This window comes from Lactuca virosa, chromosome 6, assembly GCF_052849685.1.
Source record: "Lactuca virosa cultivar CGN04683 chromosome 6, Lactuca_virosa_CGN04683_v6, whole genome shotgun sequence".
NCBI lineage: Eukaryota > Viridiplantae > Streptophyta > Magnoliopsida > Asterales > Asteraceae > Lactuca > Lactuca virosa.
Window position 1 is genome coordinate 102872657 of NC_136431.1, and position 50978 is coordinate 102923634.

Genomic DNA, 50978 nt, shown 5'->3' on the forward strand with positions numbered 1-50978 from the left:
AGATGTCAAGGCAGTGATAGCCTCGGTATTGGGCTGGGTAACCAAGAAAAACACAAGGAATAGATCATGGGGAGAGTTTGTGTTGGCGTGTGGCGTTAAGATTGGGGTAACAAGCGCAACCAAAAATCCGTAGGTGGTCGTATGTGGGATTTTTGAGATAGAGAACGGAGGTTGGGGTACGGTTGTGAAGTATTTTGGTGGGTAGGATATTGTGAAGATAGGTGGCAGTGTGGAGGGCGTCGACCCAAAAAGAAGGTGGTAGAGAGGCGTGGGTTAAAAGAGATAACATGAGTTCGTTGATAGGACGAATCATGCGTTCGGCTGTTCCGTTTTGTTGGGAAGTGTGGGGGCAAGAAAAACGGATATGAAGACCGACAGTAGATGCAAAATGATGAAGTTGGTGATTGTCAAATTCTCCCCCTTTGTCACATTGTAGAGTTTTGAATGTAGTGTTGAATTGAGTTTGTATGTGTTTGTGAAAATGTGTTATCTTTTCATGGGTTTCAGATTTGTATTTGAGTGGAAACACCCATATAAAATGGGTGAAATCATCAATCAGAATGAGATAATACTTAAAACCACTGTTGCTTCGGAGTGGTGATGTCCACAAGTCGGCATGGACAAGGTCAAAGGGTTTTATTGTGGTGGATGTGGAGGCAGGAAAAGGTAAGCGTTTGTGCTTAGCAATTTGACAAGATTGACAAACAAAAGAACGATCAATTTTATTGCAAGAGATATGTTTATTTGAACTAAGAAAATCCATTACAGAATGTCCTGGATGACCTAGTCTAGAATGCCAAAAGGATGAACTAGATGAAATAAAAAAAGATAAAGCTGGAGCTGTTTCTAGCTTTGTGAAGGGGTAGAGGTCACCATCGCTATTGTGCCTCGTTAGGAGCTTCCCAGTGTTGAAGTCCTTTATAGAAAAACCATAGGAGTCAAATTCAACAGATAAGTTATTAGTTCGACAAAATTGACGTACAAATATTAAATTTTTGATGACGTTGGGTGTGTGAAGAATGTTTTTGAGATGAAATGGTTTATGTGGGTTTGGTAAAAGGGAGTGACCTGATCCAATGACTGGCACTTGATTACCATTTCCAACAAATACCGATTTTATAGATGACATACTTGGAATTGAGATTTTACCTGCATCTCCAGTAAGATGAGTTGTTGCTCCTGAATCCATGTACCACTGTTCATCGTTTGGGTCCAAAGTCATTGCCGAGAAAGCTGCTCCAAGTTCTGATGGTTCCAGTGGGTTTACTTCTGTAATATGGGCTTGTGGTGGTCGACCTTGTTGTTGCTGTGTGGGAGGTGCAGGCCAAGGTGAGGCCCAACCAGGCTGAGTAGGATATGGGCATGGTGGCGGTGAAGCCCACCAAGGAGCTGCCCAATAAGGAGGCGGGTAAGTGGACCATGAGGGGCGATTCTGGCCAGGAGGAAGATTGCGCCGATTGTTCTGGTGCACAGGTTGTTCGCGACTAGGAGGCGCTGGATTTTCCCTGTTTTGAGAGCGAGATGGTGGGAATCGGCGATTGGAGTTACGTTGCTGGGAAGGACGAGTTTTGTTGGTGAAATCCCCACGTCTTGGTGGTGGGTTAGGTCCTGATTCATGATCAACAGTAGCAGCGACTTCCACAGGTGAATGAGTATCTCGGGCTCGTTGTCTTTGATTCTCGAGTTGTAACATCGAACAGGCAGTATCCCATGTGGGAGAGGTCTGATTGATGTAGGCGGCCACTGTGTCAAACTCAGAGGGCAATCCACGGACTAGTTGCAGGACGAGGTGTTTCTCGTTGACAGGGCACTCTACATCGTTTAGTTGCCCGGAGAGATCCTTCAGTCGTTGACAATACGCTTCAAGGGATGTCATGGCTCGAAGGGTCAAGTTATTGAACTCATGTTCTAGGGCTGTTGCCCGAGAACCTTTGTTATTTAGGAAGATGTTCTGAAGTTTGGACCAGGCTTCGTATGCAGTAGAGTCTGGATCAAGGACCTGACCAAGAAGATCATCGGATATGGTCCCATAGATCCACTGAAGGACAATAGCATCAATTTCTGACCAAGTGTCATATGTTGGATCTTTTAATGGCTTTAATAAAAGTGAGACTTTTGGTTTTCCATAACTTGAGGACAAGTTATGGACTCCATTAAAACACATTATGATCATGAATTAAACTACTATGAAGGTTACAAACAATTCCTATGATCATCTAATCTTCATAAGTTCAAGAACATGAATATGAACACTTTCAAGAATCAAAAATTACACTTAAAAAAACTTGTAATTTTAATAATTGCCATTGTAAATGGATTAGCATAAACATTACACCATCTAAAACAAGCTTTAAAACATCAAAACAGTTTAGGGTAATGTTCTAGTCCATTTCCAGCAACAAATGTGCAAACTTTCATACGAGCAGAAAACAGAAAAACGATTTTTTTTCCAAGCTGTTTGCACACAAAAAAAAACAACAAACGAACCTGGCTTTGATACCACTGATGGGTTTTGAGCATTCTAACACTTCCTAAGTGTACATGCAACCCTAATAACCTTGGATCTATGTTTGTCTAATAATCATGCAAAGTTGAATTCCAAGGTTATATTCCTATCTAGCATACATGGGGAACATTTTTAACTTGAATGAAAGATAGAATAACTTACCTTGTTGTTGATTATGATCCTTGAAACCTTGTGAGCCTAGCACCCCAAGTGTGATGCCTCAAATGCTTCACACAACACCAAATGCAAAGGAGTAAACTTTGAGAGAATCTTACACTTGCAAAATCGGCTCTAGCCCTCTTGTTTCTTAGTGTCGCCGATTTTGGTGGAGAATGGGTTTCTTATATAGTGTTGACACATCTAGGGTTACACCATGTAAACCCTAATGTGTCATGACTCTTCATTTCCATGACCCATGGGTTTGTAACTCCCATGGAGCATCCTATGGGTGGAACCCAACTTGATAATCCATGGAGCCTCTTAGCCCACTATATAAGATATGGAAGATTTACATAATCTACCCATATATTTAATTAGTTATCTTTTGATCACTTAATTAATTCTAAATTAATTCTTGATCAAACTAATTAAATAATATTATTAATATATTAGAACTTATAATATATTAATAAACCATAAGTGTTATTTCTCTCATTTTAGTTTATCCAATTGCATGGTGCCATGCAACCCAAATGGACCATGCCGGGTCGGGTCAAGTACATACCAGAAATAGTTATGGACTTAGACACCTTATCCAACAGTCTCCCACTTGGATAAGTCTAATAACTATAACTACAATACTTCATGAACCGATCGGCAATCGTAGCTCTTTCAAGGTCTCTCGGAACTGAGAAGATGATGATACGCCATTTAAGATAAGTGATCATATAATCCTCTATTCTAGATATCAGCCGGACAAATACATGGAACAATGTCTTACTTATTGTCCAGCAGTTTGTTTCCCGATTTCCAATTTGTTTGACAAAGAACTTAATTGAACACATCAACTTAGTTCTGACCGGGCCCGGTACATAGGTCAAAACAAAATCATCGAGGGGCCCAGATATCAGCTTCTAATCCAAGAAGGAACAGATAAACTTCGACTCATATGTTTGTTCTACCACTCATTGAATTATACACAAAAGCACGTTTTATAACATCGAGTTACCAATGCGTTAACGTACAATCAATGCATAACCAACTCATAAGTAACAAATCATATATCTAGGTTTGAAGACTTATATGATATTACCGTCTCACGATCACTCGAGATAAATTCCATGAAGTGATTCCAGTGAGCGTGGGTTGAGTCCAATGCTCAGAACTTATGAGCACTCATGAGTGTTGTAGCCATGTCCAACAACTTAGACCTCTGCAACCAATCATGACAGTCTTGATTCATACCTACTTCCGACATATGACCGACTGTGGAGGTTCGAATAATATGATATACCAAACATAATTATTCTGCAAGTCAAAACATGCAAAAGAAATATAGTAAACGATCGACAAGAGATAGCAACACTTTACTCATAAATAAAACACCTTTTATTCATCATCTAATGTCAATTACACTTTACAAATTTCAAGGTTATCTAACTACTAAATCTAATATCATCCTTCAGCCCTATGCTCCGAGCATGCTGGAGATGCTTAACCCGAGTCAGTCCCTTCGTGAGGGGATCTGCTGGATTCTCATCCGATGATACCCTCTTTGCCACGAGGAGTCCTTCTTCTATTCGATGTCTGATGAAATGGTATTTTCTGTCGATGTGTCTGGATCTCCCGTGATCCCTTGGTTCCTTGGCTAAGGCAACTGCACTTTCACTATCACAGAAAATTTCCATTGGCTCTTTAATAGCTGGTACAACTCCAAGGTCTCCAATGAAGTTCTCCAGCCATATCGCCTCCTTTGCTGCCTCACTAGCTGCTATATACTCTGATTCGCAAGTTGAATCAACCACTGTCTCTTGCTTGGAACTCTTCCAAGAAATTGCTCCTCCATTTAAGGTAAAGACCCAGCCTGACTGAGAGCAGAAATTATCCCTATCAGTCTGAAAGCTAGCATCACTATACCCTACAACTCTCAAGTCTTCACTCCCACCGAGGGTAAGGACCCAGTCCTTAGTCCTCCGTAGGTACTTGAGGATATTCTTTACCGCAGTCCAGTGTGCCTTGCCAGGGTTCCCCTGATACCTGCTAACCATGCTCAAAGCAAAGGCTACATCAGGTCGAGTACACGTCATAGCATACATGATCGATCCTACAGCCGAAGCATAAGGTATTCGACTCATTTCTGCTATCTCAGCCTCAGTACTAGGGCTTTGTGTCTTACTCAATCTGGCGTTACTCTGGATGGGTAACTCTCCTTTCTTGGAGTCCTGCATGCCGAATCTCTTCAGCACCTTATCCAAGTAGGTACTCTGATTAAGTCCAATTAGTCTTTTACTCCGGTCTCTCAAGATCCTTATCCCTAGAATATAGGCAGCTTCTCCTAGGTCCTTCATAGAGAAACACTTCCCAAGCCAGGACTTAACTTCCTGCAGAGTTGGGATGTCATTTCCTATGAGTAGTATGTCATCCACATACAATACCAAAAAGCTAACTATACTCCTACTAGCCTTGACATAATACACAAGATTCATCTTCACTCCTAGAAAAGCCAAATTCTTTGACTTTCTCATCAAAGCAAAGATTCCATCTGCGAGGTGCTTGCTTTAACCCATAAATGGATTTCTCAAGCTTACACACTTTATTAGGGTACTCTGTATTGACAAAACCCTCTGGCTGACTCATGTAAACATCCTCAACCAACTTTCCATTAAGGAAAGCGGTTTTGACATCCATTTGCCATATTTCATAGTCATGAAATGCAGCTATGGCTAACAGAACCCTAATAGACTTAATCTTGGCCACTGGAGAAAAGTTCTCATCATAATCAACTCCTGGAGTTTGTGAGAAACCCTTTGCAACCAGTCGTGCCTTATAAGTGTGTACATTACCATCCATGTCGGTCTTCTTCTTGAAGATCCATTTGCACCCTATAGTCTTACGAACTGGTACATTCTCAACCAAGTTCCAAACTTGATTGTCATACATGGACTGTATCTCGCTGTCTATTGCCTCTTTCCACTTGGCTGACTCAGGGCCTGCCATGGCTTCCGCGTAACTGTTAGGTTCATCCAGACCTATCAGTGTCTCATCACTGATAAGTGTATCACCTTCCGCAGTAATATGGAATCCATAGTAATGCTCAGGTGCATTCCTAACACTTGTGGAATGCCTTAGAGGTACAGACTTGTCAATTGGCTCAACAGAAGTTTCCTCCTCAAGTTGAGTGCTAGGGTTTGAAGTTCCTTCACCACTTGACTCTTGAATTTCTTCAAGGTCAACTTGCCTCCCACTGTCTCCTTGGCTTATGAACTCTCTCTCTCTTTCGAAAGAATGCCCTCCTAGCTACAAAGACCACATTCTCACTAGGTCTGTAGAAGAGGTAACCAAAGGATTTCTGTGGGTAGCCGATGAAAATACACCTCTCACTTCGAGGTTCGAGCTTATCATGAGTCTTGCGTCTCACGAAAGCCTCGCAACCCCAAATCTTAATGTGGTCTAGTTTGGGTACTTTACCAGTCCACATCTCATGAGGAGTTTTGGCAACTTTCTTTGTGGGAACTAGATTAAGGATATGGGCGGCAGTCTCTAAGGCATACCCCCAAAATGAGATTGGTAGCGAAGCTCGACTCATCATGGAACGAACCATATCCAACAAGGTTCGATTACGCCTCTCAGCTACACCATGCAACTGCGGTGTCCTGGGAGGTGTCAATTGTGAGACAATCCCACATTCCCTAAGATAGTCGAGGAACTTTGAACTAAGATACTCACCACCTCGATCGGATCGAAGCATCTTAATGTTCCTGCCCAATTGATTCTCGACTTCCTGTTTAAACTCTTTAAACCTCTCAAAAGTCTCTGACTTATGCTTGATTAAGTAGACATATCCATATCTACTGTAATCATCAGTAAAAGTCAAATAATAACGATTAGCATCCCTTGTGGCATGTTTGAAGGGCCCACACACATCCGTGTGTATAAGATCCAACAAACCTTCACCCCTCTCACAAGAACCTGTGAAGGGTGACTTTGTCATTTTTCCAAGTAAGCATGATTCGCAACTATCATCTGACTTTAGGTCAAATGACTCCAATACTCCATCCTTTTGGAGTTGGCCTATGCGTTTCTTGCTTATATGTCCAAGACGACAATGCCATAATGATGCTTTATCCAAGTTATTATTATTAACAGAATCAATACACAATACATTATTTCCTAAGTTATCAACCACAGATACAGTTTCATACACGCCATCACAAGGTAATGCTTTAAAATAAAGAACATTATTAAAGAAAGCATTAATCGAACCAACTTCATTATCAAATGAAAAGGTGAAACCTTGTTTATACAATGCATGAAAGGAAATAATGTTTCTTGCCATTTCTGGCAAATAACAACACTTATTCAAATCTAAACTAAACCCACTACTTAGCAATAAAGTATAAACTCCAATCTTGGTGACAGGTAAAGCTTTCCTATTCCCCATGATTAAGTTTATTCTTCCATGCTCCACATTCTCACTTCTTCTTAGTCCCTGCAAATCAGAACAGATATGAATACCACAACCGGTATCAAGGACCCAAGAGTTAGAATGGGGTGAGTTATTAGATAAGATAGTGTAAATACCTGCATGGTTGGGTTTAACTTTCCCATCCTTCACATCTTGCTGGTATTTTGGGCAGTTCCGCTTCCAATGTGACTTTTCATGGCAATAGAAGCATTCAGCCTCTTTTGGGTCAGAAGGAGTGACGAAACCTTTGTTGGTTCCACTTGAAGAAGAGCCATCAAGGGTCCTAGCCTTGGTACCCTTCGAAGAGCTCTTCCTCTTCTTCCCTCTACCTTTCCCGATTGCCAAAACCGGGGCGGAGTTTGGAGTAGGAGTGTTAACAACCGACTTACCCTTAAGACCTGTTTCTGCGGTCTTGAGGAGTCCCTGAAGTTTGCTGAGTGTGACCTCTTCCTTATTCATGTGATATGTCATGCGGAATTGATCATATCACGATGGTAAGGAGTGCAAAATGATATCTATTGCAAGCTCCTCAGGGAAGTTCACATTAAGCTTCAACAATCGATCCACATACCTTTGCATTTTCTGCATGTGGCTCGTGACGGATTCCCCGTCCTTCATCATGGTTGTTATGATAGAGCATATGATTTCATACCTCTCTTGTCGTGCACTTTGATGGTATCTTTCCATCAGATCTTGGTGCATTTCAAAAGGGTAGAAGTCCTCATAGGACTTTTGGAGTTCCACTGTCATGGTGGCCAACATGATGCATGCCACTTTTGTAGCATCCCTTTCATGTGCCCGGAAGTCAGCAATCTCCTGGGGAGTTGCAGTGGTCTCATCAATCTCCTTAAGCTCCTTGTCAAGGACATATACTTTGTCCTCGTAGCGGGTAATCATCTTGATGTTTCTGATCCATTCATTGAAGTTGGATCCATCAAAAGTGACTTTCCCACACAAGTTCATAAGGGTAAAGGAGCCATTAGAATTAGAGCCAGAAGCAGCATTGTTTGAAGACATCTGAAAGAAGAGAACAAGATTAGTTTAGATATTAAGAGAGTCCTTAATAAAACACCCAAATGTAATATTAAGGCTAGGATCCAATCACAATATATTATAACTTAGAAGAGGTATGCCGTAATCCAAGCTATAACATATTTGAAAGGTAGGTGAATGACGATTCACCAATTTCCACCATGAAAAACGAAATATAAATATTAGGTTTTTAATTGGTTCTTAGAAATTCCTAGATTCTTTTGAGATTCAATGAACTTTTCAAAGGCATGTTTCAATCTCGAGTGTGCCCTCCAAGTTTTGTGACTGGGATACCGAGGATCACAAAACGAGGTGTGAAGTAACCATGCAAATCACTTGGTACCCTCAAGGTTTATCACTCAATCGATGTGCCGGTAAACCACACACGCTCCACCGATGCTATGGTAAACCTTAAGTCACCCTTTACCTACCTTGTTAAGTCCAAGTTAGTGTGCCGGTTAACCACACACGCTCCACCAACGACTTAAACAAAGTGTAAAGTGTAATTTCATGGATTAGCACCTTATTCACATTTTCCTAAAGTAACTAAGATTGGGAATTTAATAAAAGCATTTAGTTACTTTATAATATTCATCATACTTTTAATGAGAATTTATAAGTCCTTGTCCTACCCGTTCGGCTAACGACCCTCCACCGATCAAGGAAGCCGTGGGTGAGAGTGGACACCCATTAAGTTGCCATTTTATAGGCAACAACCTTATACCCCCCTTATAGACCGGCTTCGTGAATGAGGCGTACTAGCGGTAAGACGACTTGACGTTATACATATATATATTAGTAACTTATAATATTATAAAGTATAAGGGTTGAATTTTAACTTTTTAAAATTCTAAGGGTTGGAACTAAAGTTTTAATCAAGACTTTACATGTTCCAAAACTTGAGGGCAAGTTTTGTAAACGTCCAAAACTTTTCATTTCTTATAACTTATGAATTAATTGAGTAATAAAAATGAAGACTCTTCATTTTTATAACTCTTGTGTTCTTTTAATGGCTTTAATAAAAGTGAGACTTTTGGTTTTCCATAACTTGAGGACAAGTTATGGACTCCATTAAAACACATTATGATCATGAATTAAACTACTATGAAGGTTACAAACAATTCCTATGATCATCTAATCTTCATAAGTTCAAGAACATGAATATGAACACTTTCAAGAATCAAAAATTACACTTAAAAAAACTTGTAATTTTAATAATTGCCATTGTAAATGGATTAGCATAAACATTACACCATCTAAAACAAGCTTTAAAACATCAAAACAGTTTAGGGTAATGTTCTAGTCCATTTCCAGCAACAAATGTGCAAACTTTCATACGAGTAGAAAACAGAAAAACGATTTTTTTTCCAAGCTGTTTGCACACAAAAAAAAACAACAAACGAACCTGGCTTTGATACCACTGATGGGTTTTGAGCATTCTAACACTTCCTAAGTGTACATGCAACCCTAATAACCTTGGATCTATGTTTGTCTAATAATCATGCAAAGTTGAATTCCAAGGTTATATTCCTATCTAGCATACATGGGGAACATTTTTAACTTGAATGAAAGATAGAATAACTTACCTTGTTGTTGATTATGATCCTTGAAACCTTGTGAGCCTAGCACCCCAAGTGTGATGCCTCAAATGCTTCACACAACACCAAATGCAAAGGAGTAAACTTTGAGAGAATCTTACACTTGCAAAATCGGCTCTAGCCCTCTTGTTTCTTAGTGTCGCCGATTTTGGTGGAGAATGGGTTTCTTATATAGTGTTGACACATCTAGGGTTACACCATGTAAACCCTAATGTGTCATGACTCTTCATTTCCATGACCCATGGGTTTGTAACTCCCATGGAGCATCCTATGGGTGGAACCCAACTTGATAATCCATGGAGCCTCTTAGCCCACTATATAAGATATGGAAGATTTACATAATCTACCCATATATTTAATTAGTTATCTTTTGATCACTTAATTAATTCTAAATTAATTCTTGATCAAACTAATTAAATAATATTATTAATATATTAGAACTTATAATATATTAATAAACCATAAGTGTTATTTCTCTCATTTTAGTTTATCCAATTGCATGGTGCCATGCAACCCAAATGGACCATGCCGGGTCGGGTCAAGTACATACCAGAAATAGTTATGGACTTAGACACCTTATCCAACAGTCTCCCACTTGGATAAGTCTAATAACTATAACTACAATACTTCATGAACCGATCGGCAATCGTAGCTCTTTCAAGGTCTCTCGGAACTGAGAAGATGATGATACGCCATTTAAGATAAGTGATCATATAATCCTCTATTCTAGATATCAGCCGGACAAATACATGGAACAATGTCTTACTTATTGTCCAGCAGTTTGTTTCCCGATTTCCAATTTGTTTGACAAAGAACTTAATTGAACACATCAACTTAGTTCTGACCGGGCCCGGTACATAGGTCAAAACAAAATCATCGAGGGGCCCAGATATCAGCTTCTAATCCAAGAAGGAACAGATAAACTTCGACTCATATGTTTGTTCTACCACTCATTGAATTATACACAAAAGCACGTTTTATAACATCGAGTTACCAATGCGTTAACGTACAATCAATGCATAACCAACTCATAAGTAACAAATCATATATCTAGGTTTGAAGACTTATATGATATTACCGTCTCACGATCACTCGAGATAAATTCCATGAAGTGATTCCAGTGAGCGTGGGTTGAGTCCAATGCTCAGAACTTATGAGCACTCATGAGTGTTGTAGCCATGTCCAACAACTTAGACCTCTGCAACCAATCATGACAGTCTTGATTCATACCTACTTCCGACATATGACCGACTGTGGAGGTTCGAATAATATGATATACCAAACATAATTATTCTGCAAGTCAAAACATGCAAAAGAAATATAGTAAACGATCGACAAGAGATAGCAACACTTTACTCATAAATAAAACACCTTTTATTCATCATCTAATGTCAATTACACTTTACAAATTTCAAGGTTATCTAACTACTAAATCTAATATCATCCTTCAGCCCTATGCTCCGAGCATGCTGGAGATGCTTAACCCGAGTCAGTCCCTTCGTGAGGGGATCTGCTGGATTCTCATCCGATGATACCCTCTTTGCCACGAGGAGTCCTTCTTCTATTCGATGTCTGATGAAATGGTATTTTCTGTCGATGTGTCTGGATCTCCCGTGATCCCTTGGTTCCTTGGCTAAGGCAACTGCACTTTCACTATCACAGAAAATTTCCATTGGCTCTTTAATAGCTGGTACAACTCCAAGGTCTCCAATGAAGTTCTCCAGCCATATCGCCTCCTTTGCTGCCTCACTAGCTGCTATATACTCTGATTCGCAAGTTGAATCAACCACTGTCTCTTGCTTGGAACTCTTCCAAGAAATTGCTCCTCCATTTAAGGTAAAGACCCAGCCTGACTGAGAGCAGAAATTATCCCTATCAGTCTGAAAGCTAGCATCACTATACCCTACAACTCTCAAGTCTTCACTCCCACCGAGGGTAAGGACCCAGTCCTTAGTCCTCCGTAGGTACTTGAGGATATTCTTTACCGCAGTCCAGTGTGCCTTGCCAGGGTTCCCCTGATACCTGCTAACCATGCTCAAAGCAAAGGCTACATCAGGTCGAGTACACGTCATAGCATACATGATCGATCCTACAGCCGAAGCATAAGGTATTCGACTCATTTCTGCTATCTCAGCCTCAGTACTAGGGCTTTGTGTCTTACTCAATCTGGCGTTACTCTGGATGGGTAACTCTCCTTTCTTGGAGTCCTGCATGCCGAATCTCTTCAGCACCTTATCCAAGTAGGTACTCTGATTAAGTCCAATTAGTCTTTTACTCCGGTCTCTCAAGATCCTTATCCCTAGAATATAGGCAGCTTCTCCTAGGTCCTTCATAGAGAAACACTTCCCAAGCCAGGACTTAACTTCCTGCAGAGTTGGGATGTCATTTCCTATGAGTAGTATGTCATCCACATACAATACCAAAAAGCTAACTATACTCCTACTAGCCTTGACATAATACACAAGATTCATCTTCACTCCTAGAAAAGCCAAATTCTTTGACTTTCTCATCAAAGCAAAGATTCCATCTGCGAGGTGCTTGCTTTAACCCATAAATGGATTTCTCAAGCTTACACACTTTATTAGGGTACTCTGTATTGACAAAACCCTCTGGCTGACTCATGTAAACATCCTCAACCAACTTTCCATTAAGGAAAGCGGTTTTGACATCCATTTGCCATATTTCATAGTCATGAAATGCAGCTATGGCTAACAGAACCCTAATAGACTTAATCTTGGCCACTGGAGAAAAGTTCTCATCATAATCAACTCCTGGAGTTTGTGAGAAACCCTTTGCAACCAGTCGTGCCTTATAAGTGTGTACATTACCATCCATGTCGGTCTTCTTCTTGAAGATCCATTTGCACCCTATAGTCTTACGAACTGGTACATTCTCAACCAAGTTCCAAACTTGATTGTCATACATGGACTGTATCTCGCTGTCCATTGCCTCTTTCCACTTGGCTGACTCAGGGCCTGCCATGGCTTCCGCGTAACTGTTAGGTTCATCCAGACCTATCAGTGTCTCATCACTGATAAGTGTATCACCTTCCGCAGTAATATGGAATCCATAGTAATGCTCAGGTGCATTCCTAACACTTGTGGAACGCCTTAGAGGTACAGACTTGTCAATTGGCTCAACAGAAGTTTCCTCCTCAAGTTGAGTGCTAGGGTTTGAAGTTCCTTCACCACTTGACTCTTGAATTTCTTCAAGGTCAACTTGCCTCCCACTGTCTCCTTGGCTTATGAACTCTCTCTCTCTCTCGAAAGAACGCCCTCCTAGCTACAAAGACCACATTCTCACTAGGTCTGTAGAAGAGGTAACCAAAGGATTTCTGTGGGTAGCCGATGAAAATACACCTCTCACTTCGAAGTTCGAGCTTATCATGAGTCTTGCGTCTCACGAAAGCCTCGCAACCCCAAATCTTAATGGTGTTAGCCAGGGTATTCATACTATACATTACTTACATTACTGGTGGTAGCCAGGGATTTCATACAAAAACTTTCATACAAAACAATACAATACAGCTGGTGGTACCAGGCACACATATAATTACCTTCAGACACAAGAACAGAATTCAATAACGAACTTACAATTGGTCTTAGGGTATAAGACTACTTTTTCATTACTTAAGAAAATTTTGGATTTTCTTGGAAACATACAAACACTTTCACGGATTCATCAACATGTTTTCATTTCAAAAACATGTTTATGACCTCACCAGCTTTATGCTGATACTATTTCAAAACTGCTTGTATTCTCAGGAAATCAGTAGACAGGTATCTCCTGGATTTTGAGAAGACGGAGCAATAAAAGTCACGTTTTCATACTTTTGCTTATACTTTTGATGTATACAAACAAAGACTTAAACTGATGTAAACCTTTTTCATATATGTATTCACTGTAATGGTTGTCTTACTATGATTGCTATGATACAATGGTTGTGAGACTAAACATGACGTCATCCACTCCCGAACGTTTCCGCCGTTCCGGTTTGGGGGTGTGACATGTTCACAGCAGCCTTTAATCACCCTCTTTTCATCTCAATTGAAGACCTTTCCTGGACACCCGACTTCCACCTCGGTCACGTCCAAAGTCTTCATCCAATCCCGACTTTTCCCGGACACCCGAACTTCACCTCGGTCACGTCCAAAGTCCTTCATACCCGGCTGTTGTTTGTCACCACATAGAATCCGTTTTCACCTAACACTTCTGTGAAACGAGAGCCTTCTTCCACCGATCAAGAAAACAAAGCAACCCGCTTTTCCCGTATTCTTTCACCTGCAAAACGAAACAAACCCAAAGCCACCTGCTTTGACGGATCTTTTCTTTTCGTTTTCTCACGCAACTTCGGTAACTCTCTCCATTTTCCGGTGACATACCCACAAACTACCGCTGGAATCACCACCTTGTCGGACACCACCAAAAACTAAAGACAGCCGACAAGAAACCCACCAACTGAAACACCTTTTCTGCCATTAACCATTGAAAAATGCCAGCACCTTCACAGCCTCTTCTTTCTCGAACCTCCTTGTGCGATAAGACCTTCAGTTTTCTGCTCCCCGTAACAAAAAGGTCACTGCCAACCACCCGACTTCCGCTGTGATGGCAGCCCCATGACCCGTTGAACCAACCGATTAACCCAACAACCTTTTGGCCTTGCAAACGCCCCAACCACTTTTCAAGCCCTGATGAATGATGTTTTCCGCCCCTACCTTTGAAAGTTTATTCTCGTCTTCCTCGACGACATCTTGATTTACAGCCCGAGTGAAGAGTTGCATTATTTTCACGTGGTGACTGCCTTAGAAAAGCTCAAAGAACACCAACTGTTTGTGAACTTTAAGAAGTGCTAATTTGGAAAGACTCGCCTGTCTTACTTGGTTCATGAAGTATCTATTGAAGGGGTGTCCACGAAATCCAATAAGATTCAGGCGTTGCAAGAGTGGCCAACACCCACAAACATCAAGGTTCTAAGAGGCTTCTTGGGATTCACGGGATACTACCGAAAGTTTGTAAAAGGGTATGCGAACATTGCAAAACCCCTAACAAATCAGCTAAAAAAAGACAAATTTGGGTGGGATGATGAAGCCCAGGCAACATTCCTATAGTTAAAAGAAGCCATGACCAAGGTCCCGGTTCTAGCCATGCCGGACTTCAAGAAAGTGTTCATCATTGAGACTGATGCACCAGGGCATGGTCTAGGAGTTGTCTTAATGCAGGAACAACACCCCATAGCTTATTATAGTTCCACTTTGGGAGCTCAAGCTATATTAAAGTCCATCTATGAGAAAGAGCTTATGGCAATTGTTATGGTGATCCTAAAGTGGTGTCCCTATCTCTTAGGGAGAAAATTCATTGTCCGTACGGATCAACTAAGCCTGAAATACATCTTGGAGCAACGAATGGTGGGAAGCGATTATCAGACATGGGTCTCCAAACTCATGGGTTTTGATTTCGACATACGGTACTGTCCAGGCGCCAGCAACCGGATGACGGATGCTCTTTCACGAAGAGAACCACCCATGCGATGCAAAACTCTCGACATAGGAGTTTGGAAATTCTGGGACCAGTTGAAGGAAGAGTTGTCACAAAATGAGTTCATTTAGAAATTGAAGGCTGATGTGGAAGAAGATGTTGGATCTCACAAAGGTTTCGTTGTGTACCAAGGGAACCTCTTGTACAAAGGAAGACTAGTTGTCCCCTCTACATCTCCACTCCTCCAAAAAAAATCATTGCAGTCTTCCACAACTCTCCGATTGGGGGGCACTCCGGAGAGAAGGAAACATACATGAGGGTAGCAGTTGAATTTTATTGGCAGGGTATGCGCACCACCATAGTTGACTACGTGAGGAATTGTCAAGTTTTCCAAACCCATAAGGCCCTTAAGACCTCACCAGTGGGGTTATTACAACCGATTCCCTTGCCCCTGCAAACTCGGGATGAAGTCACTATAGACTTCATCAAAGGGCTGCCCGATGGTTGGGATACAATTTGGGTGGTGGTGGACCGCCTAACAAATTATGCTCATTTTATTCCCTGGAACATCCTTTCACTGCTGCTAAGGTAGCGGGTGAGTTCATCAAAGTAGTTGTTCGTCTACATGGCTTCCCCACAGTGATTATCAGTGACAGGGATCACATTTTTATTAGTCAACTATGGCAAGAATTGTTCAGGCTGCATGGAGTTAACTTAAAGAGGAGCACCGCGTACCACCCCCAAACGGATGGGAAATCGGAGGTGGTTAATCGGTGTTTGGAAACCTACCTGAGGCGTTTCTGCTCCAAAAAACCCAAGAGCTGGTCGTTGCCTTGGGCTGGGATGTGGTACAACACCTCCCACGACTTAGCCACTAAATGTACCCCCTTCAAGGCTCTGTATAGCCGTGAGCCACCGGTAATAAACCGATATGAAGGACAGCACACATATATGGATGCAATTGATAAGCTTTTGGAAGATAGAGATGCCATCCTAGACGACCTCCGCATGAACCTGCTCCGAGCTCAACAACAAATGGTTTTACAAGCTAATAAGCACCGAAGGGAGGTCGTGTTTAGGGAAGGGGACATGGTGTTTTTGAAGCTACGACCTTATCGTCAACAGAGCTTGGCACGAAGGAGATATGAGAAGTTGTCACCCAAGTACTATGGGCCTTAAAAAGTTTCTCAAAAACTGGGGAAAGTGGCATACAGACTTGAACTTCCTCCCACTACCTCCATTCACCCTGTGTTCCACGTGTCCCAAATAAGGGCAGTCCATGGGGAACCTCACATCAGCAAGGAATTGCCCCCTCAACTCACATCTGAACTGGAGCTAATCATGCAACCGTAAATGCTCAAAGGAGTCAGACCTGGGAATGAGAAGGATCAAGGGAGAGAAGTATTGATTCAATGGAAGGATTTTTCACAATCTGAGGCCACTTGGGAGGCCTTCGACAAGATGCAAGTGCAATTTCCAGAATTCAACCTTGAGGGCAAGGTTCAAGTTTGGGAGACAGGTATTGATAAGCCCATGGACCACTTTGTCTACAGCAGGAGAAAGAAGAAGCCCATTTCAACCTAATTCGTTTGGATTAGGCCTGCTTACAGTTTTCTTGTCTTTCCTTTTGAATTCTATCTTTTAGTATTCAGTCCTTTTTGTTTGTGTAATGCTCCACCCACACTTTCTGTTATGGGGGACATTCTAGTAGGTGCAGGTTCCTTGGCCAGTAGGTTGGTCCCCAGGTCCTGTATTGGCATGCTGAAAATTTATAAAAGTTCTCTAGGAACATGGAGAGTACCCATCTTCTATCTTTTTCTCTCGATATTCTTACGAAAATCACACAGGTCAGGGCTATCAATAATAAACTGGAAAACCTTAGTTACTGGAATACCTTAACAAAACAACGACTACAACTATTTATACTAATTAAGATAGTATCCTAGTCAAACTCTAAAACAATAAAACGAAACTTAAATAGGTAACCCCGATTATGAATTAATCCAACAATCTCCCCCTTAATCCAGAATCCCACACATCTTCATTCCTAGCAACTTGTTCATCTCGTCTTTTTGAACTCTCTCGATTCTTGACCTTTCCCGGACACCCGACCTCCACCCCGGTCACATCCAAGGTCTTCTCTCAATCCTTTTTGAATTTTTCACAACACCTGCAGATCCGCTGATCCGTGACCCGCATGATATGCGAACAAACCGATTAACCCAACAAAGACAAAGTCTAAGAGAATCAGTGCTTCACCCAAGAAGATGGGTTAAGTGTTAGCGAGGAACTCGAGAGAGAAAAATCAAGTAGAAAGAATGTTTGAGAAAGAAAAACTATCACTCTCTGAATGAAGTGCTTAAATATCCTTGACAAAAGGGCAGTGCAACCGGACTCGGAAAACTGATGTAGTGTCTCTAGCTTACAGCTTTCCCAGAAAGTGAGTCGCCCCCTTCAATTTTCAGTCAACACCATTAAACTGAAAAAATAAATAAATAGAGAAAGAAATAAATAAAAAAATAAGTAATCTTTGAAACGGTAACAAAATATAACTTTTGTTTATAATAAACCATGTGTCCGGGAGAAAGGGCTATTACCGGTCACATCTGTTTATTAGTCTAATGGTATTTTAAAACAGGTTAGATAGTTTGTTACCCTATTATGTCACCCTAATTTCTTACTGTTGATGATTAATTTGTTATTAGAAAAATATGTTTGTTTGTGTATGTTTGCTCAAATGGTTTGAGATTAATCAAGATAACCTAGAGGTCTTCGGGCCATTTGGAAAATTGCTATTTTTCCAGTTTTGGCAATTTTGTAGAAACCTACAAATAGCTGGATGGTAGTAACGAGTTTCAATGTATAGATCATCTGTCAAGCATTAATTCTCCAAATAATCTACATTGAGAATTTGACCTTGAAAAATAGTTCATTAAAAGATACATCATTAACTACATTTAAAAATAAAAAATCTTCGGGATGCCTCAATTCACACAGTGCAGAAAATGGCCATCCATGGCTTTGGTGGAAATTTTATTGATATCGGGGACTTAAAAACGGGTGCCAAATTACAATACTATACCTCTAGCCCTAATTGATAATAATATGAATAGGTCTGTTCACATATAACAAGTCAAAAAGAAAAATTAGATGAGAAACTATTTATGTACAACCTTTTGCAAATTTGCAATGAGGACCACCACCTTCACATAAACCCAGTCTTTGAAGCTATCATAAAACTGAAAAAAAGCATGTCTCCCTTGACGATTGAGAAGTAAAGCACCACATGCTATCCAAAATCCAGTAACAAAACCAGTGCCCCCACCAATATAAAACCATCTTTCAACTTCATCTACACCTTCACTTCTACCAATAACGGGTGGCACTTCAGGTTTTTCATCTCCAGGACATTTTTTGTTAAGCGGAGGTCCACATAGTCCGGTGTTCCCATTGTACCTTGAAGGTTCAAAAGACTGGAGCTGAGTGCTAGATGGGATTTTCCCTGACAAGTTATTACATGACACGTCAAGGTAACCCAAAAAAGTCATTTGAGTCATACTTGATGGTATCCCTCCTGACAAATTGTTTCTTGATAAATCCAAAGCCAAGAGTTTTTTCATCAGACCAATTTGCGATGGGATCTCTCCAAGAAAAGTATTCTTTGATAAGTTTAGTGCAAACACTTCATAGAGATCGGTAAGTTCATATGGGATTTTTCCTGTTAAATTGTTGCTTGACAGGTCGATGCTCTTCAACAATCCAAGATTTCTAATGAACTCACGTTCAGCTCCTTGCCACATGATCATCGCATGGTCAACATATGCAGCATCAAAACTAAATATATCGATAGACCATGAGAAATGATGATGTACATTTTCTACTTGTGAGAATCTGTCTTGAACCATGCTTGTAAGATTGTTCAAACATGAGGGGATGGTTCCATGGAGATGGTTCATCGACAAGTCTAGAATTTGGAGCTTTTGTAAGTGACATAACTGCAAAGGGATGGTTCCAAAGAAGTGGTTTGATCTTAGGATAAGAGCATACAATCCTGTCAAGCTTTCCCCAATCCAAACAGGTACCTTCCCAAAAAACTTGTTGGCTCCTAAATCCAAGAAGTTTAACTTGGTGCAATTCATTAGAGACAACGACAACTCTCCAGAGAAGTCGTTGTTGAATAAATACAACGCCTCAAGTTGAACCAAATATCCTAAAGAGGCGGGAAGCATTCCAGATAGATAGTTGTTTCCTAGATTAAGAACTTTTAGGTCTTTGAAATGCCACAAACAGTCTGGAAGTTTCCCGGTTAGAAAGTTATCAGAGAGGTCAAGAAATTGCAACAACCCACCGACAATTTGGCATAGAAGGGAAATTTCTCCAGAGAACTTGTTTCTGGAAAGATTTAATGATACTAGAGTGGAAGAAACATTCGGCATCGGACCATAAAATCTGTTGGAACTCAAATCTATCACTGACCGATAGTCAAAATTTGATGATAAATCTGGTACTTGCCCACTGATGTTGTTGGAAGAGAGATTCAAATATGTTAATCGTGAAGGCCACATGTCCCAAAACCCCAGAGGAATTGTGTCTGAAATTCCATTATTGGCAATATCAAGACGGGTGAGATTTTTAAATTTTTGAATCCATTTGGGGAAGTTGGGCCCTAGCATGCAAGAGCTCATACCAGCATACTCTATATGAGAAAGGTTTGACATGTGATCTGTAGATGCAACTCCCTCAATTGAATTTTTCGAAAGATTTATAATAATTGCCTTGGAATTTCCGATTTTTTCAGAGATAGCACCTCTAAGATAATTGAAAGAGACGTCAAGAACTTTAAGCTTGGGTAGTTCCCACAATTTCCCACTTATAGTTCCATTTAAGTGATTATGAGACAGGCTCAAAATGTTTAGGGATGAAAACTTTTGGATGTCATCAGACAATGACCCTGTAAATTGGCTATAAGAAGCATCCAATGATTGTAATGCAAGTGATGTGCATCCGGACAAGTTTTTCAGAAAATCAGGAAATTTGAAAACAGCAGAGTTGTTGATGAAGAAAAAAGTTTTCAAACTACAGAGACTACCAAGATAATTGGGTATCCCATGTAACATGTTCTTAGAGAGATAAAGTTCATGAAGCTTATTGCTGGTTAATGGGAACAACCAACGATACATGGATGAGGTGAGATTGTTGTTTACAAGACCAAGGATTTCAATAGATGAAGAAGAGTTGAGAAATGAAGAATATGGATACATCACCTGTGACAGCTCACAACTCTGCAAACTCAAGAAATTTAGTTTCCGTAGACTCAAAATGACATCCACCCAGTGATTTGCTTTGGCCAAAGAAATCCCATTCATGACAAGCTCCTCCAGATAAGATAGGCCAGACAACCACTCTGGGTTTTCAACTCTACATCTTCCAACAAATCCAAGGTAAAGCCATTGCAAGTTAGTGAGGTTTCCAAACTCTGGAGGAATGGTTCCATAAAGAGAGTTATTTGATAGGCTAAGGAACCTTAGTTCAGTCAAGGAACCAATGGACCTGGGAATGGTTCCATGAAAAGAATTGCCAGAAAGATCAAGATGATTCAAGTAGGTTAAGTTAGCCAATGAATGGCTAATCTCACCTTCAAGACTACACAAACCGATATCAAGCCCTGTGACATGACCGGTTTGGTTGTTGCATGTGACTCCAAGCCATTTACAACAGTTATGTTCGTCATCTTTCCATGTAGAGAGAATACCATTGGGGTCTTTAAGGAGGGCTTTGAAATGAAGGAGAGCATGTATCTCCTTATCCAAACACTTGTTTATAACAATATTATCATCTCCTCCTCCAACTACTACCAATTGGTTAGCGATTATGGTCTCAAGACTTGGCAAGAGAAGTGAGAAAATTATAATAAAAACACAATGATACATAATGTAAACGCAAATATTGGTGAGTTTTTGGATTGTATTGATGCATATATGAACTGCCCCCAGGAGGGTTTATATAGTGTCTTCTGTGACATGAAGGGTTCTAAGTGGATGGCCTCAAATTGGTGGCCCACTTGTGTGGAGCATACAATACTTCATTTTCATGAAATTGGATATAAAATTGGATTTAGTTGCCCCAAATTAGATGCTCAAAGACTTACAAGTCTTGACCATTTGTATTTTTTATAAATATCGTTTCCCATGGTATGATATTTTTTTGTCCTCAAGTTATGTAATACAAATCCCAAGAAAACAAAAACTGTTAGAATCAGATACAGTAACCATACATGAAGATCTGATATGATATCAATTGGGACTAAGCATTTAATAACTATGAAACGACTTTTTCTCATTTTAATTATTTATTGTGAATTTGTTTGAATCAAAGCCATGTTGGTCCATTTAATCCACGGCCTACTACATTGTTAAAAATAAATATTTTGATTAAAAAAAAAAAACCTTAGACTAGCGGTGACTAAAAAAGCGGGTAAGAAATTTACAAAATTATTATAAATCTCAAAATAGCAAGGCATGAATTCTTTCAGTTTATCATCTACACTAAAAATTTTACATCTTTATTAACTAAAATAACTATCTAGACCCTCCCTAGCTTTGACACTATTAAATTAATTTTTTTCAGACAAAACAATGTAAAATAGGCACTAGCACTGAGTATCATGTATTGCTATCTAATTAAAGAGTGGATAAAAAACCGTACACTAGTAGTGAGTACTGACTGAGTATCCCGTAAGAAGAAAACTAAACTGATAGTGGTATGACTTCGTCAATGACAGGTGGCTATTTTTAGTGCTCAATATTAACTCAATGACTAGGACAACAGTACGACTTTTTCTATATTGTAAGAAATCCTCCTTCTCAATTATTGGTCTTGATGTAACAATCTAAAAGCAACACCAAGAAAAAAACAACAACTAGATTACACATAATCTGAAGCGATGGGACCCATAATATACTACTGAAAATAAAAAAAATAAAGACAAAAATCAAACTAAGGTTCTCACATAGCATCAATTAACCAATGTAGGCAGGTTATTCTTAATGCATTTAGGAAAACGGACTCTAATTGTACAAAAAAGAAATAATAATAATAAAGAGGAGGGTACCGGATCGTGTAGATGGGGTTTGCTATCAATTATGAATAAGCGGCTTGAATTGGGGATCTTTAATGCTGATTTCTTTTTGCCTTCTGCTTCACCTTCACCATCACTGGCTACTCTAGCATCATTCTTTTGTGTAGTTTTCTCCGATTTTCAAACCAAAAAAAAAAAAAAAAGATAAGACCCAGTGCCTACTCTAACCATCGTTTTCTTCTCTACTTGCCTGTTTGGCCCGATGATTATTTGAGAAAGGGAAAATCTCCATCTCCATCTACTCTCCTAATAAAACAGTACCATTACCGCCACGTGTCACTCCCTTGCGTCCAACTCTTTTCATTTTCCCGCTCAATAGTCTTAACTGAATTTCCCACTTTGCCCTTCCGTTCCAAAAATACTGCAAATCCGGACAAATACTGCAAGTTTGAAATTTAAAATTTTAATTATCAATTATACCATATAAATCTGCAACAAATTAGGAAGAAAATATGTGCTAAACTTTATCTCAATCCCAAATAATCAGTCAATCGAATAACAATCCCAAAAAATCAGGCAAAGTCTTCCTAATTTAAATTTAAATATATGTATATACAGAAACAGCTACGTTCCTCTTTCAATAAGAATAAATCGAATATTCATCGTCTGGTAAGGGATACTACATTGTTTTCTTTTTGTTCTTCATATATCGATCTTATACTCATCGATTTTTTTTTTTTCAATCTGTTTTTTCCTATATTCAGGGTATACCAATCGCCTTCTTTTTGTGGACTGCATAATCAACCAGGTTTAGGTTTGTTACGTATATTCATTCTCTCTTTCTGTGGTATATAATTTCTGCTTCTATATGCATTTTACTATTTTACTATTTCCATCGCCTTCATTTCGATTCATAGCAACAATATACTTTACCTGTTATCGGTAGGTATTTGACTGTTTCCCCTTCATTGTTGTTTCTGTATAATTATAGTATCAAAAACAATAAATTGAATTAGTAAAATACTATTTGGTTTTTTTTATTTATGTATTCTGAATAATAAAACTTCTGTTATAGTCTATGATATAGTTTTCGATTTTTTTTTCTCATTATATTATTTTACTTTCAATGTTTTATACATATCTTATATATAACTATACTTTCTAAAACTCACAACTGTTATACAAATTTTTAATCGATAATGTGACCTCATTATCAACTTCATTTACTGTAGAAAAGACCATAATGCCCTTAATTTGAAAACAAAAAACTGAATGTACATTGCTATTTCTACTTTTTTTTTTTGTTTTTTTATGTATTCTGAATAATAAAACTTCTACTATGTATTTTACTATTTTACTATTTCCATCGCCTTCATTTCAATTCATAGCAACAATATACTTTACCTGTTATCGGTAGGTATTTGACTGTTTCCCCTTCATTGCTGTTTCTGTATAATTATAGTATCAAAAACAATAAACTGAATGTGCATTGCTATTTGTTTTTTTTTATTTATGTATTCTGAATAATAAAAAATCTGCTATAGCCTATGATATAGTTTTTGATTTTTTTTTCATTGTATTATTTTACTTTCAATGCTTTATACATATCTTATATATAACTATATTTTCTAAAACTCACAACTGTTATACAAATTTTTAAACGATAATGTGACCTCATTATCAACTTCATTTTCTTTAGAAAAGACCATAATGCCTTAATTTGAAAACAAAAAACTGAATGTACATTGCTATTTGTATTTTTTTTTAGTTTTTTTTATGTATTCTGAATAATAAAACTTCTACTATAGTCTATGATATAGTTTTCGATTTTTTATAACTGTCATGTTACCCTTTCCCACTTCGTTTACTCCAAAAAGACCATATTGCCCCTAAGTTGAAAAGTATTTGATACATGGCAGTTAACAATTAAGACAAATAAATAAATAAATAAATAAATAAATAAATAAATGCTTTTCGATTTTTCTTTTTATATTTGAACATTTTTGTTAACAAAACAAGGTTTTTTTTAATTGCAAGGTACAATGGAACATATTACTCCTATAAAGGAAATTGACTCAATCAAGGATGATTTCACAATTAAAGTTCGAATCATACATCTTTGGACTCAAAAGTCAAAATTTAATGCAAACGAAAGATAACCGACAGAAATGATTTTGATGGATGAGGAGGTATATGATTTATATATTCAATTATTATTTTTGAAAAAATTTATTCATATTCATAAGCCATTATATATAAATATTTGTTATTTGTTGATTTTTTAGGGAAGGAAAATTCATGCATCTTGTGTGAAAAAATGGTTTCCAAAATTCAAACGCTATCTTAAAGAACATAGTTCAATATATGTGAAGAAACCTAACGTCGCACCAAATACTTTAAAATTTAAGTTTGCTGATCCAGAAAGAAAACTTAACTTTTACCACGATACAACTGTGAAAGAGTGTGAAAACTTTTCTGGATCTGCACACGGCTTTGATTTTGTTGACTTCAATACGATCGTTTCGAACAACATCCTGGAGTCAAACTCTTTTGGTTATTTCATTTAATATTAACTTTTGTTATATAACATCCTACTTTCTTTATTTGTACTACAAATTGATCATTTTTTTAACTTAAGCAATTTATTTTGTTGCTTTTGTAGATATTATTAGACACATATTTGAATATGGGTGTACGGATACATCTGAAGAAGATAAATCAAAACACAAAATGCTCTTGCATCTTCAAGATATAGAGTATCTACCATTATTACAAACAAATAATACACTTTCTTTTATATTATCTATAATAATTTTTTATTGTTTTCAGGGATACTAAGCTTAAGGTAACTTTGTGGGGGTCATAATGCATACTACATGTCAGATTTTCTTGCTAATAATAACAGCCTTGCTCCGGTTGTTGTTATTGCTCAGTTTGCCAGAGTCAAGTTTATTAATGGTTTGTAATTATTTTTAAAAGCTATTTTTTAAAATTTTATATATAATTAATTAATCAAAATTATTTTTGCAGGTCGTCCTTTTTCCTCCACCTACTTTGATGTTAGTAGGTTGTTCATAAACAATTATATCGATGAGATTACAAGCTACAAAAACAAGTATTTTCATTTATAATGACTGTTGTATTTTCAGATTTATTTATTTCATAATGTATTAAATTTAATTATTTTTTTCTTATAAATTAATAGATTGGTTTTTGAAAATGGACAACAACTTTCATCAAGTGGAATCAAGATGATTGCATCAAAACAAGACACGAAACACGATGACTTTATGAAAAATCATCTGTTTTCTAACATTGATGATTTGTTTGAACCTTTAGAGGTACTTTACATTATTTTTAAAGTTGTTACTTTAATGCACCTTTTTTTTAACTTTTAAAAGAGTAAGAAACAAACAAAGTATATTGTTATAACGAAAGTAGCATACACTTTTGCATACTAACATTTATTAACATTGAACATTATTTAAATTTCAAGGAGAAAACGGTCATTATTGTTGGTACTGTTAAGGGAATACGTCAAAACATACGATGATATTACCTTGCTTGTAGCAACTGCAAAAAGTCGGCAAAAGAAAAAGAGTCTTCTACTGATAAGGTTGATGGTTCTCATGAAGTGGCTGAAATTGTTACTTATGAATGTGCTAATCCTAATTGCAAAAATATCAAAATTTCGGTTATTCGAAGGTATTAAATATTTATTTTATATAAAAATAATATATGTTTATCATAATTGTGTAATCTAATATGATTTTATACTTTATTTAGATTTAAAATCCCACTTCGTGTTTAAGACAACACATGAACCTTGACTTTAACCTTATTTGATCAAGAAGCAAAGAAGTTATTTAAATACACAGCTAAAGAGTTGTATGATAAAAACAAGAAGGTATTATTTTATAGTTTTTAATTACTTCTTTATGTTATACATTATATGTTTTACATACAAAATATCTAACAATATTTATTTATATTTTAGCTTGGCATCAGTTTGGATTTGTATCCAATGGAGTTGAAAGTTGTGGTTGACAAAAAGTTGGCAATTAAAATTGATATCACAAGTTACAATGTGGATAATAAAAGTAATATTTATGGGATAGCAAGATTGACTGAGAAAGCAAACATAATTGATGAACTGGAGAAAAAGAATCTGAATTCACAAGTTTTTGTCAACAATTATATATATATTTTTACCACATTGGCCCAACTATATATGACTAAAATAACATTTTCTTTTGATCTTATAATGCAGCCTGCTAATTCAGATTCATTCATGATTGGTTCTTCAGATATTGCCTCCCAAGAGACCAAAGTTGTCAAGGTTCTACTTTTTAAAATATAATTTTGAAATATTTCAATTTAATGTATAACAACTAACTAAAATTTCTTCTAGGATTCTTTTTCACACACAGGTGAAAATTTAACACCGTGTGCTAGGGACAACTCAACTGCAACAAGTCCTACAAAGTTGTTTTCTACACCAACAGAATTGAAAAGAAACCTTGCTACATGCATAGATCTTGATGAAATGGAGAATATGTCTACCTCTAAAACTCCTCGGTTGCCAACACCAGATGAACAACCAATCCCTCTTTTGGTACCCAAGAAAGAAAAGTAAATGCACTTTACTTCTACAAACAATCTTAGTTCGTGGTTAATTTTGTTTCAGCATCATAGACTCCTAAGCCGTTTACATTTTTAAGTTTGTTTTTTTAAGGTGGTTTTCTGGGAATTTTATGATTTTCATATTTGTTTCTTGAAATTACATTGGCTCAATTTTTTCAGTACTCTAATGTCATTTACTATGTTATTTTGTTTCACGTTTCTGAACATCATATAATCAACATTATTATTCACTTAACAATCAGGCTAGCATATTAAAATATTCGTCATTGTTCTTAATTTTGGTCCCCATTTTCTTCTTACCTTTTATTCCTTTTGGTTTGTTCATTATGTAGTTATCACATGTCACTTCACTTGAATGTGCAGAATTTGTTCTCATTTTTAAAACATAAACATCTAAAAAGTACAAATTCGTATTATTTAAATACTGCATATTATTTGCACAAAGTCTGTTTCATTCTCTTTTATGTTCTTACTGCATATTAGAAGGAATACCAACAAACTTTAGCTTTTATGCTAACTTATTCTATTTTTCTGTTTTCGAGCATGTCCTTGGTTGAAAGAAAACACGTCAGATGTTCATTGGTTTCATTTAATATGTGTTTTTTATTTTATATTGACAGTAAAAATGAAATAATGAAATAATGAATATTGCTGAGAAAAATGGCTTATGTAATGGGACAAGACTCCAGGTGATATCATTGGGCAAACGTGTTATTGAGGCGCGTATCATATCTGGAACTAATATTGGAAACCGTACTTTTATTCCAAGAATGTCTTTAACTCCATCAAAAAAGAAGATTCCTTTCAAATTCCGAAGAAGACAGTTTCCATTGACTGTATGTTTTGCAATGACCATTAATAAGAGTCAGGGACAATCATTATCCCGTGTTTTATTCCAAGGGTGGGTTGTTTCTCAAACATCCCGTGTTTTCACATGGCCAATTGTATGTTGCCTTATCTACAGTTCAAAGCAGAGAGAGATTCAAATTATTAATTTTAGATAAGGACGATAGCCTCACAAATCAAACTTCCAATGTTGTTTATAAAGAAGTTTTCTAGAATTTATAAACAGTGTTTTTGTACCATCTTTTATTTACTTTTCAAAAATAATATTTCATCCATCATATTAATTAAATAATTTATAATACTTTATTGCATTTCATTTATTCATGTTAATTACAATATCACTATTCTTCATTTTTTGTAAACTTTGATATGTTTTTTTATTACACAACCAAAATGAAAATTATAATTCTATTTCAAATTATCAACCGTGGATTTCCATGGGTTTTAACCTAGTTATTAATAAAAACCTCTCCTACATGCCACGTGTCCATTTTTTAAACCAATCTTCTCCCACGTGGCATTCTCTCCAGCAATTCTATCTATTTTCTCCCACCCAATTCATCAATCGATATCAAATCGGTAATCAAATTTGTATCCCTAAACTTCAGCTGCCGAATTTGGTGGAAATTCGGTTACCATGTTATCCCTGCATTCAAATTCAATTTCAAATACATTAGAATGAAGTCAACAATATCCCATATAATCAGCAATTATTTTGAATTCATTAATCTTTTACCAAATTTACAACAATCATAATAGGAATGCAATCATGATTACAATATTATCTTTATTCTATTCATTACAACTATAAATACCGACCCCTAAATGTTTTTCCAACATTTTCCATCTTTCTCATTTGATTCTTATATGCTTCTTCATCTATGCAATTCTTGATAAAGCATCCTCTAAACAACCATGTCGATTTTTTATTTGTATATTATTTTTCCTTATTTTGATAATTTCTATCTTCTACTCCTTCTGTTACCCCTCTTATGTACCATCGTATAAACATATATATGTGTATTTATGTTTGTTCCTTTGTGTATGTAATATCTTATAGTTATACACGTTAAATAAATTAACTTAAAGTATATGAAAAAACATTGATCGGTCTATAACTATTAGCATAGTAGCATAATATGCTCACGATTTAAATGAAAGAATTAATCTGTCCTTTATTCTAAATATTTTAACTGTTGTTGTACTTTTAAATTTAGACAATTCATAGCATTCTACTTACATTAGTTTCTAAGTAATAGCACAAATATCTATTGATTATGTTAACGATTTCAATAGGTCATTGTGACAGATACCTATTGATACTTACATTACTTTCTAAGTAATAGCAAATATACCTTTTCTTTTATTTGTTGTTTATAAAACTGCAATTATTGTTTTTTTAAATGACAATTCTGCCTTTTATATTATATTATACCAAATAAATGTTTGTTCACATCAGTCAACCCGCTTTTGAATATGCTTATGACAATATCCTGTACCAACAACAAACAATAAAACTGCCATAGTTCTATTTTTAATATAAAATGACAATTATGCCCTTTTATATTATCTTATACAAATATAGGGTAATTCTTAATAAAGCATTATCCTTTTGCATATACTTATGTTTTTTGTGTGGTTTGTCTTTTATTGTAAATATCTTCACTGGTGTTGTAATTATAAGTTTAGACCATTCATAGCATTCTACTTAGCATATATCATGTTTTAAAAATTATAGCATTGTAAAAGTACAATGCTTCTTATATTTATATAATCTTATACCAAGTAACTTTTATGTACGGCAGTTTTTTAGCCAAAGGGCAAAAAGGTCAAATTCCTATAAAAAAAAACAAAAGATAAAACAATTATTATTTATTTGACATAGAAAATTACAATCATGCCCTTTTCTATTAATGTTGCCATTTGTTTTCATTGTTTGTATTCTGTTCGGCCTATGTGTACTTAAAAATGCCTAATAACTATTTAAAAATATATCGATAAAGCCAAGCACAAAGTACTCGTGAAACTTCAAGATTTAACATATTTTTTTCATTTACCAAAAACAACAATGTACTTTTTCTAATGTGTAATTAGCATAATTGTACAAGTAACTAACATGCATGCCATGTAAAACTGTAACTACTTGCAATATGAAAAACCAATAAATATTTCCATCGCCTAATAAAAGACATAAATTTATTTGGAAAATAATGCATTAATTAAATTATATTAACAACCTTTTTTTTGGAAAATAAGAAAATCAAAGTGTATGAAAGATTAAGAAAGAGACATTGAAAGGATCATTATTTGTTCTTAAACTAATTCGTGGCACAAACTAATTCATGTAGTCTCTTAACAATATTAAACAATAAATGATAAATGATTTAACAAATTTTACTTCTTATTGATAAGCACTCTAAGTGCTTCCCAAGTTTATAACCATGCAATGATTTTCCATAATAGCAGAAAAACATAGGTGTAACATTTTTAAAGACTGAATGATGAAGAAAAATCACCTTTTGATGATAACAACAATGGTCCACTCTTGTAAACCTACAAATCATCGATAGATAGTTACAACAAAACTCAAACTCAACCTGTGGTATAATAAGATAACAAAAATGGTTCCTTCATACACAAACTCAAACTAAACCTACAAATCATCGATAGATAGTTACAACAAATCATTTTGTATTTTAAAAAAGCATAATAGGACAAATTGTTATTACTCCATTTCAAGATTTTTCCTTCATACACTACATTCTTATACACCCAAAATCTGAAATTTGTAAGTGGAATCTTAATCTTATATATGTACAATTACCATGTCAATCTAATTTGGAAGGTACCTGATTCAAACAAATACTCACACTGTATGAAATTCAAGATTTCAAGCAAATTGAAAGGTACCTAATTGTGTCTCCGTTCTTAAAGTATTTCGAGTTATTCCTTACTACCACTTCAGTATTTGCTAACATCTTCAAAGACAACATTTCTACAAAAAATAATCAAGTAAAATTATCTTCCAACTAATGTATGTTCTGTTAAAAAAAACTTAGATTAACAAAGATTTAGATAATTTCTTACCGAACATTTTCCTGTCTTCAACCCCCAATGTTTCGTTTCTTCATTCTCTGAGTTCTACATCGGATATTAATCAACATAAGTTTCTCTTCAGTTAAATCTTCTTCTATGGTTGTATATTCGTATCTGCCTTCATCGACAGCAATGGAGAAACTTCCATACCCTTTCTGAAATGAATACGAGGGAGATGTTTCAGGTGTTGGCGGAAAGATCGATTTGGGGATAATTCTAGGTCTTCGTTTCTATGGGGTGTTTGGGATAACTTTTTCAGGTCAAAAAGTCCTTTTTATAAAAGGACTTTTTGTAAAAGGTGTTTTTCCAAAAGTTATGGTTTAAAATGTGTTTTGATGGTACAAAGACAAAAGTTGCTTTTAAAAAGTACAAAAGTCTCAAACATCACGTTTTTGTGACTTTTGAAATCAGCCTTTTTTTTTCCTTTTGCTCAAAAGTTGTTTAAAAAGAACTTTTTAACTTAGACAAACATCTTTTGCACTTTTTTGATTTTTTTGAAAATTGAAAAGTCAAAATGTTGTTTTTAAAGCATTCCCAAACACCCTCTATTATAGCCAAAGAGAGAGGGGGGGGGGGGTAGGGTTGGCTGATAAGTGCTATGTTTTTGGTGGGTATTTTGTTAAAATAAAAATTAATATTTTTGTAAATAAAAACATTATATACATAAAAATACTTATATGAATTGTTTAAATAATTTTTTTTCTCATTTTCTCTGTTAAAAATATTTACATAACTTTCACCGGTATATATCCCCAATTAGTATTACTTTATGATCATTACTCAACAATTAAGTTATAATAAAATAAAATTAATTTTAAATTTTTTATCCGTGGTGTCCACGGGTTATAACCTAGTGACTTATAAGGATAAGAATGTTTAAAACACCAACAAAGTATACCTTTTGTTTAAATCTCACCTTGGGGTAACCGGATCATTCATATGAACCGATGAGTTGACATATTTTAGCTGAGTTGGCATATTTAATTGGTGAGCTGGTATATCAAGTCAACATTAAATTAAATGAGAAATAATCCACCCTAATAAAACGATTTAGGGTACAGATGCATACGGCTCTCTAGATCGATCGCCTTCTTCAACCTTTATGGATTCTCCCTGTAAATCGTTAAACTCCAACTCAAGCTCAAAATTTTCCAAAATCGTTCAACACATGGCAAGAACGTATATCCCAACCGTTTCAAAATTGCTTATATGTATGATTATATGAACATTTCTACGTAAGCATCAACTCAATTCTTCAGCAAAAGATTTTGGACATAAAGACTTGGTGAGTGGAGAAGGTAATAGGATAGATAGGAGTATCTGCACAAGGGATCTTGAAATGCTTCACCACTAAATGGCTTATAATGGCTTCCACCCCTGCCACTAGATCGATTGCCTGCTTATAAGATAGAATAAAGATACAAATTTTTTGATTTGGGCAAGTTTTATCTGAAATGATTGTACAGATTCAAGGCAGATTCATTGAGTAATAAAACAGGGGCAAAATGGTCTATAAGCATCAAACTATAGGGGTGTTTGGCTAAGCTTATTTTCCGAGCTTATATTTTATAAGCTTATTTTTTTTTTGACTTATTTTTCATGAATTCGGCTTATTTTCTTAGTGTAAGTCATAATAAGCTCAGAAGTTGAAATATAAGTTAGAAAAAATCGGCTTAGAATGCACGGTGTGGGCAACCCCCACAGCCATTTTTGTGACGTGGAACGCCCCTCAACGACGTTGTAACGCGGAACACCACCCCCCCCCCCCCCCCAATTCATTATCCAGCGTTATGACCCAATCTGTTGCCCTTCGTTGCCCTCTCAACGTTTCATAACGCGTGAAACGGTCGGATTTTTAACCGTTGAGAAGTTTAAAAAAAAATTAACCATTTTATTTCAACTATATATACATACACAAACATAATATTTTTTACAACCTTTTCTCATCTTCATCTTTATTCTATTCACAAAAAAAAACCCAACTTTCCTTTCAACCAACTATGAAGCAAAACCCGAACACCCCGCCACCAAACACAAACACAAACACGTCCATCCCAATGGGTTTCGCGCAATACGGAAGTTATATGAACCTTCTCACCTCAAACTCACCCCCAATACAATTTGCTACATCCCCAATGCAATTTCCTACATCCCCTTACATGCAGCAAAACCCAAATCTTCAACAAAAACTTTTCAATGCTTTCAGTTCCATGCAACAAACAGCCACACAACCACCACCAGAAATTGTTCCTGAAACAAAAGCGGGAGGCAGTGGGAAAGGGAAAGGGAAAGGGAAACGGAAAGGGAAAGGGAAGGCAGTCGGGGATAAGGAAGAAGAACCTCCACTATGGTGGACAGCGGAGGAGGAGTATTCTTTAGCGGAAGTGTGGAGCAGGACTTCAAAGAATCCAACCAAAGGAAATGATATGCGAAGAGTTGGGTTTTGGGAAGTCGTGCTCGGCAAATTCCACACACTTATGAAGAAACAGCCGTATCGGGAATATCGACATGCTTAGCAGCAAATGGACTGCGATCAGTCGACGGTGCACCAAGTTTAATGGTATTTTCATGAGAGTAAAATTGCAAAGGCAAAGTGGTGCGAATGATTTTGATGTTTACAAAGCCGCGAGGGAACAATATCAAGTGGAAATGGGGCATGCTTTTGAGTTTGAAAAAATATGGGAGATTGTTAGGCTAGATCCAAAATGGAATAAGACGCTGATGTCACACCCCCAAACCGGAACGGCAGAAACGTTCGGGGGTGGAGGACGTCATGTTTAGTATCACAAGACATGCATCATAGTAATCAAAGTAATAAACAACCATTTATTAGAAAGAAAGTGTTTACAAAGTATGTGATTCACAAAAGATAGATTACAAAAGTAATTATCAAAACAAAACATGAAGCTTCTATGCTCCATCTTCTGTATTCCAGCGTGCGAACCTGTCTACTATTTTCCTTAGAATACAAGTTATTTTGAAAGCATAGATCAGCATTTAAGCTGGTGAGTTCATAAGATTTTAGTGATGTAGTAAGTAAGTTTGTAGAATGTTGTAGAAAGTTATAGTAAGTTGTGTTTAGAAAAGTTCACCTGTTCCTCAGAAGATCCTATATCTTCTGATGTATTAAAAGATAAGTATAAATGACTCTACAATCCTTTCTATGAATACTAAATGAATATAAGTTATATTGAATACAGATCAAACAAATAATCGATTGTGGGAATCTGCCCTAAACCCACAACCAAACAAGGAACAGGGAATGAGGCGTAAGTCACACATTCCATTGTTTGTTGGATCTTTACTGAATATAACTCTTTTGCATTCCATTCGTATTCACGGAGTTAATTGTAATAGTTCCTTTATGTTAATGAAAACATCTTGTAAGAAAACCCTCATTTCTTTATGAATAAAAATATTAACCACAATAGTTCTTTCTACAGTCACTTAGATTATACTTGTTATATATAGTCTAATATCAAGCAGATAGTTAATTATATATAACCCTGATGTGTAAACTAAGGTATTACAAAATTAACCACTTCAGGTCCTTTAATTTGTACTGGTTTAATAAAATGGATTAAACCTTTAATTGTTAAATTTCTAGTTTAGTTTACTCAATGTTCTATCTGAAAGTATGTTTTTGTACTAGAAAACGATGTATTGAATTTGTATACTATGACCTGACCTATACCTGGTACTACTTATGATTTGTTGGTGTATACATTATATATATATATATATATATATATATATATATATATATATATATATATATATATATATATATATATATATATATAGTTAAGTTTGAGTAAATAGTAGACTGGGTGCATCTGCTCTAAGCCCACAACCAAACAAGGAACAGGAAATGAAGCGAAAAACACACATTCTACTATCTATTGAACTCAATTAATATATATCCTTGATGTATCTACCGAGAAATCATAAATTTAGCATCATAAGTCACCTTCTATCTGAATGTTCATGTTATGAATAAGGTATGAGGCGTTGTTCTAATATTTGGACAATTACTAGAAGTAATGAAATCCAGTACTCTTAACGCCTTACTCGAAACTACTGTGAGTTTTGTATATATTCATGTGTTTTATTTATTATTGTCCGGTACTTTGTAGATGTACCTTTATAAATAATTCATGTATCATACTCATGTTCACTAACCCCAGTACATTGTATTTGTATCTTTATCAGTAACAACTCAGTAAACTGTAGGTGTCATACTTCAAGTTTGCTAACCCTGGTACGTTGAATTTGTACCGTTATCATTGAAACTCCGTATAACGTAGGTGTCATACTTCAAGTTTGCTAACCCTGGTACGTTGAATTTGTACCGTTATTATTGAAACTCGGTATAACGTATTGCTCTGTTCCATAGAATGTTTCCACTGTTATGGTTATAGTATGTTCTTCTCTGCACTAGTTATAGAATGAACTCTCTGTACTTGTTATAGAATGACCCTTTGTACTTGTTATAGTATGGACTCTCTGTACTTGTTATAGAATGACCATTTGTACTTGTTATAGTATAGACTCTCTGTACTAGTTTGTAACACTAGTCAAAATAGGTCAATAGACAATCACATGTGATTATGCCAATCATGTAATGTGATTTTGTTAAACTAGTAATGTGATAAGAATGTTATGTAGTTCATGATAAATTCTAATACAAATATTAACTTTCTTTATGATACAGCTCCAAGTATACGTCCATCCGATTCGAAAATATAGAGAATGTCTGAATCTGACTTCGCATAAAAGAAGTTATGATAAACCAAACACTATAAATCTCTATTGTAAGATGAATTTAAAATATACTTAGAATTAGCTATTAAAATCTAAAAGAGAGTTGTAATACCTGTAAATACCTACGCGTGCATATAAAGAACGTCAAAAACGGAGTTCGTATGTGAAAGTTAAGACCTTCCGAAGATTCAGCTGTCAGAAACCCTAATCTGACTGAGCTCACGACGTGAGCACAGGACTCACGACGTGAGAAGTCATTTATCCATATCTCGGAATCTAGAAGCTGTGTGACGAGGCTGTGAGGGGATAAGATCCAAACTCACGACGTGAGCAAGGATATCTCACGACGTGAGGAGTCACATGGCCACCTTCCGAAGGTAGGGACGCAAATGGCAAGTCTACGGGATGAACATGCAGGAGTCACGACGTGAGCATATAAAACTCATGACGTGAGGTTCTAAAATTCTTACTATAAATAGCAGGTCCGACTTCAGCCATTCTTACACCTAAACTTCTTCCCTTTCTCTCCTTTGCTGAGGCCCTCTTGCATCCCGAGCCCCGACGACCTCGTACGCTGACTGTTTTTGCTTAGATAACATAAAATCACGCTACTAGGGTGAGTTTCACGGCCCCACTTTCTAATATTTCGAGGGAAAACGCATGCTAGATATTATATATATGTTATTATTATGTCTATATGATAGTATATAGTTATTATAGCCGGGGTATAGTTGTTCTGAATATAATATTTTGAATATATACAACTATTATCAACTTATCAGTATGTTAATTTACTAATGTAGATCTTGAGTTATACTTAGGATTCTATATATATGTTGTGTGCGATATAGTTCCGAAGTTATATTCGGAAGTTCTATATGTTAAGTTATAAAGTATGTTGCTATTATTGGTTTTATGTCAAGATAAAATTGGATATGTTATATGTTGTTATTGTTAGTTTTATGTTAAGATAAAACTTGGTATTGTTATTGATAGTTTTATGTCAAGATAAAACTAGGAACGTTATATGTTGTTATTATTGGTTTTAGGTCAAGATAAAACCTGGTTTTACTTCAAGATATAGCTGTTATACTGCCTAAATATTATGAAGTTAGGAGTAATGTTTAAAAGCATAGTCTAGTAACTTAGGGTTTTAGACATGAAGATGCTTTTGTTGTTAGAGCTATAGGAAGCCGTCAAAGTCTACATGAGTAATTGTATTCATCAACTAAGATTGGGGATCTTAGCGGAAATCCTCTGAACTGTAACCGTTAATCCCGTGTGAGCGAGGAAGTCGTGTATAATTAGTATATGGGTTGACCACCCCACTTGTGACTGTTAGCTACGGTCAACCAAAAGCAAGTGATGAATTATCCTTTTATTTGTTATTGTTCCGGCGTCGATGAAGCGTACGGTGTTGTTCTCATGATAAATCATCAGTGTGTTAGTTTCTCATGGTAAATCATGTGTGTATTTTATCAGAGGTATTATGTCACAGCCGCGGTTACAGGCTCATGGTAGCAAATTGTTAGAAACATTATACTTTGTCATATACAAGTATTAATGTGAAGTAAAAGTTTCCCCCTACTTATACCTTAGGGTTAAGGAATGTTTAGGTATAACACTTAATTGATAAGTAAGCTATTATACCTAATATACATACTAAATGTTGGAGAGTCAAAATGATACTTTCAAAACTATACTTTTGAATGTGGAAAATGTATTATTTTATGGAGTTAAAACCTGTGGACTCACCAACTTTATATTGACGTATTTTAAAATGCATGTGTTTTCAGGGACTTGAAGCTGGTATGTATTCGAACAGAAGAAGTTTTACTATTACCTTTCTGTTCATTAAGAAATATGCCATAGTCGGATATTATGTAATAGGTCCTAGAAAAACAGTTATGTAACTTTCAGTTATCAATAAAGGTATGTATTTTCTTTAGTACTGTTCAATGTATGTTATATAACTGTGATACGAAGAATAACGTTACACTACCCGGTGTTTCCGCCGATGGCTGGGGGTGTGACAGAATTGGTATCAGAGCTATTAACTATAGTGAGCTAGTACTTTCTTAGGAAAGCACGTCTATAGTTTAGGACTTACTCTATTAGGTTTAGGTATATCCCTTAGCCTATAAATAAAAAGTATTTTTAATTATTCTACTGAAGGACTACTTACGGGAGCGGTGACAAGGATAGACATGTCGATTTGGGTTGCTGGATTTCAGAACGGCTATATGCTAAAATGATCCTGCCCTTTCGACTGTCCTGACTGGCCGGAGCCTTATTAGATAGACCTGAAGTAACAAACAATAGTTAAAGCGTGAATATAATAAATAAGAATATAGAGTCATATATAAAGACTCAGACCCGCGGTGAGAATACACCTTAATACCCGGAATGTTTTTGATCTTAAGGATTTAGATCAAATATTCCAACTAAAGTTTATATGTGCATATATCCTATCACAACTAGGTGTAGGTGCACAACTACATTTTATTATGATCAGATCATATGAACTATGTAATTTGGGAGTAATATTTGATAGACTAAAACTTTTTGGTGATCCAAAACGTATAGGAATTCGGTATGGCACATTCAAGAGAATGGATAATCATCGAGGACACGGATGAAGAAGAGGAAGTTTCATTCCCCATGATGGTAGGCGATCCTTACTACCCTATAAATCCAACCACCTTTCATCCAATACCTTCTGACGATGGAGCACCTTTACGCTCCAACGAATGGGAAGAGAGTGAACCAATGGAAGAAAGTGAATCCATGGAAGAGACAAAGTCGGTGGCATCATCTTTACCACCACTGAACACTCTTTACCGTAAAGTTCCAGGAGGAGTAAAAATGAAACGCACGGCACGTAAATCCATACCGATATGGCAAAAGACTAAGAAGAGTCAGAAGGCGTCATCTTCAGGAAGTCATAGAGTTCAAGATGAACCTGCACGGATCACACAAACCGTTGATAGGTGGGTGGCGGAGGAAAGAGCTGCCAAGATGTATGAGACTGGTCAATCATCTCGACCACATCTCCCATATTCTTCTGAAGATAACACTTTATCTCAATTGTTTGAGAAAAGTGTGAAAATTGAAGACAAGATGGAAATTATCGAAGGGAGGGCTACTCATCTCTCTAGAAGAGTGCGAAGGCTAGAAGGACAAAGGACACGAGATCAGGAATCGATGATGGATGTCCATCATCGTATAAATTTTGCTTATATGACATGATTACTCACGATACCAGGATTGTAGAGTTAGAGCTCTACAATCAAACCTCAAGAAATGAAGAACGCACGGGAAGTCTTGAGCAGAGAACTCAAGCACTTAAAGAGCAAGTGGTTAATGTCACTGACGTGCTGGGTCATCACTTAGGTTTCTGGTAGATAAGCTACAACTAGTGGTTATGTAAATAGAGAAAATCAGACTAGTTAAGGCGAAAAGAGGAAAGTTTATAGCAAGGATGTAGAAAACGTTGCAAATTTTGCAATGTTTATAGAAACTTTTCTCTTATAAACCTAAATAAACTGATGTAACCGCTGGTAATAATATGAAGCATACGTTACAGTAATCATTGTGTTGTCTATTATGTTTTACACTATGAATAATAACTGGAATATTTAGTACTCGTGTATTAAATGATTAACAAAACTCATAAAATTCTTATTATTTATAATAGGAACTAAAACAAAATGCCTAGAAGGAGTAATCGGCTAAACCCTAACCGACCATCAGCACCACAACAACAACAACCGCAACCACCACCAGAAATAAACCCCTCAATAAGTACAATACAACTTGAAGAAATCATTGCTCAAAGAATTGTTGCGGCTCTATCTAATGTCACAAGAGATGGAGTTAGAAATGAAGGCCATGTAGGGACCGCTAGAACATGCACCTACAAAGATTTTATGAATTGCAGGCCAAAAAGCTTTCAAGGAAATGAAGGGGTAGTTAATTTGACGAGGTGGATAGAAAAGACAGAGTCCGTCTTTCAAATAAGCTTTTGTCCAGATGATTGTAAAGTACGATTTTCAGCATGTACTTTCGCTGATGCAACACTCACATGGTGGAACAACCATGTGAATACCATGGGAATTGATACTGCAAATTCCATGAAATGGGAGGAGCTAAAAATGATGCTAGTAGAGGAGTATTGTCCTAGGGAGGAGGTACATAAACTGGAACAAGAACTTTGGACCCTAACCATGAAGGGTTCAGAGATAAAAGCTTATACCGCTAGATTTAATGATCTTGCTGTAATGTGTCCAGCACTTGTAACCCCTGAATATAAAAAGATTGAGCGATATATCTCGGGTTTAGCATCGCAAATCAAAGGCATGGTGATCGCATCAAAGCCTACGACTTATGACAGCACCAAGAGGATAGCTCATCAGCTAACCCTCACAGAGATCCAAGGAACAGAAGTGGTCTCAAAGGCGGAGTCTCCCAAATCTGGTACAAACAAGCGCAAGTTTAATAGGAAGAATCCCAAACAATCATCTGAGAAAAGACAAGAAGTGGTAACCAATTATGCAGCCACGACAGCAGTACCTACGCAACCAAAATCTTCATGGTGCAATCAGTGCAACCGTCATCATCCAGGTGACTGTTTTGTCTACACAAAGTGCAAGAAAAAGGGGCATACTGCTAGTTACTACAGGAGCGCAACACCTGCAACAGTAAATCAGGGAACAAATACTGGAGCAGGCCATGGTGAAGGAAGAAAGTGCTATGAGTGTGGGGAGATTGGAAACATCAAGAAAGAATGTCCAAAGTTAAGGAGTCAAGGAGGCATAGGACGTGGTAGGGCGTTTGTGATTAGAAGCATAGAGGCTATCCAGGACCCTTCGGTCGTATCTGGTACGTTTCTTATAGATAATTTATATGCTACTATACTCTTCGACTCTGGAGCATATCGAAGTTTTATAACTCCGAAATTTAGAAAATTGTTAAGTCATAAGTCTAGCAGATTAAAAGAAATCTATGAAGTAGAAATCACTAACGGTCAAACTGAGAAAACACATGAAATCTTAGAAAACTGTCTGTTAACTCTTAATAATTACCTTTTTCACGTCAACCTCATGCCAATGCCTATCGGGAGTTTTTATGTCATAATTGTCATGGATTGGTTATCTTCACACCGCGCCGAAATTCTATGTCATGAAAAAGCCATACGACTACCATTACCAAACGGCGAAGCCCTAATTATCTATGGTGATAAATCTGGGAAGAACCTCAAAGTTATCTCTTGTACAAAGACCCAGAAATATCTACATAAGAAATGTAGCGCATTCTTAGCCCACATTGTAGATAGGAAGAGAAAGACAAAAGAAATCAAGGACATACCTCAAGTATGTGATTTCCCTGACGTGTTTCCTGAAGATCTACCTGGAATACCTCCCGTCCGACAAGTCGAGTTTCGTATTGACTTAATTCCAGGAGCAACACCAGTAGCGAAATCTCCTTATCGGTTGGCTCCATCTGAAATGCAAGAATTTCTAGCCAACTACAAGAACTTCTTGACAAAGGCTTTATTCGACCAAGTTTTTCACCTTGGGGAGCACCAATCTTGTTTGTCAAGAAGAAGGACGGATCCTTTCGAATGTGTATTGATTATCGGGAGCTGAACAATCTAACGATCAAGAATCGTTATCCGCTTCCGAGAATTGATGATCTATTCGATCAACTGCAAGGATCCAGCTACTACTTAAAGATAGATCTTAGATCAGGATACCATCAACTCAGAGTACAAGAAGACGACATTCCAAAAACAGCATTTAGAACTCGTTATGGTCATTATGAGTTCTTAGTTATGTATTTTGGATTAACCAATGCCCCAGCAGTGTTTATGGATCTCATGAATCGCGTTTGCAAACCATACTTGGATAAATTTGTGATCGTATTTATCGATGATATATTGATATATTCACGAACCAAGGAAGAACATGGTCAACACCTTCAAATAATCTTGGAACTACTAAGAAAAGAAAAGTTGTATGCTAAATTCTCCAAATGCGAGTTTTGGATTAGAGAAGTACAATTTTTAGGTCATGTAGTTAGCAACGAAGGAATTCATGTTGAGCCATCCAAAGTTGAAGCAATCAGGAATTGGGAAGCACCAAAGACGCCAACAGAGGTGCGTCAATTCCTAGGACTTGCTGGCTATTACCGTAGATTCATAGAGAATTTCTCCAAAATAGCCAAGCCACTTACAACACTAACCCAGAAGAATACGAAGTTCAACTGGGAAGACAAACAAGAAGCTGCTTTTCAGAAACTGAAGCAAATGTTGTGTAGTGCACCAATCCTATCCCTTCCAGATGGAACAGAAGATTTTGTTGTATACTGCGATGCATCAAATCAAGGATTAGGATGTGTGTTGATGCAAAGAGGAAAAGTTATCGCCTATGCATCACGACAACTTAAGTTGCATGAGAATAATTACACTAACCATGATCTTGAATTGGGAGCTGTAGTTTTTGCACTCAAAATTTGGAGACATTACTTATACGGTACTAAGTGTACTATTTTTACCGACCACAAGAGTCTCCAACACATCTTAGACCAAAAAGATCTTAATATGAGACAACGAAGATGGGTTGAATTGTTGAATGATTACGAATGTGAGATTCGTTATCATCCCGGAAAGGCAAACGTGGTAGCAGATGCCTTGAGCCGGAAAGAATATATTAAACCCCGACGGGTACGAGCATTAACTATAACTATCCATTCTAACTTTACCGCACAAATTAGAGAAGCTCAGCTTGAGGCTCTAAAAGAAGAAAACATTAAGAACGAAGCTTTGCGAGGAATGGAAAAGCAACTTATACAAAAAGATGACGTAACGCGACACTTTATGAACCGAATTTGGACGCCTAAGTTCGGTGGAGTCAGGGACTTGGTCTTAGAAGAAGCCCACAAGTCCAGATATTCTGTGCATCCAGGCTCTGACAAAATGTACTTGGATTTAAAAGTACATTATTGGTGGCCAAACATGAAGGCAGAAATTGCTACTTATGTGAGCAAATGTTTGACTTGTTCTAGAGTAAAGGCAGAACATCAAAAGCCTTCAGGTTTACTTCAACAACCGGAAATACCTTAATGGAAATGGGAGCAGATATCAATGGACTTCATTACTAAGTTACCTTAAACTCCTAGTGGGTCCGACACTATTTGGGTAATAGTCGATAGATTAACTAAGTCCGCCCATTTCTTACCAATTAAGGAGAACGACAAGATGGAGAAGCTAACTAGAATTTATCTTAAGGAAATTGTCAGATTGCATGTAATTCCAAATTCTATTATTTCTGACTGAGATAGTAGATTCACTTCACGATTTTGGCAATCTCTACAAAAATCCTTAGGAACACGTCTAGATATGAGTACAGCTTACCATCCACAGACTGATGGACAGAGTGAGAGAACCATTCAGACTTTAGAAGATATGCTCCGAGCCTGTGTAATAGACTTTGGAAATGCGTGGGATACTCATTTACCGTTAATTGAGTTTTCCTACAACAATAGTCATCACACCAGCATCAATACTGCTCCGTTTGAGGCTCTTTATGGACGAAAATGTCGTTCCCCAGTATGTTGGGCAGAAGTTGGAGATACGCAGATGGCTAGAGAACGTACAGGTGATACCTTACATACTGGACCAGAAATAATCCACGAGACAACTGAAAAGATCGTGCAAATTAAGGATCGATTAAAGGCTGCACGTGATCGTCAAAAGAGTTATGCTGACGTAAGACGTAAGCCTTTAGAATTCGAAGTTGGAGATAAAGTAATGTTGAAGGTCTCTCCTTGAAAAGGTGTAATTCGATTCGGGAAACGAGGTAAACTAAACCCGCGGTATATAGGACCTTTTGAAATTCTGGCAAGAATTGGTTCTGTCGCATACCAACTCAAGTTGCCTCAAGAACTAAGTAATGTGCACGATGTTTTTCACATATCAAAACTCAAAAGATGTCTATCCGATGACACTCTTGTTATACATCTCGAAGAGATACAAGTCAATACGAAACTCAAGTTTGTACAAGAACCTATTGAGATCATGGATCGAGAAGTCAAACGATTAAAGCAAAGTCGTATTCCCATAGTGAATGTTTGATGGAACTCTTTACGAGGACCTGAATTTACTTGGGAACGTGAAGATCAGATGAAAGAAAAATACCCACAATTATTTGGAAAAACCCCATCCATAAGATAAATTTCGGGACGAAATTATTCTAACGGGTGGAGAATGTAACACTAGTCAAAATAGGTCAATAGACAATCACATGTGATTATGCCAATCGTGTAATGTGATTTTGTTAAACTAGTAATGTGATAAGAATGTTATGTAGTTCATGATAATTTCTAATACAAATATTAACTTTCTTTATGATACAACTCCAAGTATACGTCCATACGATTCCAAAAATATAGAGAATGTCTGAATCTGACTTCGCATAAAAGAAGTTATGATAAACCGAACACTATAAATCTCTATAGTAAGAGGAATTTAAAATATACTTAGAACTAGCTATTAAAATCTAAAAGAGAGTTGTAATACTTGTAAATACCTACACGTGCATATAAAGAACGTCAAAAACGGAGTTCGTATGTGAAAGTTACGACCTTCCGAAGATTCAGCTGTCAGAAACCCTAATCTGACTGAGCTCACGACGTGAGCACAGGACTCACGATGTGAGAAGTCATTTATCCATATCTCGGAATCTAGAAGGTGTGTGACGAGGCTGCGAGGGGATAAGATCCAAACTCACAACGTGAGCAAGGATATCTCACGACGTGAGGAGTCACATGGCCACCTTCCGAAGCTAGGGACGCAAATGGCAAGTCTACAGGATGAGCATGCAGGACTCACGATGTGAGCATATAAAACTCACGACGTTAGGTTCTAAAATCCTTACTATAAATAGCAGGTCTGACTTCAACCATTCTTACACCTAAACTTCTTCCCTTTCTCTCCTTTGCTGAGGCCCTCTTGCATCCCGAGCCCCGACGACCTCGTACGCTGACCGTTTTTGCTTAGATAACATAAAATCACGCTACTAGGGTGAGTTTCACGGCCCCACTTTCTAATATTTCCGGAGAAAACGCATGCTAGATATTATATATATGTTATTATTATGTCTATATGATAGTATATAGTTATAATAGCCGGGGTATAGTTGTTCTAAATATAATATTTTGAATATATACAACTATTATCAACTTATCAGTATGTTAATTTACTAATGTAGATCTTGAGTTATACTTAGGATTCTATATATATGTTGTGTGCGATATAGTTCCGAAGTTATATTCGGAAGTTCTATATGTTAAGTTATAAAGTATGTTGCTATTATTGGTTTTATGTCAAGATAAAAGTGGATATGTTATATGTTGTTATTGTTAGTTTTATGTTAAGATAAAACTTGGTATTGTTATTGATAGTTTTATGTCAAGATAAAACTAGGAACATTGTATGTTGTTATTATTGGTTTTTGGTCAAGATAAAACCTGGTTTTACTTCAAGATATAGCTGTTATACTGCCTAAATATTATGAAGTTAGGAGTAATGTTTAAAAGCATAGTCTAGTAACTTAGGGTTTTAGACAAGAAGATGCTTTTGTTGTTAGAGCTATAGGAAGCCGTCAAAGTCTACATGAGTAATTGTATTCATCAACTAAGATTGGGGATCTTAGCGGAAATCCTCTGAACTGTAACCGTTAATCCCGTGTGAGCGAGGAAGTCGTGTATAATTAGTATACGGGTTGACCACCCCACTTGTGACTGTTAGCTACGGTCAACCAAAAGCAAGTGATGAATTATCCTTTTATTTGTTATTGTTCCGACGTCGATGAAGCGTACGGTGTTGTTCTCATGATAAATCATCAGTGTGTTTGTTTCTCATGGTAAATCATGAGTGTATTTTATCATAGATATTATGTCACAGTCGCGGTTACAGGCTCATGGTAGCAAATTGTTAGAAACATTATACTTTGTCGTATACAAGTATTAATGTTAAGTATAAGTTTCCCCCTACTTATACCTTAGGGTTAAGGAATGTTTAGGTATAACACTTAATTGATAAGTAAGCTATGATACCTAATATACATACTAAATGTTGGAGAGTCAAAATGATACTTTCAAAACTATTCTTTTGAATGTGGAAAATGTATTATTTTATGGAGTCAAAACCTGTGGACTCACCAACTTTATGTTGACGTATTTTAAAATGCATGTGTTTTCAGGGACTTGAAAAGCTGGTATGTATTCGAACAGAAGAAGTTTTACTATTACCTTTCTGTTCATTAAGAAATATGCCATAGTCGGATATTATGTAATAGGTCCTAGAAAAACAGTTATGTAACTTTCAGTTATCAATAAAGGTATGTATTTTCTTTAGTAGCGTTCAATGTATGTTATATAACTGTGATACGAAGAATAACGTTACACTAACCGGTGTTTCCGCCGATGGCTGGGGGTGTGACAGAATTGGTATCAGAGCTATTAACTATAGTGAACTAGTACTTTCTTAGGAAAGCACATCTATAGTTTAGGACTTACTCTATTAGGTTTAGGTATATCCCTTAGCCTATAAATAAAAAGTATTATTAATTATTCTACTGAAGGACTACTTACGGGAGCGGTGACAAGGATAGACATGTTGATTTGGGTTGCTGGATTTCAGAACGGCTATATGCTAAAATGATCCTGCCCTTTCGACTGTCCTGACTGGCCGGAGCCTTATCAGATAGACCTGAAGTAACAAACAATAGTTAAAGCGTGAATACAATAAATAAGAATATAGAGTCATATATAAAGACTCAGACCCGCGGTGAGAATACACCTTAATACCCGAAATGTTTTTGATCTCAAGGATTTAGATCAAATATTCCACCTAAAGTTTATATGTGCATATATCCTATCACAACTAGGTGTAGGTGCGCAACTACATTTTATTATGATCAGATCATATGAACTATGTAATTTGGGAGTAATATTTGATAGACTAAAACTTTTTGGTGATCCAAAACGTATAGGAATTCGGCATGGCACATTTTATGTTGACGTATTTTAAAATGCATGTGTTTTCAGGGACTTGAAAAGCTGGTATGTATTCGAACAGAAGAAGTTTTACTATTACCTTTCTGTTCATTAAGAAATATGCCATAGTCGGATATTATGCAATAGGTCCTAGAAAAACAGTTATGTAACTTTCAGTTATAATTAAAGGTATGTATTTTCTTTAGTACTGTTCAATGTATGTTATATAACTGTGATACGAAGAATAACGTTACACTACCCGGGGTTTCCACCGATGGCTGGGGGTGTGACATAGTTATAGATTGGACTCCCTGTACTTGTTATAGAATGACCCTTTGTACTTATTATAGTATGGACTCTCTATACTTGTTATAGAATGAACTGGACCCCTACACTATACCAATTATAGTTTACTAGTATGTTTATTTGAATTGTTATTTCCTTGAAATAAGACTTGTTTATCTACCAAGTTATGATGATTCTATTAAAAACAGAGTTTTATAAATCAATAAATAACATAACTTTAATAGTGTTTTTGAAATGGTTTGATCACTTATAAAAGACATAAGCAATCTTTTGAAAGATATTTATAACAAATAATTACACAATTGTCATTGTGTTCAACTTGTATTCCCCCCCTAAAAGCATTTAAAATGAATTAAAAGATTGATTATAGGGGTATGAACACACCTTAGGTGGGTGATTCAAATGAATGTGTGCGTAAGGATGAGAAGTTCCACGAGTGAAGTCCCGAGACACAACAAGTCCTAAATGACATATAATGACATGTATTGGCATGAATATAGTGTTTATAAGCAACTACATGAAAGGAAACACCTTCCGGGACTAGGAAACACTTTGACCAAGTGTTGGAATCACATGTGATTCATCTAAAGGGTGTTTAAGGCCATGGTTTGGTGTTTACGGCCATGTGTTTATGGCCAAGGGATTTTACGGCCGTAAACTCATGGTCAAACATGCATAAGTGTGTGTTTGAAGGCTAGGGAAACTTGAGGGACTATTGCTCTACACAAGGATGAGAAAGACCAACTTATAGGAGGGTGTTGAGGTGTTTACAGCCATACCATAAACCCTATGGCCGTAAACTGTCCAAGTGGTGTCTTATTGGGTCTTAAAGGCAAGGAGTTTCAAAGGCTGAAGTGTCCCAAAGGTTAGCAAAGGTCTAGATGTGTTTAAGGTCCAAGACTTGACCATAATTGGAGTTTATGGCCAATGGTGTTTACTATTGGGCCGTAAGCTCTCTAAATGATGAGTTTGGTGATGTTTCAAGGTCTTACTAAGCACATGAGAGTGTTCTAGTCTCGAATCTAAGCCTTAGGAAGAGTTTAAGGCTCAAATGGAACCTTTATAGGGGTTTACGACTAAGGGAGATTGCTTGGCCGTAAACTCCTTTTAGTCTTGCATTCTTGATGTTTTCAAAGTGTAGACCAAGTGTTTCTAGCATACAACTTAGTTAGGGGAAGAGTACTCACGATATTGAAGCTTGAAGAGTTGATTTTGGTCCAAAAACACTAGTGTGTGTTCTTGGTGTTCTTGGTGTTCTTGGTGTTCTTGGTGTTCTAACAAAATGGAATGATTTCATGGATGAAATCATGGAATGATACTAGATAATGAAGGATAACTACTAATCAAAGGTTAGAACACTTACATTTTTGATGATCTAAGATGATGAACTCGATGATACTTGAGAGAGAATTGGAAGTTCTTGAGTTTGAAAGTGAAAGAATGAAGAAAGTTGAAGGATATGAGCCTATATGGAGGGAGTTTACGGCCCACCTTGAGTTTATGGCCGTAAACTCAAGTGTTGTGGCCATGAACTCCTTTTGATGAGGATTAAGGCTCGAATATTGCATAGTTTCTCTAGCAGGTACAATCTAACACTCACTCCTTAAGTGTACTAGGATTAAAACACTCAAACAGACTCTAAACAGTGCCAAATGATAGCAGGAGTGAGTCTGACTTAAGGTTGATTAGCTTGACTTATAAAGCAAAAAAAAAAAAATTCGGGTTGTCACATCATCCCCCCGTTAGATGGAATTTCGTCCCGAAATTAGCTTTCTTAGCAGTATTACTGGGGTCACGCTCCTCTGATTGGCAGAATACCTACTCGTAGACCTGGCAACTTTGCCCCACTGTTCATGATAGCATTCATACTTGGTCCATCTATCATTACTTTGTGTATACAAGTCGTATGTAATTATGATTAGTAAGACGGTCGAATGTGCGACTCTGCCCTAGGTCCACAACCAAACAAGGAACATGAGATAGGGCGGAAACACACATTCTAGATCTGCGTAATCATAATCATATACTACCCTCGCGTATACCCTAAATAGTGATAGGTGGGCTGTATTCATCCTTTAGCCTCTGTGCTTGAACTTGGTCTGTTGGACGAGTGGTATTTCGGAAAGGTCTGCGGACATATGACGGCAAGGCTTCAGAGGAAAAAGTACTCTTCGCACAATTTCTTCGGGGTTTAGAATACGAAAGACAAAAGTAAGTTTTAGGTCGAACTGTCGTTACGTATGATAAAAGTTTCGTGAATTTTACGATTGTGGCGATAGAAACATATGAACTTAGTATGGTGAGGACCACGCCATCTCATGATGAATGATAGAAACAGACTCTTTATTGAACAATAGTTTGGCCGATTTGAAGAAACACTTGTTATGTGATGATGTATCTCGAGTGTGTTTGAAAATGTACTCTGTATAAACGTTATAGTGTTTTCAGTTTTCTCTTTGATATTACCACTGTCACAAATCGTACTGCGATGAGCAAGTACTAATAGTGCAAGTGTTTTGATAACTAGTGTCAGTACTTTATGTTTCGATCCTCTTTGGTACTTCTATGATCGCCTGGCATGTACAAGTTATGTATAATTAAGATAAATAAGACGGTTGACTGAGTAACTCTGCCCTAAATCCACAACCAGACATGGAACAGGAATTAAGGCGGAATTACTCACTCTAAGTCTGCAAGATCTTAGTTATGCATAACTCTGATGTACAAACTAAGCCATTATAGCTTCCCTGAACGGATCTTTAGTTCTCTTGTGAATACTATGACTTGTTCAGACTAATGAGTTGTTATAATTACTTTTAAATGTCTTCCCCCAAGTTTTAATCTTATATAAATATAAAATTTTTGAAGAAATTTTACTTTAAGAAACGTACCAAAAATTTCAAAAGCGGGGTTTTTCGTTACTCCTTTATGTCAAGTCGTTAGATTCCTCCTTCTCCTTTGTCACCTTTCTCTGTTGGGCAGTCTTTCTTGTCATGTCCCACTTCACCACATGCATGTCATACCTGCACTATACTAGCATCGGTGGTTGAAGTGTTGTGCTGAGTCGGAGTTCTACAAAAGTGAACTCCTTCGTCCTTTCTCTCCGTTGGACATTCCTTTCTGAAGTGTCCAGAGTCGCCTAACTTGAAACAAACTTGTTTTACTTGGAAGATTGGTTGTACCGGTGCCCTGTAGAAACGGGCATTGTGCCCCTTCCTGTTACAATTTTTACATTGTATCTCTCGACAATCTCCGTGATGGTGGTAGTTGTATTTGTTGCACATTGGAAGATTTCCTGCATATCGTTTGACGGGGTTTGTGGTGGCAGATGAAGTGCCAGATATTGAGACTGTTGTTGTGACCACAGGGGTAGTCACAGGCTGTCGTCTCTTGTTAGAACCTTGAGTCGACTTTTTCCCCTTTTTATCCGCAAACTTTCGTTTCTTGTTCTTAGGTTTATGGTCTGGGGTGTCCTTGTTAACTGACACTCGTTGTTTCCCTTGATTGTTACTACGATTTGCATGAACAGCACCGCTTCCGCTTCCGCTGGTGTTATTGAAATGTGCCATGATGGCTGTCACAGCAGCTGTGACTGCAGCCTGAAAAGTAGCAGAGTCTATCTGCAAAATTGGTGTCTCGCCTATTGGTTGGTTTGCTCCTTGTGAAGACATAATTCTGTTGCATGGCGAAGAATGATCTCGTGAGTAATGATGGTCATCACTAGATGTATCCCATCAACTTAAATGTATTAAACAATTTTACGCTTTGCTGGACTAGTCTCAATGTTTCTGTCAACATTTCTGAGATATGTCCATGATAGTATGTAGAACTGGGTATTGTACGTGTATTATTCGAACTAAGTTGTCCTTGTTTCCTAGTGTATCTGGTTCATCAACCAGACATGGGTTCTGAAAAACAATTCATAATGGAAGTCTATATATAAAATAAACT

General features: G+C 36.9%; 1 protein-coding gene and 1 long non-coding RNA gene across 2 annotated transcripts; both read right to left on the reverse strand.

Moving 5' to 3' along the window:
• Positions 1-18390: 18390 nt before the first annotated feature.
• LOC145121221 (receptor-like protein EIX2) lies at positions 18391-21181 on the reverse strand. The gene is made up of 2 exons (XM_079057003.1): positions 20786-21181; positions 18391-20659 (listed from the first exon to the last, which is right to left on the reverse strand). The coding sequence occupies exons 1-2, from the start codon at positions 21163-21165 to the stop codon at positions 18394-18396; spliced, it is 2646 nt and encodes an 881-aa protein (XP_078913129.1). The 5' UTR covers positions 21166-21181; the 3' UTR covers positions 18391-18393.
• Positions 21182-28083: 6902 nt separating this feature from the next.
• On the reverse strand, positions 28084-31144 carry LOC145120441 (uncharacterized). The gene is made up of 4 exons (XR_013714200.1): positions 30891-31144; positions 30714-30798; positions 30320-30356; positions 28084-28449 (listed from the first exon to the last, which is right to left on the reverse strand). It is a non-coding gene; the product is annotated as an uncharacterized LOC145120441 (long non-coding RNA).
• Positions 31145-50978: the final 19834 nt, after the last annotated feature.

Coding starts and splice junctions, on each gene's coding strand:
- LOC145121221 (XM_079057003.1), bottom strand. CDS start 21,165: ATGTATCATTGTGTTTTTATTATAATTTTCTCACTTCTCTTGCCAAGT. Junction 20,660..20,785: donor TTTCATGGAACCATTCCCAG/GTCCATTGGTTC, acceptor ATTTGTTGGAAG/ATGTAGAGTTGAAAACCCAG.